General features: G+C 44.0%; 1 protein-coding gene across 2 annotated transcripts; it reads left to right on the top strand.

Annotated features, from left to right (window-relative positions):
* The first annotated feature begins 22,123 nt into the window (after positions 1–22,123).
* Positions 22,124–42,158, top strand: EMP1 (epithelial membrane protein 1). Of its 2 annotated transcripts, XM_055276994.2 has the most exons (5): positions 22,131–22,314; positions 36,853–36,978; positions 38,869–38,965; positions 39,071–39,211; positions 39,924–42,158. In XM_055276994.2, exons 2-5 carry the CDS (start codon positions 36,901–36,903, stop codon positions 40,088–40,090), a joined length of 483 nt encoding a protein of 160 aa, XP_055132969.1. In that variant the 5' UTR covers positions 22,131–22,314; positions 36,853–36,900; the 3' UTR covers positions 40,091–42,158. The 2 variants fall into 2 exon arrangements, with proteins under 2 accessions (XP_063496849.1, XP_055132969.1); XM_063640779.1 differs by having other exon boundaries at positions 22,124–22,314; positions 39,071–39,992.
* The last annotated feature ends 29,931 nt before the right edge of the window (positions 42,159–72,089 follow it).

Genomic DNA, 72,089 nt, shown 5'->3' with positions numbered 1-72,089 from the left:
TGGGTTCAAGCAATTCTCCTGCGTCAGCCTCCCGAGTAGCTGGGACTACAGGCGTGCGCCACCATGGCAGGCTAATTTTTTATATTTTTAGTACAGACAGGGTTTCACCACATTGCCCAGGCTGGTCTTGAACTCCAACTCCTGACCTCAAGTGATCTGCCCGCCTCAGCCTCCCAAAGTGCTGGAATTACAGGCATGAGCCACCGCACCCAGCCCATTTCCTTTTGTTTTTAATCAATTTAGAATTGAATTCTCAAGCTGCTGTTTGTTTTGATTCTAAGCATATTTTGATATTCCAATTAGTGCCCAATTCAGTTTATATATATATAAAATTACACACCCTGCATCAAAAACATCTTTACATATTTTTATACTTAAACCCAGTTCAAATTGATTTAAGGCTTAGGAAAATAAGTTAGGTTTAGTTCAGTATGTGGTTTAGAAAATGTGTACACTTTATTCTGGCTTCCAACTAAAACTGTGGTATATTTCTTGCCTCTGAATTGGACAGATTTCTGTGTTTGGCCTGTATTGTGGCAATGGTGTATTATTTTGTTCTTGTCAGTTGCATTCATCATTATTTTAAAAAGATGCCAGAAAGCCTGGTGTTATGGTTAGCCCACCTTGACCCTAAATGCTGCACCATTGCATTTTGACCAAGCATTGGGATCATAAAAATTATCTGTTTCTAGGCTTTCCCCACAGCTCGCAGCCCAGAGTCAGAGTAAATGGTGTTTTGGTTCATGTGCTTCCCTAGAGTGAACAGGGCTGTCCAGACTGAAGGGAAATGGCATTTCTCCTTCTGCAACTCAGGACCCTGCTGGAATAATTCTTGCCTACGAGGGCATCTCAGCCATGTGTTCTCCAGCTCATTAATCCTCAGCAGTGACTAATGCTGAAAACCCAACCCTTGTCTTTGGCTGCCAAGGGTGTAATTTCTTTTGGAATGTTGCTTTCAGTTGACTTGTTCCCTATCTTTCTTTTCACCTGTCTGTTATGCTTAGCTCTACCCTCCTGCACGTGTTAATTCTAATCCTTTGGTGATCTAAAGTAAAGAAAATGCCTCAGGAATAAACTTTTTATTGATTAGGTGTTTTTCTGTGTGCTGTGGCACCTATACCTCTAATATTAGTTTAGATCTACCATTTCTCGAATGCCTATGTGCCAAGTAACTTACACGTATCACATTTGTTGTTACTAACAACCCAATATAGTGTTGTCCCCATTTTTTAGATGAGAAAACTGAGGCTCAGAGAGTCTGAATGCCTTGCCCAAGGCCCTGCAGCTAGAAATCAGATTAAACCTCATCTGTTTGACTCCAAAGTTTGTGCTTCATGGAATTCCAGCTCTGGTTCATGTTACCCCAGTAGAGCCCTGTGACTTCAAGAATTTCTCAAATGTCCAAACCAATCTATTTTAATTCACTTTATTAATAAAGATAATAATTCCTGTCTGTCTCATAGATGGTGTAATGAAATGAAAGGAAGCAGAAGAGAGTGTTATAGCTGGAAAGGTGGGAAATCACCCCCTCCATGCTGAAGGGAAGATTTCAGGTTCCAAATGACACATTTCCCTCAGAACGACTTTTGCCGTCGGTATGTGAACCTGCCACCACCCTTTTAATTTGGTGGATTGATTTAACCCTGTATCTGAACCTGACTGAGGAGATTCCTTCCTGGTTCATGACCCCGCTCTTGGAGATGCAGGATCTTGAACCGGAAGGCTCTGAGTTACAGAATGAAGAGCTGGAGGAATTAGAGTGAGATACAAGAGGGTTCTAGACTTGTTCCTCATTTTATCAGACAATTGAGTGTTGATCTTCCTTCTAGAACTTGTAACAAGAGAGCAAACAGCAAACATGGACCATTTCCCCTCAAGTTTGTTTTCTTGTGCATACCCCCTCTTCCTGACACCTTGGAAGAACAGCCTCTCTTGACCACCAGAGGACAAGCCTGTGTAGGCATAGAGTAGATGCATGGCTGAGTGCATGTTTGCACCCTCATTCCACATCCGTTTATAAAGCATTTGAGGCAGTTCAGACAATAGCATGATCACCAGCCATGCTGCCATTTCTTCCAACAGTGACCATGGATATCTTTGCTGTGTTCCTGAAACTCTGCAGACAGTCCTAAGGGATCCAGCGGGTCCTCTGATGGACCCCAATGCTGGAAGTCATGCGTATAGCTCTGAAGAGTTGTCACAAGAAATGGCGTTTCTGGAGGATGCACAGGAAACTTTTCATTTGGCATCAAAAAGGTTACTGGATTTGCAAAGACTGCAGAGGAAGAGTTTAAATTCTAAACCCTCAAAACAGATTTTTAGAAAAGTGTCTTCCAACCTTTGTTTAGTACAAATAAAGAAGATAAGACGACACCCTTCCCAGGATCTTTCTCTTGGATTTTTTTTTATTTTTATTTATTTATTTATTCATTTATTTTTTGCCTATGATGGGAGTATTACTAGGAAAGGGAGACCAAAACCTCTTGCTCTTTAGGTTGTATGTAATGCTTACTCAGGAAATATGAGCAAACATTTTGGAATCTTTATCATTATGTATTAGCTGCCTTACTGGTGAACTCTACGGAGACTATCGTATTTACCAAAATAGAATGACATCTCTGCAGAATATTTTATCATAGGATTTCTTGGTCAAATCACCTTCCCTCTAATTTGCAGGTGAGAATAAAAATCAAGAGAGGTCACTAGTTGAAGCATAAGTCATCAGCAGAAGCTGATGAGCTCAGCCTCCTTCAGTCTGGCTTGGAGCCAGGTGATGGGTTCAGCGCACCAGCCTGGCCTTCTTTCCCAGCCCTCAATATGCATATTTACTGCAATGGGTACATGTAGTTAGTGCTGAAAACAGGTGTGGGGTGGAGCAAGTCCAGTGGCTCTTTAATTCTTTGAAAATTTGAGGTCAGTTAAGTTTCTTAATTATTAATGATCATCCTTTGGACATCAATATGCCAAGTAGTGCACTTGTCACCTGGAAGAGGAGGTGGGGTTGTGACATTTCAGCATTTCACTAGGATGGAAGAAGAATCAGGCACTAACCCACCAAAGAAGGACATGGACGGTCATCAAAATGGCAAAGAAAGCAATGTGAAGGGAATGCTAAAGGAAAAGGGTGTCAGTGTCCTGGCAGTGTAGCCAGGCTGAGGTTGGAAGGAGGCATGAACAAAGCCTGGTTCAGAGAGAAGGGGAAGCCACGTGGTAACATTATTGTGTAGGCAAAGGGCAAGAGTCTTCAGGTGCATTAATGACTGGATAAAGAATGAACATGATTGGAGCCACAGGGCCGTATTGTGCCACAGCAGGTGCTGACGAGGTGAGGGAGGGTGCGGGTGGAGATATCAGGAGCTATGCACAGGTTCTGAGCCAGATATGAAATGGGCTTTGAACCTAGTTGGTCTGAGCAGCTGCATGTGGTATCGATTAGCATAAAAAACAATTGAAACCAAAGAAATCTGCAAGAGGACAGCTCTAATAATCTAGTACTGAGAAACATAAAAACTGAACCTGTGTTGAGACACTTGGAATGGAGAAAAAGACCCTAAGACAGGACGTAGGGCAGAGGAACAATTAGCCAGGGCTCAGCAAAGAAATGGTGATGGAATTGGAGGAGAGATATTACATGTGTTTTTTGCCTCTTGGAATTTTTGAGCTGGAAGAGCCCTTAGTCTAATATCATTATTTTACAAATGGGAAAACCAAAGCATAGAGAGGCCAGTGAAGAAGTTGTATCTATAGACTTACGCGTGGGCCAATGAAATTCAATTAGGTCTGTATTTTATTTGGAAAATAACATAAATATGTTTTAGGTTTCAGACACAGAAGCTTAATTAACTAATATGGTGTGTCAAGCAGAGCACTGGTTTTAGGCTTTTGACTTTTGCATTCTGATTCCAGAAAACTTGACCCCTGATAAGCTCTAACCCTTGATCCCTGGAGACCTTTGGGAGGTAATCAGTTACTTTGCATTGGATCTACTATGGGTGGAGAGGATCAGGTTCTCCAAAAGCCATTGGAAAACATGGTGGGGCAGAAGACTGGCAGGATCTCAGAGCTACACCCTGCTCCCTGGGGCTCTGAGATCTGGGAGCGGTCAGGCTAGACTGGATCTTTCCCAGGATGTCCCATTCTGGTCTGGGTCATCTGGCTTCTACCCAGACTCACATCAGCTTCCACACTGTGATTATCCATGACACTTCAGCCAGCAGCATCTCCACAGCACAGTTTATCCAAAAAAAAAAGATCCTTTCCCAGGAACTGGGAACGCGTTTCATTTAGCTTCATTTAAAATACATTGTTAAAGCGATGTGCTCCACAGAGCTGCCAAATGCTATAAATATGTATGAAGTCGCAGTGGCCTCCTACACCCATGGAGAGGCCAGTTTTGGGATGGATAACAGACAGGGGGAATTTTAAGTACATCCTGTTCCACTAACACTTGCTTCTTTTCCATTCTGTTCTTCCTCCTTTTGCTCTCTCCTGCTCACTAACCCCCCTCACCCCAGCAGAAAAGATAATTGCTATGAGGGCTGAGCCTGAAGATATCTTTTTTTTTTTTCCTTAAACTGTTGCAAAACCTTAAAACTGTAAGGGAATAACAGCTTTCCCCACAACACACAAACGCAGCTCTCCTCTGGCAAACAGGAGACAATCCCAGGGCCATGGGCTTCTGAGCCAGGAAATGGGTCTTTGCTGCTCTGGGTACCTTCTCCTCAGCTTCTTCCTGGGCATTCAATACAGTTAAAAATAGTAACCACCAAAACCAGAAGAAAAGATTATTTCATTGTCTAACCGCTGCAACTTGTGGCCTGATTTGGGTGGTGGCAGAGAGGGAGCTAATCCTCTGAGTTGGCGCCTTGGGAATTCTCTTAGGGTCAAGCTGGTCCCTCCCCCAGGATTTCAACACGGGGTGTCCCTGAGGAGCCAGCCCAGCTTAGGAGGGTGGCATGTTAGGCACAGCCAGCTTACCACACTCGTGCACACTGTGGGTGAGACATGTGGTGGAAATGCAAGATCTCTCTGTGGCCCAGCCTGTGAGCAGTGCAGGTGGCAAACACCCGCCCTGGCTTGGGAAGGCAAGGCTGGGGGCAGAGCCTCTCTGCTATCTGAGCTAGTCACTCCTGCAGTGGTCTAGGTAGTGTGCATCCTCAGCTGGCCCTGGCAGGCATAAGAATTTGTAGAATATGCTCAGTTCCACTCAGCATAGGGAGCTGTCACAGTGACAGGTACAGAAGGGACCCAGTGGGCTTCTAAGGCTATGTGAAGACAAAGATAGTTTGAGAAGGTACTTTATTGGGGAACCTGCCCTGATATTCACGTAGGTTCTTTTCTATTTTCCCTAAGTGTCGGCCAGCTTGAGAAATAAAGGGACAGAGTACAAAAGAGAGAAATTTTAAAGCCGGGCGTCTGGGAGATGTCACATGTCTGTAGGTTCCGTGATGCCCCACAAGCCACAAGAACCAGCAAGTTTTTATTAGGGATCTTCAAAAGGGGAGGGAGTGTGCGAATAGGTGTGGGTCACAGACATCAAGTACTTTACAAGGTAATAGAATATCACAAGGCAAGTGTAGGCAGGGTGAGATCACAGGACCACAGGACCGGGGCAAAATTAAAATTGCTAATGAAGTTTCGGGCACCATTGTCATTGATAACATCTTATCAGGAGACAGGGTTTTGAGATCCACCAGTCTGACCAAAATTTATTAGGCAGGAATTTCCTCTTCCTAATAAGCCTGGGAGCACTATGGGAGACTGGAGTCTATTTCACCTCTGCAGTCTCGACCATAAGAGACAGGTGCACCTGGGGGAGCTGTTTATAAGCCTATACCTCCAGGCGCGTATTCTCTTTCTCAGGGATGCTCCATGCTGAGAAAAAGAATTCAGCGATATTTCTCCCATTTGCTTTTGAAAGAAGAGAAATATGGCTCTGTTCTGCCCGGCTCACCGGAGGTCAGAATTTAAGGTTATCTCTCTTATTCCCTGAACAATTCCTCTTATCCTGTTCTTTTTTCAAGATGCCCACATTTCATATTGCTCAAACACACATGCTGTACAATTTGTGCAGTTAATGCAATTATTACAGGGTCCTAAGGCGATATACATCCTCCTCAGCTGACAGGATTAAGAGATTAAAGTAAAGACAGGCATAGGAAATCACAAGGGTATTGATTGGGGAAGTGATAAGTGTCCATGAAATCTTTACAATTTATGTTTAGAGATTGCAGTAAAGACAGGCATAAGAAATTACAAAAGTATTAATTTGGGGAACTAATAAATGTCCCTGAAATCTTCACAATCCACGTTTTTCTGCCATGGCTTCAGCCGGTCCCTCCGTTTGGGGTCCCAGACTTCCCACAAGAGTACTTGAGGGTCTCCAACAGTTAATCATGTTGAATAAAAGAGAAATCAGTTTTTACAATGAAGAACCTTGCTCCACCCCTGCCTTGCAGATTAAAATCCTCCAAAGCAGAGGTAAATTCACAATGATGAAAAGATCCACATCCCTCAAATTAGGTTTATGATCCTTAATTTTTAATTTGCTTTTTTTTTTTTTTTTTGAGACAGGTTCTCACCCTGTCATCCAGGCTTGAGTGCAGTGATGTAATCATGGCTCACTACAGCCTCGGACTCTTGGGCTTAAGTGATCCTTCCACCTCAGCCTCCCAAGTAGCTGGGACTACAGGCATGAGTCACCACACCCAGCTATTAAATTTTTTTTTCTAGAGATAGGGTCTTGCTATGTTGCCGAGGCTGGTGTTTAACTCCTGGCCTCAAGTAAGCCTCCCAAAGTGCTGGAATTACAGGCATGAGCCACTGCACCCAGCCTTGCCACTCACTGGGCAAGAGTTTTAAAAATAAGTTCTGTGTGCCTGGCACCTCCTGAAGTGTTGTGGGGATACAGAAGAGATATAAGAGCTGTTTGCCATCTTTGAGGACTTTATAGTTAAGGAGAGAGAACGAACTCAGCTGAAGCAAACTGGAGACAAGACATGCCAAGCATTCAGCCAGGAAGTACTGAGTGCGTAGCAGACACTGCTGCGGGGAGGGCAGCTGTGAAATAGCATAAAGAAATGCCTGCTCTCAGGAGCTCATGCTCTAGTAGGGGGAGCAGGTGGAATAATAAGTGGGGTATATGCCATATGCTGGGTAATGCTGGATAATGGATAACGCTAAGCAGAAAAATAAAGTGGCAAAGGAAGATAGGAAGTGCTGGGGAAGGGTTGCAATTTTAGAATAGGTGACCAGAAAAGTTCTTCCTGAGACGGTGACATTTGAGTCAAAACACGAAAGATACAAGTACTGAAACTGCATGGTTCAGGCTGGAAAAGGACATTCGTAGAGGGGTAAATTGGGAAATAAGCCGATGACATTCATGCAGAGGCTGAGGCTACATCCACACCCTTGAAAGTCGGAAAGGCTTTATCTAGTAAGAAGAAGGGATAAGAGGGACAGAATTGATATCATTACCTTGAAATTTGTATAATCCAATAAATGTTTTCTCTGCTCTGTGTCTTATATGTTACACACTTTCAAGAAAAACAATTCTATTGCCTACTTACACCCTTTGGGTGGATACATCAGCACTTGGACTTTTCCCAGGGATGTCCGGCAGTCCCCATCACAGCACTGGGGACTGGGAGGCAGCACGAGGATTGCTTAGCAATGTCCACCGGGGAGGTAGCCTGGGTGGGAGGGCAGTGGCTCTGCCCTCACCCAGAGGGACATGGGGTTGAGAGTGGCTCAGCCGCTTTCTAACCTTGTGACCTGGTGTGCTAATTTTCTCATCTGTAAGTTGAGAATATTATCTTATTATTATTACTTTTTACAGGGTTGTTATTAGGCACACATTAAGAGCTCAGCAAGTCATACCCATGATTACTGTTATCATGGTACCACATAACTATGTGAAATAAAATGACGAGCCGACAATTGTGAAATCTGTCATAAGTCTGAAGGGTGCTAACATCAGTCAAACTTGTAGACTTTTCACTGTAGAACTGCCAGCCGCGGGTCAATGACTAAACCAGGAACAAAGCGAGGCTAAGTGATGCACCCCTGTCCACCACACTTGGAGGTGTGGTTGGATGCATGCTCTGATCTGGGGCGCCAAGGTGGAGCACTTTGAGGGTTTGGGGCAAGTCCTGGGGAAGAGGAGTGGAGAAGAGGTGGGGAGGAGGCAGGTGGGGCTGACCAAGATGTAGGTCTGAATCTGGCATCAGCCTCTGGGCCATGAACTCCTGTGAACCTTCCTACCAGAAGGTGCTAGCTCACCAGCATCATGGATTGTCCATCCATCCTTCCCTGGGGAGTGTCACTCAGGAGGGGACCTGGGGAGAGCTGGCACTGGGACTTCCACTTCCCCATGCACTATCTCTTTCTCTCTTATTGATCTTGACAGTTCACCAAGTGAGTGCTCAAAAGCTGATGATAAAACACCTGATCAACCTGATGGTGAAGCTGTAAGAAGTTTCAGGCATTTAAAACTGGTCTGGATAAGGCCTGGGGGAATCCTGTGGTCAGCGAGTTAAGAAGGATAGAAGGCCCTTGGAAGATTGAGAAAAGAAGCATGGGGCTGCAGAGAGCTGAGTGTTTCAGAGCAAATGAAAAGTCCATGGCATGTGCTAGAGGCTCACACTCTGGGTGGCAGGAAGACCAGGTCCTGCTGCAAATTTTACATGTGGCTTCTTGAGTGTTTAAGTCACTTTGCAATGTCATGCTCATCACTGAGCTCTGGTCTCCCTTTCAGCACAAGGGACAAGCCAGGCTCCTCACATGCACAATTCTGTGTCCATTGCTGATGAAGGTTTCTCTTGACTTCCCATAGGTTGAATGGGCAGGCATTCAAATACTTGCTGATTCATTGATCAACAAGGCAGTAACTAGGACTTTTTAACAATCTATTTTTAAGGTTTATTAAACACTCATTACATGCTAGGCACTGTGCTTTACACACGTTATCTCATCTTATTCTCATAAAAACTTTATGATACGTATACTCATATTTGTTTTGCAGGGAAGGAAATGAAGCCTCAGAGAGGTTATGTGATATGTCTCAGCCTCACAGTTAGTAAGAAGGAGGACTCCTGGGGTGGGGTTACTCATTCTGCCTAGGGCGAGGTGGAAGGATGAGATGGCCCCACAGAGGAGATGACATTGAGACTGGCTCATACCAATGGCTGTGAGCTTGAACACAGTGCAGTACTACCTCAGCATCCACCAGTGTTTAATTTTTGACTTGTTTATGTCTATAAAAGTAGGTTACCAAGGATAGGTTGATGTGTGATCTTTTGGGGCAAGTGGGATAAAGAGATAGACATATTTATAGTGTGCTAATGTTACAACCAATCCATTTTCACAATCTTTCATTCACTTATAAATCGATTTTGTTCAATAAAAATAATAAAGCACCCACTATGTTTAAGCATGGCTGGCCATTGGTGAGGGTTCAGAGACAAAAGATCATTCCTGCCTTCAGGATCTTGCTGTCTGTTGGAAACAGGGAGACAGAAAAGTGAATATTGGTAAACTCAGGTGTACTTAGAGGCTGTGGGAGCTCCCAGGAGGGGCATCAGATTCACACTAGGGCTGTGGGTGTCTTCCTGGGGATGCTGATGGCCAGGCTGAGTCTTGTAGACTAGGCCAGGCAAGGGAGAGCAGGCCAGGGGGAAGGGCATTTCATCAGGCAGGACATGGAAGCCTTGGAGGTTTCAGGCTCAGGCACAGAGAGAGTTCAGTATGGCTGGGACATAAGGCAGGGAGAAGAGGGTGACAGGCTGGTGGGCCTGAGAGACAGGGACAGTCAGACCAGGGAAGGCCTTGTGTGCTGGCCAAATAGTGGGTCCATATCCTAGAAGCAACGGGGTGCCTTTGAATAGCTTTCTATGGAGTAAAGACTTAGTAGTTTTAGAAAACCACTCTGAGAGCAGGGGAGATCAACCAGGACAGGGCAGCTGGAGGGGGAGACAGGCTAGGAGGCAATGAGAGGATCCAGGACAGTGAGCTAGAAGCAGGCTGCAGAGGGCTTGACTGGGGGAGACAGCTCTCGAAACTCAATTGCCCTCCATCTCAAATCAGAAAATATGTAGACTGCGTTTGCTCTCATAGCATTGTCATATTTAGTTCAAATTAGTATCTCTATTTGTTTACATCTAATGCCTATTGGTTATAACAAACAGTCTACAAACAACAGTATTGGGAGCCTCAGTGGCAGGTATTCTTCAAGGTCTTTACATATGTCGTGTCATTTCATCTTCCTATCAACTTTCTGGGATAGATTTCATTATCTTCACTTTACAGATAAAGAAGTTGAGGCTCAGAAAGGTTAAGAATATGGCCAGAGTTGGACATGGAGGGTGGAATAATAGACAATGGAGACTCAGAAGGCAGAGGGTGGGAAGGCAGTGAGGGACGAGGAATTACTCAATGGGCACAATATGCACTGTTTGGGTGATGGTCTCACTAAATGCCCAGCTTCACTGCTGTGAAATACATCCATGTAATAAACTGCATTTGTGCTCCCTAAATCTACAAAAAATACAAATAGAAAAGAATTTGCCCAGAGTCCTTCAAAGTGACAAAGCTGGGATTCCAACCAAGCATAGCATTCTCAGTGAAGTCCCACGGTGGGTTTTTGTATTTGTTTTGAAGGGGGTGAATTCCTCCCTTTTTCACCCACATCCACACTTTTTAGCTGTATGTTAGCAATCCAGGTCCTTTAAGAAATTCATTTTTATACCTTCAAATTTTCGTAATTAAATAAAGGTCAAAGATTGCACCAGGCGCTGAAATGGAGGTTTGTAATTTGTAAAATGTTTTCATCTATGTTGCCCTTGCTGGGTCCTCCTATGTTCCACTGAGCTTGGAAAGACATTGTTATCTCCAGATGATTGGCGAGGAAACTGAGGCAGAGAAGCAGACGTCATATGATTAAATGGCACAGCTTGTCCTTCGTGCTATGAATTTATCCTTTGCCTTTTGTCTCTCACTGACTACACTCAGGTGGCAAATGGTATCACATGAACATTCTTTGGTGCATAAAACTGGGGGGAAAATGCCATTTAACTCTCCGAATGTTTCTGCCTTGGCATCCAATGCAACTCATTCAAGAAACACTGAGTACCTAAGATGTCCAGATACTGGGTGTTCAAAGATGCCCAGCTCAGCCCTTAGGGAGCAGGTGGTGCACAGAAGGATGGACACAGGGGAGCTGAAGGTGTGACAAGGTGGTAAGTGGCATCCCAGAGGTGTGGCCAGAACGAGCCAGCTCCTGGGGTGGGATTACTCATTCTGCCTAGGGCGAGGTGGAAGGAAGAGATGGCCCCACAGAGGAGGTGACATTGAGACTGGCTGTGGAGGTAGAACAGCATTTCTTTAGGGAAAGAAGGGCAGAGACAACAACATCAACAGGATCACTGGTTAAGTCCTTGCTATGTGCCAGGCCCTGTGTTAAGAACTTCAGAGATATTATTCATTTGTTACTTTCAATAACCCTATAAGGCATCAACTGGTATTAGGCCCATTTTATAGATGAGGAAATGAAGGCTTAGGGAGGATTTGCACCTAGGCAGTCCGATTCCAGCTCATTCTCTCGACCACCGCAGCACAGGGCAAGCACTCAAGCTACAGAACAGAGCTTGAGCAATGCCTCAGAGGTGTAAAGGTGCCTAGCTCACTCAAGGTGCAGGGTGGATGCAAGGAGGGAGGAGGGCATAGGCCTGAAAGGGGGATGGGGCCAGTGTGCCATGGGCCTTGCGTGAGTTTATCTTCCCAGCAAAGTTAGATAGCAGTCATGTGATCCGATCTGATTTGGTCTGTGTTTCATCTAGATACTCTGGTGCCACAAACTCAGTGCCTACAGGGGGCCAGGCCCATAAGGCAAATGAGGCAAGCAGGCCAAGCGAGAAGGAGAGGATGTTTGGCAAACCAAATTTTATTTGAAATGTCCTGATTTTAAAATATAGGAGAGTAATTCAGATTCGTTTTTTAGAACACTTTCAGGACCAAACTATGTGTGTGAGCTGCAAGTTTGCTACTGCTGACATGGAGGATGGATTGGAATAGGGAGAGCTCAGAGGCAAGGGGCTCAGTGTCAGGAGCCCACTGTAAAAGTCTAGACAGAGGAAGAAGACTGGAGCACAGGCCACAGCATAGGGAGGAAGTGGGGGGGTCAGGCCTGAGATAGGTTTTAAGTAGATTAAATAGTGTTAGTTGACTTTGAATGTGGAGAGTGGGAGAGGGAGGAGTAAAGGTTGACCTAGTAGACGATGGAGCCATTCATTCATTTAATTTTTGGACAATTATTTATTGAGTACCTACTATATCCAAGATGTGGCCTGAGGTGCACAGCTACCACAAGGAATAAGACACGATACCTTGCTGTGAAGAAGCTCTGAATCTACTGAGAAGGTCTGTTGAAAGATAAGGTCTATTGAGAGATCTGGGGGCATGTAGGAAGAGCACCCACCCTAGTCTTAAGCAGCAGGGTGTTAGGGAAGGCTCTGCTGATGCAGGAGAAGTGCAGGTGTGAGAGAGAGGGACACACATTGGATTTTGGATTTGTTGAGTTGGGTCTTAGCTACAGCCCAGGTTGTTCTGTGATCTGATACCACTGCTCTGTGATGCTTTTAGTTTTGTGACACGTTAGAGTCCAGACAGCTTGCTCACCCATATGACACATTCCTTTCTTGCGGTCATGCGTTCCCTGTATCCTCTTTTAAGATACTTGGCATACATGTGTGCACGGCTGAGAGTGTAGCAGATGCTGGTGTTACTGTCAACGTCCATGTCTTTCCTGGGTCCCTGCCCACTTGTCATCCATCTTAGGTGTTGCAATATTTGCAAGGTGAACCTGGGCTTGTTTGTTTAGATTACTCATTGCTGTTGTGGAGAATGATCTGCTTTCTTCCAGGTATCATGATTATTGTATGGTGGATTAATTAGGAGGAAGACATCCTGTGCAGTTCATCACTCCACCTCCTATCTGAGAGTGCCACACATTCTTTATTCAAACCTGGGCAAGGTTTTGCTTCATTCATTGAACACACGTTTGTTGGGCACCAACCATGTGCCAGGCACTGTTCTAGGTGTTTGGATTGCATTCGTGAACAAAGAAAGGCTCCCACCCTCATGCAGCCTTGCTTTCCTGCAGCCTAAATGATTTGTTCATGTTTATTTCTGTGTTTCTCTTTTGGGATGTGCACAGATGTGTGACCCCCTCCCAGCCAGGAGAATGTTCCCACCTGTCCCCTCTCAAATGAGGCTGTGTTCCCCATCATCTGAGGCTCTCCATTCTGTTCCCCTTATATGGATTTTCCACAGCATGGCAGCTCCTTACCTTGGCTGTTGAATCTCCACTGTCCCAAACAGAACCTTAAATACTTTGCCCAAGTTCTAAAAATCACTGTTCCTCTATATACTCTGAAAACAATTTATGTTCTCTTTTGATAAGATAATTTAACTGTATCCTTAAACCAGACCCTTTATCCTTCCCATGGATCTACTCACCAGATGCACACCTTCTGTCATAAAGCCTTTGTGGTCTTTTGTTTTCTATCCTCAGCTAAAAGTCCTTCCTATGGGAAAGTGTCCAGATAAACCCAAAAGGGGCCTGGAACTCAGGCTTGAGCTGGTGCACTGGTGTGGATTTGGCAGAGCAAGATACTCAAGAAAACTTTTCTAGGGAGGTTGGTTTTCACCAGGTCACCTGGGATGCAAAGATAACCTGGGGATGAGGAACCAAGAGGACATTGCAGGGGTCATTTGGGCTGGGTGGGTGCCCTGCTCAAACAACAGGGGTACAGAGACCTCTCGGAGTCATAAGCTGTTCTGTGAAGGTCTAGGAAGCTCTGGCTTGGATTGCTACCAACAGCAGTAGTTTAAAAAAAAAAACCAGTCCTCATCTGCAATTTCTTCACCTATTTGTACCATCCTTGATCTATGGCAGACACTTCATAGCTTCCAGGAGCCATGAAAAGGCAAGCATTGTAAAGGAAAGAGAAAAGTTAACAGCAAATAAAGAGTTAAAAACTCTAAGAAACTTAGATGCTGTTCTTTAATAGATCTGTGGCTTCCATCAAGCAAGTAGGCTTCCCTGAGCCTTGATTTTACCTGCCCAGTAGGATTTTTTTAAAAGGTTGGAATAGGAGCAGTGTGTGTGCATAAGATGTTATGCAAGTAGAAGTTGTTTTTTACTGTTGTTGTGATTATTATTTTTACTTTTAGCAAGCTTCCCTCCTAAAGCCTACATTAATCTGGACCTGGATCTTCAGGTCTGCTCCAAGGGCTGTCCCTCTGTGGCCAGGGACAGTCCAACAACCATTACCCCATGAGCCAGCCCCTGTCCTGCCCATCAATCAGCCAGCACTGGGCTGAGGAATCTGTGCAGCTGTGGCCTTGCCACCAGCTAGGAGGGACCTTGCATTTTCTTGCTTCTGCAGCAAGGCTGGAATTTCCTTGGCAGGGGCTCCACCAGCATAGACTTGCCTGTTTCACTGCACCCAGGGTGCTGAAGGAACCCCACCATACCAGGATATAGGGAACTATAGGCTCGTTAGGGGACAATTCACTAGCATAGCTCCTGCTGCCCTGCAGAACTCTGTGTGGGCTGCAGCCTGTGGAACTGACTAGGGTCACATGCTGAGCTGTGGGAACTGAGGCATAAAGTGAGGTTCAAATGATGCCAGGAGTCTGAAATTTTGGGAAATGAATGTGCTGGAACTGGAAATGCTAATGGAGTAGTCTGGGGAGATTTAGCCAGAACTAAGCGATCTTTAAAATATCAGATTCCTGGCAACAACTCAGCCCTATGTCTTTAAGGTTAGGTAGACTCCTTTGGCTTCATGTTCTCAGATGAAAGATCAGAAGGCCAACAATATGAACTGTCAATCATTGCTCATGACATAAAAAGAGAAGGAAAGAGGCCAGAGAGAGCTGGTTGGCATCCATTTACACAGGCTTCGCATAAGTTTTTAGATTTGGGAAAGTGACCACATAATGTTAATCCTAGAGGGGACCCTCAAGATCATGAGAAATGACCCCATGGAAGAAACTGAGACCTGGAGTGCTTAAGTAAGCTTTCTAAGATTGCACACCATTGAGTGATATGGTCGGTGCTGTACAGCAGTCCAATGGGTGGGAAACAGAATAGTTAATGAGGTGGCAAATATGTCATTACATGTACAGATATGTTATGTACAGGAGTTCCACCATGGTATTGTTTATCGTAGCAAAAAATTGAAGCAGCATAAATATCTATTATCCACTAATAAAGAATTGCTTAAATGGTATATGCACTCAGTGGAATACTACATAGTCATTACGAATAATGATGTTGATCTACATTTATTGACATAGGGTGCTGAGGGGCTTAGCTAGAGGGACACATAAATTTTGGTATGTAATAACAATGGATGTCAATGCAGCATGCACATTGTTTTGGGTAAAATTTCATATGCATATATGAATACATGTATATGAAAGAATGTTTATAATAATTACCCAAGATGTGAGGTTTTGGATAATTTTAACTTTTTTATTTACATTTCCATGCATTGTTGGAATTTTGTCTGAAGATCATATATTATTTTTATAATCAGAAATCAAACAGTAAAAGGACTTCCTCTTTTTTTTGGTCATGGAACTCCGTGTCCAGTTTCAGAGCTTCCCAGGATGGTGGGAGTGAATTTCCACACCCAGTTGGTTTATAGTTGCTTTCTTCAATAATAGGCAAGTACTGCCCAGCATACAATCCAGGGGATGGCCATTCAGAGAGCATGGCGCCTTGGATCTTCCAATGGAAGTTGCTGGTGCAGGAAGTAGATTAAGATGTCCCCAGAACTTCAAGATAAAGTCTCTTTTGAAGAGTAAAAGTTAGAATGAATGGAATGGTTGCTTTGAGCTTCTGTGGAGGTGACTACCTTTAAAATAGTCACAAATGGGTGGCAGGAGAGACTTAGGAACCCCCCACCTCTAATTAAGATGACTGGGTATAGTCACAGGCAAGCATGAGTAGAGTGGAATTATAGCTAGAAAAGTGAGACTGAATCAATTGCATTGGTTAGTGCTGTAATTTGGCTGAGGACATAGTGTGTTAACCAAAGAGGGCTGATCAGCAACATGTCCAGAAAAGAGAGCTTTGTGTGTTCGTCAGAGTTTATCTAGCTTGGTGCAAGGAAGAATAGCTGTAAATCCTGTGACCATGGACTCTGCCAGGTTAAGAGCATTGAAGTTCCTCCCTAAACATCATCCTACAAGAGGCTGGACCTGGCATCTGTGTTTGGAATGGCAAAGGCCAACTTGTGTGCATGTGCATGTCTCAAAGGGTGGAAAGAGGTCTTGTTTCATCCTGTAATATTTTTTTAAAAATTGACCAGTTATCCTAAAATTTAACCAGGATGCATATTCCATTTTCCAGTGAGGCTGAATAATCAAGTCACTCTACTTAGTACTTGTTTATTTGTTTGTTTTCACCAAGAACCAATTTGTGTCTTCGAAAGTGCTAACTTGGTCTCAAAGATTACTCTGGCATGTCTCTGGGTCTCGTGTGTTTTGTGGACCACATAGTCTCATGGGGAATGTGTTAGGTAACAGGGGTACCTTAATGGCGCCGGCTCTGGGTTCTTCTCCCCTCCTTGACTGGGCACTGTCTGAACCCGCCAAAGGAGGGCCAATCAGAAAGAAGCATCTCCCGCCTTCCCTTGGGCCCGCCCCACGCAGGCCCAAGGGATATAAAACCCAGCACACAAGCAGCTCTCTCTCTTCTCTCTCTTCTCTTCCTTCTCTGCTCGATACCTCCAATAAAGATCTCTTGGCTGCCACTGGTGTCGTCTCTGACTAGCCTGTCGCCCTTCAGAATGTGCTTTAGGATACTTGGGCTGGACCACTTGGCTTTGTGCCCCTTGCATGGCAGTGTTTCTCAGGCAAATTAAAAACGTGTACTAACTACTTTCCCCACAGCTGTGGTGGCTTAGCTAGATGGGTGCTCTGACCATGCAGCATCTGAGTTTGAGGAACTGAGATCCTATTACTTGGTTATTTGACACTTCATTGATTAAATGTACTACATTTTAATTGAATGCCTACTATGTAGCCAGCATCTACTTACTGGACCTGCTGCTCACTGTATGCAAAGGAAGGGCTAGTCACTCTTTAGTTCTTATGAATATTCAGTTGTTTACCAGAAATGGTCCATTAAGCAGTAAGAACAATGCACTCAGTAACATGAGAGCTAAGGTACAAAAGAAAAACATTTATTCAGTATACCTTTAATATCTGTCTTCTAGTATTACAGTTGGCATTGGTTGGAGAAAGGATCTCTTCATTTTTCATTTTGGCTACAATTGCTTCTTACTTGTTTTCTTGTTATTCTTCTCTCGCCATAAAGCTGTATCCACACTGGAAATGGCTCAGCTGCCTTTGTCAGCCATTTGGATCAGTCATTCATACCCCAACTGCCTGAAAAAACTGGGTTCAGCAATTAGTATCAATCTGGTAACTGTCTAATGTGGCAAGGGTGGCTCATTTCTCCTACCAGTTTAGATGTCATTGTTGACATCACCACTTCTCCTCTCTAGCCACATGCCACTTTCCTCTCTGTTCCACCAAAAGTGTCAGTCCATGGCCCATATTCTAGAAAGGCTCTTGGTATTTCATCAGTGTTCTCTTTCCTAAGCAGTTTAAGGACCAGCTAGCTAAGAGACCAGAAAGTGGGGGACTAGGAGGATTTTAGAGACTTCTCATTTTGTGAAACTATATTAAAATTACCTCTTACTGAGAGGAATTTAAGAAAGTAAGCAATACACGCCTGTAATCCCAGCACTTTGGGAGGCCAAGGCGGGCGGATCACCTGAGGTTGGGAGTTTGAGACCAGCCTGACCAACATGGAGAAATGCCATCTCTACTAAAAATACAAAATTAGCCAGGCATGGTGGTGCATGCCTGTAATCCCAGCTACTCGGGAGGTTGAGGCAGGAGAATCGCTTGAACCTGGGAGGCAGAGGTTGTGGTGAGCTGAGATCGCACCATTGCACTCCAGCCTGGGCAACAAGAGCGAAACTCCATCATAAAAAAAAAAAAGAAAAAGAAAAAGAAAAAGAAAAAGAAAGAAAGCAGTAACAGCCAGAAGAAAATGGGCTGGGTGTGGTGGCTCACACCTGTAATCCCAGCACTTTGGGAGACTGAGTTGGGTGGGTTATCTGAGCCCAGCTACTCTGGTGGTTGAGGTGGGAGAATTGCTGGAACCCGGGAGGCAGAGGCTTCAGTGAGCCAAGATTGTGCCACTGCATACCAGCCTGGGAGACAGAGTGAGACTCTGTCTCAAAAACAAAGCAAAACAAAAAATTAGCCAGGTGTGGTGGCACATGCCTGTAGTGCTAGCTACTCAGGAGGCTGAGGTGGGAGGACCGCTTGAGTCCAGGAGGCAGAGATTGCAGGGAGTCGAGCTCACGCCACTGCACTCCAGCCTGGGTGACAAAGTGAGACCCTGTCTCAAAAAAACAAACAAAAACAAACAAACAAAAAACCCAAAAAACAACAACAAAAAAACCCCCCAAAAACCGTAAAGAAAGCCAGAAGAAAGACTGAGAGAGAAATAAAGAGAGGAGTGTTGGAGAAAGAAAGAAAAGAAAGGGAAGGAATACAACGTTTCTGGTAAATTCTCAAATTTCAAAGAGGAGTGGTGAGGAACAAACAGTCCTTTGACTTGGGAAGATACTGTGTAACTTTTTAACTTTTTCCCCCATTCTATTTACCTTCCGAGCAGTGTGTGCTAATATTAATATTGACATCCCTGTTCATATAATAGCTTTGGGGAACATATTGCATAGTTTAGGATTCTTTTTGGTTAACTGAGTTTGAACAAAAACAAGTTCAAGCTATTATTAGTTTTCTTTTCTGTGGGCTGTAGGGGCCAGACCTGCCTTAGGAGACTTCTTGTATCAGTCATTAAAAGCCTTCGTTTCATGCATTCATTAAAATGTTTACACCGGTTCAAACTTGAAAATCTGCCCCAAATGGCAACGTGCCAGAAGTTGATTCTTGTTGCTTCAGAAAAAGGGGAAAATATCCCTTTGCTGGAGTAACATTTGCACTGGGTGAGAGGGACATTCCCCCAAGAATATATGGCTTTATTGAGTGAGGTCAAATGAAACTTTGCCTGGTTCTTTGCCCATGCGGAAAATGAATGTGTCTAATTTACCTTCCAAATGGGGCAAATGGGAGGAGAAAGGCAGATTACTTGACATTGTTTGGAAAGACCATATAAACGCCAGGGGAGCTGTATCTCCAGCCCCATGTGGTTTTAGGCCCTGAACCGTTTACTGTCTGTAGTCTAAAAATTGTCTGCTCACGGCCACAGGAACACTCAGGCTTAACAAGTTAATCACATCCAGAGGCACAATAAGCTAGAACTTCAGCCAGAACAGATCCAATTTCCTTCCCAGACTGGATAACTTTGTTTTATAAAATAAGCTCAGTGATATTTCAAGGGTTAATTATAAGTCTTTAGAAATCCTGGACTTGCATTTGTCTTTTAAAAATATTGACACAATTTGGCTTTCTATGGCACCACTCTGTGTGTGTGCATACGTGCATGTGTGTGTGCATGCATGTGTTTTTGCATGTGTGCATGTGTGTGTTTTCACAGCTCAATGCATTTAATATTTTCTCTCCAAACCTAGACATCTCCAAAAGCACACAGGAAGGTGAGATTTATCAGACCCATTTGGAAGGTGATGCTTTCTACTCACTTTAAGGTGAAATGGAGGCAGGCAGATGCCTCGCTCACAGCCACTGCCAGGTAGTAGGAGTGGAAACCAGGCCTCCTGCTTTCTGAGTCCTGTTTTGAAAGCCCCTCCCTGAGTCCAGCATCTCTCTTTTTGAAATCCATGGAAATCCAGATAGACTGAAGGATTCCTCTACTCAAGTACTTTAAGAAAAGTTCCTGATTTTTCCCCTTGTTAAGCCCGAGAAGGAGGTGGGAGGGAGAATGCCTCCCCTCTGCTATTCCTGGGCTCCAGGTTTCTCTTTAAGAAATGCAATCAGACCACATACTCCTCAGCATCTGAGAACACTTCCTCTGGAGTCCAGTTCTCCTTTCCAGGCAGCTGAGGGAAGAAAGACTTTAAAACTGGCAGAGGGCATCAGGGGTGAAAGGCAACCCTGAGAGTAGCAAAAAGCCAGGGAGAGAGGCCGATTCCAGCAGGGGAGACTGGCCCATCTGGAGTGCCAGCACATGCCTGGGAATTCCTGGGCCTCACCTGCAGACACCCTCCCCTCCCTGAGGGTTGGGATGCTCAGAGGTCACAGGGACTCTCAACCCGCTGCTGGGAGTGGCCCCTCTCAGACAGGCATTTTTATTATCAAATGAGCAATGAGAGAGGGGAGAGGTGAGGAACTCTATGAGAAACATGCAGTCTTTTATCACATCATCAGTTTTCAGTGAGAAAATCCAGACCTTCTTACTTTTACAGAGATAGAATTCAGTTCTCAGGGACTTGTGAAGACGCAGCATCATCAAATCATTGTGTGTGTGTGTGTGTGTGTATGTGTGTGTGTGTGTGTGTGTGTGTATGTTTTCCTTATCATCCACCTTAGAAAATATTCTCTACATTCCCATGTTAAAATATTTTTTCCTAAAATCCATCCATCCACATGCCAACATCCTAAAGAAAGTAATATAGGTTCACTGCAGAGGATTTGGAAAATACAGAATTGTGACCAGAACAAACTAAACTGCCCCCATAATTTTATCACCAAATTTGATCAACATTTTGGTGAATAGCCACCACCAGTCTGTTTTCTATCTTTTTAGGGAATATAAGTTCCAAGAGGCAGGGATGTCGTTCACTTCTGTGACTCAGTGCTCTGAATCAGTCCCAGTGAAGATTGACGTGCAGCCTGTATTGGCGGAATGAATAAATAAATACTACACACGCATATTTTGAATTGAAATAGGTTGTCAGGGTGCAGCAGAGAATAACAGAAATAGAATTGCTTGGATGTGTTGACTTAGATCCAAGCTACTACTGGTAACGTACTGTATCTCCTTGAATAAGTCACTTCACCTCTCTGGGCCTGAGCTGCTTCTTCAGTAAAATAATCCTTGTAGCTAAGATTTGTTGAGCACTCACTATGTACACTGCCATAAGCCCTATATGTGTATTTCTCATCATAGCTCTCTGAGTTATGTACCTGCCATCTCCATTTTATGCATGAGAAAATAGGCATAGAGAAGTTAAGTGGTTTGCCTAAAGTCACGCAGCAAATTTGTGGAGAGCTGGGTTTGAACTCAGGCATCTGGGCTTTTACTCTCTCCAGTGGAATACCTGGGCTGTGGGATGAGATGACTTCACAGGCCTCTCCCAGCTCCAGTGCTGAGAGAGAGAGAGGAGTGGTACAGGGAGGTTGTCGGGATGATTATGCTACTGGCCAAGTTCAAGAAAGTCAATTGTGGAACAAGGTCCAGCTGATTATTACAGAGAGCAAAGTTCTTAACTAGAGGACTTCCTCCTGGAATGTGGAGAGTCCACACGGGCACTAGCAGAGCATAATGAAAGACCAGGAATTCTCTGCTGTTCATTCGGTGCTCCATCACTCAGAGGCAGGGCTGCAAGGGCTCCTGGTGTGTCCCCTTCGCCTTCAGGGCCTCCCTGTACGGCCACCCACAGGACAGTGCACCAGGGTCAGGCAGGGAAGTAAATAAAAAAAGGAATCTGATAATTCCTGACAGTGAGCAGCAGCTGATGCATTTAATGGGGGAGGAAGACTGGGAATCTCGCTTGATGATGACCTAGGACTTCAGTCAGCAGGACACTGGCCCCTTTCCTCCCCCTCCCAGGCTGAAACCTTGTGTTTTGCCTTATGTCCATGGTAACCAAGTCTCCTTTTTGGTGAGGAGGAATGGGCTTCAGTAAACAGATCTATTTGTGTGATCCTATTACTCATTTGAAGCAATGTCCCTCCTTTTTTCCACTGTGGTCTGTGTGTCTGAGTCAGAGAGAGCCTACAACAGGGTTCTTTGAATTGATGGCTCACTCCCAGCCACTCTTGACTGACTGCCAGCTTAGCAGGGCGTAGCTTACCAACAAATCTTTTTTTTTTTTTTTAAAGCCAGACTGATTCATAGAAACTCCTTTAAAACACGGTGAAAAGAAACCGCCCATTACACACCCCAGGACACCAGCAGAGGAAACTTATAACCTCGGGAGGCAGGTCCTTCCCCTCAGTGCGGTCGCATACTTCCAGAAGAGCGGACCAGGGCTGCTGCCAGCACCTGCCACTCAGAGCGCCTCTGTCGCTGGGACCCTTCAGGTAGGACAGCTCCCAACGCTGTGGGGACTCTCAGCAAAACTTCTCCTTCCTTTCCACGGCTCTGCTTCTTCTGACCTCATCTAAGCTTTGCTTTTTCTTTTTTCCTTCGCTATTTTCGTACGATCCTCTAAGAACCAAGTCCTTGAAACTTTTGGCTCAAAGTGGATACAGAGACAACTTTTTCCAGAAAGTTCAGAAAAGCATATTTTGAGGACGGAGTCTGGGGAAATCAGTGGGATGGAGCTAAAATCGTGCCTGGCAGTGACCGGGTTCTCGTTCTAGGATGTGGAGGGAGCAGGGACTTTGAAACAAACTGGGATAGGATGCTGTTTATGGAGGTAACACCACACACCTTGGAGTGACATCGGGAACTGGCCAGATGTTTGTCACCTCCTCCGTTTCGATTCCCATTGCTTCAGGACTTCAATTGTTTCTCTGCTCGCTGGTTGTTGGTTGGGATTTTTTGGGTGGTGGTGGATAGATAACTGGTTTTCAGTTTATTTTTGACATTGCTTTTCCTGCCTGTTTGCTTCTCTATTCACTTCTGTTTAAATTTAAGTATTGTTTTCCTCCTCACAGGATGGGAAGAGGGGTATTGGTTTGTTTAAAGAAAACTGTTGGCTGGGCATGGTGGCTCATGCCTGTAATCCTAGCACTTTGGGAGGCTGAGGCGGGCGGATCACCTGAGGTCAGGAGTTCAAGACAAGCCTGGCCAACATGGTGAAACCCTGTCTCTACTAAAATACAAAAATTAGCCAGGCATGATGGCAGGTGCCTATAATTCCAGCTACTTGGTAGGCTGAGACGGGAGAATTGCTTGAATCCGGGAGATGGTAGTTGCAGTGAGCCGAGATTGCGTCAGTGCACTCCAGCCTGGGCAGCTGAGTGAGACTCCGTCTCAAAAAAAAAAAAAAAAAAAAAGAAAGAAAGAAAAAGGAAAACTGTTAGAGAGAGAAAGAGAGGGAGGCAAATGGTGTTTCAAATGAAACGTGGGAGGGGTTCATTTGGTCGAAGCAGGAGCTGATGAGGATTCCAGATGCCTTCTCTTGGCCAGATGTGGAGGGCGGGGGAGGCAAAAGGGAAGCTGGGTTTGGAGAAGAGGGTGGGGCAGGAGAACTTCATCTGTGCCTGTTAAAAATTGTTGAGTGGCTTTGTGCTTTCACCCCAGAAAGAGCTGCCTTTCAGTGCCGAGGGAAAAGATGGCATACCAGAAACGATAAAAGAACTTTTAAAAGAAAGTGGATGTGGAATGTCTCTGCATGGAAGGCAGTGATTGTTTTGAAATGCTTATCTTTTCCCTCGTTCCCGAAATGTGATTGTATAAATGCAAACACTCATGCTAATCATGAAATCTGGAGGAATGAAGAAGGGTGCTTTTTCTTTTTTTTCTTTTTTTTTTTTTTCGGTTAGCATTTTGGGTGAGTGTCTACCGAGGCGTGGCCCATTTCAACATAGACACTGGTATATTTTTTCCCCAAGTAAACAAGATGAGAATGACAGGATTCAGCTTGTCTGACAAAGTTAGGCTTTTCCTTTAGAAAGGCAGTACGCTGGGAGAGAAGATTTCGATGTAATCAACCCTGTGTCGAGCAGGCAATGCTCCTTGTAAAACTGCCTGAAGGGGGATGATTGAGTAGGCATCAGGGCAACTTTTCAACATGAAGGGAACTCCTACATTTGCTTCAAATGTTTATTATTTCCACATTACATGGATGTGGATTAGAGAAGCCATTATTAAATCAATAGTGTTAATATCCTGTGAAAATTATACAAATCTTTTAGTTCTGTGCAGGTTAAAATAACCAGTCAGCACACGGAAAGCCCTGACAATGTTGGGAGTGTAAACCATCATGAATTACATTATTTGTGGCAACGTTTCACATGATACTGTAGCTTTATATAGGAGAAAATATGCTACATGTTACTACCTGGAGTTTGAAGACAGTTTAGAAAAATGCCGTTCTGATTCCTGCTCTCTGCTCTTCCTCCAAGAAGTAGTGAAAGAGTCCCTTAGCTATGAGAGTTTTTCTGGATTTCAGCTTTGACAATACCGAAATGTGAGGGTTATTTACCCGCCCTGCCCCCACCGCCACCTCCCACCCTCAGGGGCAGATCCAATTCCACCCAGACTCCGAAGAATGGGGCGGGGGCGGGGGCTGCAGGACATCCTGTCTGGCGCCCTGGTCAGAGGGCCCCCCACATTTACATTGTTTGTGGGTACTAAACTGTCTTGGGAATTGGCAAAAGGCCATCAAGAACCAACTCAGAGCAGATCACATCCTTAGAATCTGGCTATCTCCCAGGACTGCTGGGCAGACCGCTGGGGAAAGGAAAGACATCCCTTCTGTGGATTGTGGAAAGGACTTACTGCGCCTTCCTCAGCCCTTCCTGCTTCCTCCAGAGACCAGATTAGGCCCATCAAGTTCCCAGCCTTGTCAGTGGGTTTCATGGAGACCCCCGCCCGGGAATGCAGACCCTCTTGGCTTGCTCTGGGAGGCTCTAGGGATTTCAGGTAGTGCCAGACCCACAGGGACTACTGGAGAAAGACACGTTGAAGACCGGGGAAAACTTGTGGATGAGGCAAGACTGCTTTTCTGTAGACTCTATGGAGCCTGGTGGGGCACATAACTGAAACGCGGACACAGGAAAGGGCAGGAGGCAAGTCAGTTCCATTTCATCCTTCATTTCGGTCACAGAATTCTAAATTTGGGAGGGATCTTGGATCTCATTCATTCTCCTACTGTATGCAGAAATCTAATTTTTACACCATCTTGAACAGATGGCCATCCTACAGATCTTAAAATTTCCAGATGCAGGGAGCTCAGAACCTCAGTGTGTACCTCCACATTCAATCCCCTTAGCAGGCCAGCTCTAATTTTATTAAAGTTCCTTAAATCAAGCAAAATCAGCTTCCTTATAACTTCCTGATTCTGCTGGCCTGAAACAACTCAGAAAATATCTATTCTGGTTTTGTTGTTGCTCCACCCAATGATTCTTATCCTCTAAACACTTAACGCCTATTTAAAATTTAATGAATACAACTTGATGGATCTACATTGCATTATCTTTTTTTCTTCTTCTTTTTTTTTTCTTTTTTTTGCCTAAGGCTCAGAAGGGCAGGGAGCATTTCTGAAGTTTGGAATTATGCACATAGTCAATCATACTCACGGGGTTTTTGATTTGGAGGTATTTAATTTTCTAAATGCATGAATATGGTTCCTTCTTTAACCTCCCACATGTATGTACATAGCTGCCTAACACAAAAGCTCAGGCCTATTTGGGACTCTCAGATGTACACACTCGGAGGGACACATCCAGTGTTGCTACCTACTAGGTCATGGTTAGATCAATCCAATACCAGGACACAGGCTTCTAGCTAGGCCTTTTGGGGATTGTCCCATAACTTGGTCCATAGTTCACGTAGCCCACACCTATACATTGTCACCACCCATCATAGTAATTATGGGAACAGGCTGCCCATCAAATGTAGCCTCCTTCTAATTGCTGGCCAGCAATCTGGGTATCAACCCCTTGAAAAGAGCTCTTAACGCCTAACCAGTGTAGAATGGGAATTTTCTCACCATAAGCTTCCCTTTTCTAATACTCTTCCCAGATCTGCCCAGGTGATCTTGAATTTCTGGACTCACTTGCTATTCAGTAATCAAGGAAGCCCAAATATGGTTCCAGTTAGGGGTTTACTTGAATCTTCAGCACCCAGCCCCGACATACACACGTCCTGAGACTACTCTTTGCAACACTTCAGTCCCTGGTGTCCTGCCTGGGTAAAACCATTTCCTTCAATTTACCTGGGAGATTCACCGATACTGAAGCAGAAAGATGAAAGTGCAAACACCTGATTGCTGCTTCTGTCTCTTCCTTTTTAACAAAATGTTTGGGTCAAGGTTTTCTTTTGTGTTGTGGAGATGGTGTTTCCCTGGAACTGCAATGGACTCCTCTGCTGTTGGTGCCCTTGGTCTTATGTGGCTGTGACAGTTTTTCTATTTGGTGAGCCTGTTTCATGAATTGTTTCTTCAAACTGGGCAGTTAAACTAGAGAACCCTTTCAGCACAGGTTGAAACTGTGGCAAGAATCCTGGAGCAGACGTAAGACAGCTGACTAGGAAGACAGAGGGGCAGTGGTGTTATCTTGACTCTGCCATGTAACCACAGGAGAGGCACTTGTCTTCTTGCTTTCGGAAGTTGAACTTGGTGGTTCTTTCAGACCCCTTATGGCTCTGAGATTCTAAGATTCAGCCAGGCATGGTAATCCTAGCTACTTGGGAGACTGAGGTGGGAGGATCACTTGAACCCAGGAGTTTGAGACCAGTCTGGGCAACATAGTGAGACCCTGTTTCTAAAAGAAGAATTTTAAAAAGCAGGGCGTGGTGGTGCATGCCTGTAGTCCCAGCTACTTGGGAAGCTCAGGCAGGAGGATTGATTCAGCCCAGGACTTTGAGGCTGTGGTCAGCTATGATTGTGCCATTGCACTCCAGCCAGGATGAGGAAACAAGACCCTGTCTCAAAAAAACAAAAACAAAACAAACAAAAACACCAAAAATAAAAACAAAAAACAAAAAAATTAAGATCCTACCATTTCTATTTTGAGAAATCCCTTGGGCTGACGCTAGCAGCTAGTTTAATCCGTAAAAATTGATAGAAAAGTGAAACAGGGCAACGCGTGGCATTGAAATGGGCATTTTGCAGCGGATTCTCGTCTCCTAGGTGCCTTGAGGACCCACGGAGCCTCCTCTGCCCCATCCACTCACAGATTCTTTAGGCATGGTGTCCCCGGACTTACTCTCAGCCATGAGCATTCACTAGGCACTAGGAATAAAAGAAAGAGGTTTGAGTAATTAAACGTAAAGGGTGGCAGCTCAGATGAGGTGGGCAGGCTGAGTCTGCGAAGACATTGACAACAGCAAAGCATTCGCCAGGAACAGAATCAGGCTCAGGGAGAAACTGAGCTGGCCCTGGGAAAGAAACTCCACCCTCTTCTCGAGGAGGGAGACCCTGCAGCATGAGGGTGTGGTGTACAGGTGTGGACAGGAGCCAATGAGGAACAATTTGAGAGGAGGAAGAGGAAGGTGCAACTAGGACAGGAAGGAGGGAGGGAGAGCAAGTGGTACGCTGTTTCCCAGGCCTGTGTGTTGAGGGAGGAGGCAGGCAGAAAGACCTAGAAGTGGGAGAAAAAGCTAAGTGGATAGAGAAAGACAGAAAGGGAGCAAAAGAGCAAGGGAGAAGTGATGAGGATGTTTCCCCTCCCATCCTTCCGCTCTTATTTGGGGCCCACCCACCCTCGATGTTTCAGGACACTCCTTCGGTCAAAATTCGATCCTTTGTCCCCTGTGAAGAATCTTCAGTCGCACTGGCTACCTCTTGTTTTTTCAGGATAGTTGACACCTCTTTGGTATCACTTTAGTTTCCATTACGTGTGCCCACCAGGCTGGAACCTCTTCAATGTTTCTCCTCTTCCAGGTCAGATCAGAGCTGAGAGCAAAACGGGGTCCTTGATCCTTAGACTTCTCGTTTCAAAGAATCAAAGACACTTCCCCAGGACGCTGGAGAAGGGGAGTTGGAGAGAGGTTTGCAACCCTGAAACAACTAGTCTGGGCCAAGCCAGTGTGTTCACATTGATCTCAGAGAAAGTTCTGAAGCTGAGACCTGGAGCTTCCCTTTACTGAAAGATAGACTCCATGTCTGGGTGGGGTGGGGACTTCTGTGCTGAGGGTTAGAAGGTTGCTCGGAGTTTGCAGGGGGGTCTGGTTCAGGCCTGTGGTGGCCAGGCAGGCTGGCTCTGCTGGGTGGGCCTTCTCAGCAAAACGACAGGGAGAAGCAGTGGCCTCTGAAGACCTTGTGTTTTTATAATTGGCACAGTTTTAAGGGGTATATGCTGACTTTCTGATTAACTCAGAGAGGGTAGGAGGAAAAGAGAGAACAGTAGATCTGGTAGAAGTTCTAGAACTTCCACCAAACCCTAAGCCAAGAGACAGGAGAGAAAATCATGCCAGGTGGAAGAGCCCTGCCTGGAAGGTGTGAAATGGCTTCAGTTCTGATTCGATTCCGTTTCTCCTTTGGGGACGTGCATTTCCTTCTTATCAAGGGATTGGACTGAATGACCTCAGTGCCTCTCAACCTCTAAGGAACGAATTGAAATGAAGCCCTGAGCCCACCTAATGGGTCTGGGGTGTCTCTAGGTGAGGGGCCTCCCCTCCCAGATTGCCGCCTTCCAGGAGGCTGCAGCTTTGCTGGTTGAAGCATGTTGCCGCCATCTACTGTTGGTCCCACCCAAGCGCCGCTGGGGCCGGGCCACACCTAGGTTTTCTTCCCAAACCCCTAGTTATTATCTTGGCAACCTCTCCCTTAAAGACATTCTGGCAGCCAGAACACTCCTTTGTCAAAAGCAGAAGGCAACTCACGCTTCCGTCCTTGCCCAGGGAACATCGCCCGATCCCTTGACCAGCTGCAGTCTGGGGGAGTGGGCTGGGCCCCAACTTCACAGCCCAGGTCTGGCCTCAGTCTTTGCAGATGTTGCCCAGATCCACCCCTCCCCTGGACACAAAGGAGGACAAGCGGAAATAAGAGAGAGAGGTTATTCTCCTCGGGAGTATTTGCAAAAACAATATTCATGCCGCTTGTTTGCTTTTAGCATAATTGTTGGCCCTCAGGCTCTGCCAGAGAAGCATAAAGCCCATTTCCCTGGCCCGAGCCCCTCATTTTACACAGAGGAAGAGACCAACCAACCAGGAACCGTGTGGCCCCCGCTCTGTGCCTGGCACAGGCCTTCAGCCCTCATGCTGATCCTGTGAGGTCTACAGGTCACAGTTGAGACGTGGTGGAGCCAGGATTGGAGGTGAGAAGCCCTGCTCTGTGCTACTTTGAACTCTGTGCCTGTGGGAGCCACTGACCAGAGAGGTTATGTGATTTTTCCAAAGTCAGAAGTTGGTCAGAGGCAGATTTATTGTAAGAATCTGGTTCTCCAATAGGTTCTCTCTCTCTCATACAGTGTGCTTGCCCCACTCCCAACCCACACCTTGGTTCCTCACCCCTAACTATGTGAGACTCTGTGCTAGTCTACACAGCACTAGAGCAACACGACTTGCTGTTTAATAACCCCCATTTATAATAGCCTGCATTTGGGAGATGAAAAAGATCATTGTTTTCCCTGCAGCATGTAGGTCCCTATTACTTTTGCTGCTTGATTGACAATGTTTCTCCTGGTCGTAAAAACTGCCCTGTATTTTCCAACATGAAGTCCTACCTGAGGTTCCTTCCTTCCACACCAAACATGAGCTATGCAGAGGCCGGAGGAAATGGCCCTTGAGAATCCTTTTTCTCCCCATGTTTCCCACAGAGAAATTAATACCCTGCTTCCCCACCCCTGCATAAAAACAATATTGAGAATGGAAAAGTACACTTGATATAAAACAACAATAACAATGGCCAGAGAGGCTCATCCAAGGTCTCATCCACTCAGCCTGCCTTTAATCCCAGTCTTTTCCTCCTCCAGACACATCCTCTCTGGCTGCCCCCAGAAGGGAGTGCTTCCTTTTCTGCTTTTGTGTTACATGCGCACCCATTTTGCCAACCAAATGATCCTTCATGGGAAACAAACACATCAAAACCAAACCAAGAAAAGCAAAATGCTCCCGACTTGCGCAGAGGACAGAAAGGCTTTCGTGCCACCCTGAGCGGTGTCCTTAGGAAGGAGAGGCAGCTGCGGAGTTTAGGCGTCACGCTGAGGAAGATGGTGTGGGGTCGTCTGACTCATGGGGGTCAGTTGACCAGAAGTGGCTACGCCTCTCTCTCTCCTCGTGCTTTGGAGGAAGCACCACGTCTTTGGTCAGATGCCGTGAGAAAGCTTTCTCCAAAGTTTACAGTTATCCAGAAAGAGATCAGAATTTCACTGTCAGAAAAACACTGGCCAACAAAAAGACAGGGAGTGTCTAGCAGTAATCTCAGGACTCTGTTATGACTTGACTGAGATTTTGAGATCTCAGATGAGGGCCTCTGGTGAATCTTCTGATAACCTGGTAGTTCTGCTGTGAAGACAACCATGCTAGAAAAAGGAAGAATTAGTCTAGTCGGGTAATCTCACCGGCAGAATTGAAAGTCATGGTGGTCATTGCCAAGAGCACACTCGGACATATTGTCAGAAAAATCTTTCTAATCAGGGAGAGGATCCTGGTAGGTAGTGAGCTCTCCATGACTGGAGGAGGTTAAGCATGATTTAGATAGTTCTTTGGTCAGATTTGTAGATGACTTTCTTGAATTGAAAAGGAATTTTAAAGACCTCCCTCTCAGTCCTGACATTCTATAATTCAAAGAAGTAGAGAGAAAAGTTAAATCTGCAGACAAACTAGTGTTTAGAAATTTAAGACATTTTCTTTGCATTCACTTATTTCCTCTTGAACAAAAGGCAACACACACATATATACCCTTGTATATTCAAATGCACTCAGGAAACAGTCACATATTTACATAGGTATTTATATAGAAATATATAACAAAGTTTGCATGCAATAAGATGCTCAATACATAGTTGTAGTAAAGTATTAAACAATTTCTGAAAAATAATAAAGGACTCAAGTCTATGTATGTTAAAAAAAGGAAATATTTTCCCTCTATAATTCTGTGTTCAGTCATTTTTGACATTGATTATTTTTCCATGGGGAAGAAAATATGGCCATCCTTAATTCATTTATTTGTTCATTGAACAGATATTTATTTGGTACCTGTCATAGGCAAGACTCTCCCTTCAGGGACTTAAAATCTTAGGGCTGTCATTAGTGGTTTTAATAAAAAGCTATGTGAGGGCAATAGAAGAAGAGAGAAAAGAAAACTGCTCCTAACCTATGGATCTGGGAAGGCTTTTTGGAAGGAGTAGGATTTTAGCTTGGTTGAAAAAAATTTGATAGACTGTCACTGAAAGAAGAATACAAAAGCAGGGCTTTTATTTTTGGAAATCCAAGTCCTGGGATTGCAAGGGCTGGCTTGAGGTGCTTGGAGCCTCTTTCCTGGTGATTGGTGGTGGTTAGTGGTAGGGGTTTGGAGGTTCTTGAGCAGGGGAGTGCCATGGTCAGATAACCCAGTAGCAGGGTAGAAGATATGTTAGAGGGGAGGCGTTCAGAGACAGGGTCATGGGTGAGGCTGATGCCATGGTCAGGCTAGGACCTGAACTGGACAATGGCAATGGGAATGGAACATAAGGAAGGATGTGAGATAAGTAATGGAGGTAGAAACTCAGGGTAGGACTGTGATGTTTTGGGCAACAAAAGTGGAATGAGGGGAAGGGAAGATAGGACATTTGGCAGTGGTCATTACTGCTCTCTTCTCCCCAGAAAAATCCTGGTCTTTCTTAAGCTGCCAGGGAAATGCCAGCCAAATCCATCCCCTGCTTCTCAGAAAGCTCTCTCGTGCCCTTTTGTAGAGAAGGTCTCCATGATGCCTTTCATTCTGGGAGAATCTCACCCACTCTCAAATGAGTCATGGAAATTTGAGCCCTGAGGGCCTCCCCCAGTGTTTGCATCGTCTTCAGCCCCTGATTTCTGAGCATGCTCCCCTCCCACCCCTCGGCTAAGGCTAATTCTTCAGTGACTCAAGCCCCAGGATTTTGACCACTTCCTTCACTGGAGAAGTGGGTTTTTGGTTGCTCTATTCTATTGTATTGCTCCCAGTTATTGTGTTTTAGGCCACTCTTAAAGAATTGCTGCTGCCTCCAGGCCCCATGGCAGTTCAATAGACACACAGACCTCTGGACAGGAAGAAGTTATCTGACTCCTAGCTTAGCAATCACGGAGCCAAATTATGCACCTCTAAACTTCCCTCTGTTCCTTAGAAGTCAATTATTCTCAAAGTCTCTGCAGATTTAGTTACCCACTAGAAAAGGAAAGGCTCCCATGGGGGCCTGAGTAATTTCTCACTGGTCAGAGAACCCTAAAAGTGTTAGGCTGCCTGAACAAAGGCAACAAGGCAAAGTATGGCAGTCTCAGAGCTGTGTTCCTTTGATTCTTTAATTTGTGTGTGTGTGTGTGTGTGTGTGTAAGAGGGAGGCAAGAAGCCAATAAAGATTTAAATGGATGGAGATAACTTGAGAGGTTTGGTTATCCCTCTTTCCCTTCCCTCATGTCTCATATTAGTTAGTCCTTTAGAGCTATAGTCACGAGCAATTTTAATCCTCAGGGTTCCATTTAATTTAATTTATTTTGTTTTGAGACGGAGTCTTGCTCTGTTGCCCAGGCTGGAGTGCAATGGAGCGATCTCGGCTCCTTGCAACCTCCGCCTCCCTGGTTCAAGCGATTCTCCTGCCTCAGCCTCCCCAGTAGCTGGGACTACAGGTGTACACCACCACGCCCGACTAGTTTCTTGTAGTTTTAGTAGATACTAGGTTTCACCATGTTAGCCAAGATGGTCTCGAACTCCCTCAGGGTTATTTCTACTAACTATAGCTATATTAGCTATTCTGTTGACTGAGAACTTTATCTGAATACTGAATGGTCGGTGTTCATGAGGTTTGCATTAGAGCTAGGAGCACGAAGACACCTCTGCTGTAGTGTGGTCTGGGCAATGCAGAAAGAAAAGGAGGAACAGTGGTCAGAAACGAAAGATGGTGGTTGGAGGGAGGGAACTGCAAGCCTGTCCATTAGGGCAGAAAGAAGAACAGAAAAGGGATATCAGAGACCCGTGTGTGGCTCCGTGGTGCTGATCTCCATTTCTCTTAACAATACTTCTCTCCAGAGTCAACATATACGGCTCCTATACCTTCCTCAGTTTCCCACCCAGCCCCTAACTGCCCTTGTGCCACGTCTGTTAGGTAGGTGAGGCTTAAGAAGGAGATCATCCTCCACTCACAGTGGTGGGTACAGAAATGTATTCCTGGTATCCACATAGAAGTCAATGGATGGCCTGTTCTTTAAAAATGCAATGAATTGATAAGCTCTGCTGGCCTAGGTCTGGGAGTCTAAGCACCACAAATGAACACTGTTATGAGCGTTCCCCTACAACTTTGGAACTGCCCAGTGCACCAAATGCTCTGCAAAAAGCGGGTCTTGCTTCAAAGTATTCAGAATTGCAATGCTGTGATTGTCTGCATCTTGGTTTGCGCTGCCTCACTAGGACTAGGGGTATGCTTTCCACTGGAGAGTGTCACCCATAGCATTTTAGAGAGGGCTGAGGGAGAAGTCTACTATTGTTTTAGTGAAACGCACTTCTAAGAAATAAGCAGTAGCCACCAATACTTCCAATGGTATAAATTCTCATAAATGGTATTTTTTTCAGTGCCTTTGTATGAAGCAAGATTCACAATGGGGCAGGGAATGAATCTCCCCACAAGCTACCTTGCAAGTAATGGGTGGGTAGAAGTTTCAGGAGTAGGGGTTCTTCTGTTATTCTACTTTGCTATTTGATAGATGCCCAGACATTTACCCATTAGGTACCACTAATGGCTTTTTCATAAAGAGCTCAATGATCACCTCCTCCCAGACTGAGGGTTTCCCTGGGGGCAGGAGGTATCTAGCACACTGTAAAGACTGGGTAACTAGGGATGATTCAGCCCAGAAACTCAAGAAGGTAATTAATTCTGTTTTCACCTGTGTTGGGGGAAGGCCATTGAAAATAATGGAAGCCCCTCTAAACCGACAGTGAATGCTATTAGTAAAACCTGACAAATAATGGGCCAGTGAAAAGATGGAGAAGTTGTAGCTTAAGCTAAACAGCCCCTCCTTCTGGGTGGATACAGCAGCTAAAAGCAGAGAGAACTGTGTTTTTGCACAAGACCACTTGCTAACTCAAGACATTTTGCTTCTTTCCGAGGTGAAAAGACAGGAAGGGCACAATCACAAAAATCTAAGATGAAAGAGAGTCGCTCTTTTGCTTGATTCTCACATCCATTCTTCCAGCCTGCAATGGGCAGGGCATATGGTCAGGTGGATCCAGGGGCCAGGCACTTGCACACACCACCAGGGCTGTGATGCATGGGCCCAGGTAGAGGTGCTGTGGGAGGGGTCATTGAGACAGAGCGTGAGCTGGGCAGAGGAAATCAGACTTGACTTTAGGGGTTACAGAGCAACCCAAGGAGACAAAATGCTGCTGAATTCCCAACAGCCTATCAGGGAGGGAATGTTTTCTGTGACTCATTTAAGTGGCCTCACTTGGTGGATTATATTCTGTTATTGGCCCCTCCAGCCCTTCCCACTTTTAAGAAGAGGATGTTTGTAAATTAGAAGTAACAGGGACAAGAAAGTCATTTGAAGAGCCCAAGGAGGATTAAACATAAGTATTCATTATGTAATATTTGTAATTCCCTGCAATCAGCCTGTTCCTTTCCCCCAAAGGGGGCAAGGAAATCAGGATCCGGTGAGGTGTGAATGTTGAGGGGTATGAGGAAGTTGGGCTGAGAAAGTGAACTTTCTCCTGGTCTTTCCTGAGGGTGTGCTCTTAGGTCTCCCCCTTTAAGGGGCAAGAGTTAGACAAATGACAATTTCTGAGGACCGAAAGGATTTTATACACCTGCGTCGTGAACTAGACAGCAGGTATCTTACAACTTGCACTTAACATGGGGCAGCCTAGCGATTGGGTAACTGGGTTGAGCTGGCAACAGCTACCCAGCTTCACTTATGAATAATAGTAATAATAATAACCACAGCTAAAGCAACCCTATTATTAGTAGCTGCCATGTGCCAGACACTAGGTGTTTTACATAAACAATTTGAATTCATCCTCACATTTCCCTTTGCAATTGACACTGCGACTTCCACTTTCTAAATGAGGAAACAGATGAGCGGTCAAATAACTGGATATGATTCTAATTCAACCTCTGTCTGATTCAAAAAACTCTTTTCACTGTGCATTTAAGTCAAGCAGAAAATTGGGGAGGTGTGCTAGAACCTGAGAAAAGCAAAAATGAATTTGAATGTGTGGGGAGATTATTAATAGCAGACATGAAAGCTCCAACCTCTCCCCTGAAGAGACAGGATAAACGTCATGATTTTTGCATTCACAGTTAAATTGGACACATTCCTAAAAAACAGCCTGGGTTGGAAGGAAGCGGCCAGATTGGGAAGGGGCTGTTGGAAAGGGTCAGGGAGAATGGTGGAAGCCAGTGTCTCCTCTCATTCCTTGCTTGCAGAGAGCAAGGCACCCTGATGTATATTAGATCATTCTAGATTTTTGGTTGCCTGATAAAGTGAGAGGAGATAAAAAAACACGTGAAGTGTTGGAATTATCATATCAGTGCTCTCTAATAAATACCCGATGCGGCATGAAAGTGGCTCAAGCACATTCAAAGCATCAATTAAATTAGGTGGAGTGAGAGAGGGCAGTGGAACAATTGCAGGATGCGCCTAGCCATCTCCTCCCTTGGTTGGGGCATCCACACATCCATTCTGCCTAGGGTGTGAATAACCTCAAGCCCTTTCCTTTTGATGTCCCTCTGAGCCTGCACTGCTTTGTGACAGTCTTAGGCATGACAAAGCTCTCCTTCTGTAGCTGACATAAATCAGAATAGCCTCCCCCATGTGTATCCTTCACACTTCCTTCATTTCCTAGGCTTTATGATCAATGAGCTCCCTTCTCTGCTGCGATTATGGCTGAAAGCTTTTGTTTATCTGTGCACATTCTTAATCGATATTAGTTCCCAATCCTCCCACCCTGTGATTTATGCATTTGCCTGTCTTCTGTATTGAGTCCTGAAGGATTGGAATTTGGGTAAATGTCATGTACAAGGAGAAGGCACATTTGGTGGTATCTCAAGTTGCATTACTTTTAAAGCCCCCAGAACCGTCACACTGAGCTGTGGAAAATATGACTCTCTGCCCAGACCAATGGCAGGCTTCCTGCCATGAGGCACACAGAGCCCAAAGGCTCAGGTGTAGTAATACTAGTCTGAAATGCTCAGTCAGAGGGTGACCAGACTATTAAACTGTAATTAGGTTGTTATAATTACTGAAAACCAAACAGCATTATAATACTAGAATTGTGTCTCTCACATTTTATATCTCGCCTGGGATCAAATTAGTAGCCTATTCAGTATATGGGCATTGAGTAATAGCTGCTATTCTTCAGAAGGTATTTACTTCTATTAAAAGTGCTGGGTGAGCAATTTGATGAAAGCATGGACATTCTTCTAGTGGAAAATGGACATTTTATGATATTGTTGGGCAGAGACCTGGAAATTATAAAGGCCTACTTCTTTGAAAATCAAAGTCCTATTTTTAACCTCTAAAACACAAAATAAAATATGAACAGTTATCATAAAATGTTCTTGTTCCTTTTTTGAAATAGAATGTATTAGAGAAATGAGTATGTAAATACCCAAGAAGAAACCAAATTCTGTTTCCATGTAGGTATGTATAACTGGATGAACAGGCATTTAGGCAAGTCAGAACTAGGTTACAGGGGTGTTTTCAGGAATTTATGATTAGATTGTGATGGTTTTTAGTGCAGCTCTTCTTCATGTTAGCAGATAGCCCACACGTGTGGGAAAGCTGAGTCGTCTTATTGAATCTGACAGTAACCGTTTTTGTCCCTTTCTTTTTCTTTTCAGAACTCTCTTTGCTCACGAGTTACCAAAAAAAAAAAAAAAAGAGGCAAGATGTTGGTATTGCTGGCTGGTATCTTTGTGGTCCACATCGCTACCGTTATTATGCTATTTGTTAGCACGATTGCCAATGTGAGTAATGTTCTTTTGTTCATTCATTCATTGAGAAACCATTCGAATATTTACATCAAGTGCACAAAAGAAGTTTAAACCACAGCCCTTGCCCTTCATGAACTTACAGCTCAGTTGTGGGAAAACAAAATAAACACACGCTTGCTCTTCAAACAATTAATAACAAGAGGATAAAAGTGAACGTCCACAGGGGTGGTCCTGCCAGAGCTGTAGGTGGTGAAGGGCTGGAGGATCTAGTGCAGCTTCTTCCGTCTCTAGAAGAGCCTTCCCAGCAGCAGGGGTGAGTGGAGCTTGAGGTGAACCTGGAGGACTGGTAGATGGCTGAGGTTTCTCTTAGTGAAAGAGGGAAGGTGGAAGGATCGTAGGGATGCATTCAGGAGGGAGCGCTAGCAAAGGAGCACGTGGAGGAAGGACAAGCTTTGGTCAGAGGATAAGGAGGACACACACCTATGTGGCTGGAGCCGAACTTCCCCTCCTTCTGAGAAGCTTGATTAGAAGGATATATGGGAAGAAGAGGATGCCAGACTGACGAATTCAAATTTTGAGCAAAGAGTAGCATGTGAAAGTGGAGTTTTGCAAGATTAACCCAGTGCCACTGAATTAACTAACTCAGACAAAACAACAAAAAAAATGGAGGTAGTGTCTTTTCTCTCTGAACCCCGGGCTACTCTGACCTCTAGTGGTGGCTTATAGCGCCCAATTTGCTTTTACTTGTGCTTTTCTCAGAAAAAAGCCAGCTCCTTGGACCTAAAAACCAAGGCCACCAATCACTAGGCAGGCAAACCATGGTTTCAGCATCTGTTTAGGTCCCTATCACAGTTAAAGTATAAGTGAGTTTTAAAGTTCAGGTAGAAGAGCTTTGCAAACATTAGTGGGTGTGATCATAAGCAAGGCTAATTAAGAATGACTGTGATAAGACAACCCCCGCCCATGCGACCTCCTCATTTTGTAATTTAGCCATTCTATATGTCAACTCCTATATCTATCCAGATAAATCTGATAAGCTTCTTCAAAATGTATTAATGAGCACCAAAGTGCTGCGTATCTGTGAATTACCAGCCCCTAATATAAGGCTAGGCACACAGTTGTTTATTGAATGAAGAGCAGGGATTGGCGTAGGTGATTGCATGTTCCCGGCCCTGCCTTTCCAGTGTGTGCATTTGTGTGTGTGTAGACAGGACCCTGCACTTGTTTTCTATTCCAGAAGGATAATTCCTTTTCTTGGGCCAGGCAGGAAGGGATGGCGGCACCATGATCAGTCTGGGGGAATCCATTCAGATCACCCTTCAGCTTTTAGTAGGCCCTACAGGAAAGCACTTGCTGTAGTATTTTACTATCAAATTACTTTGCATGTTGTGACAGTCAAGTTTGATCCTTCTGTTTAGATGAAAGTGGCTTATTAACCACTAGATTCATTGTTATTTTCCCAGTAGGTCTTATGTTTCTTAATTGTTTCCAGTTGGACATTTCACTTTTTTTCCTGGTTAACCAGGGACTTAAATGAAACAATCTTGTTAGAGTATATGAATTGCACATACCTAAGCCAGTTTCCTCATCCTGGACTTCTGTTTCTCAGAACCTTAGAATTTTAAACCACTGTGGTTGAGTTACTTCCATTTTTTTTTAAGTCATGAAGAATGTGGAGCCCAAAGAGGGCTAGGTGATTTCTTTCTGGGTTTCACATTCTTCTGTCTCTCTTCTCTCGGCAACTTTGTGAACTTCAGTTTTAATCGGACCTTATTTCCACCCACAGATAAGCTGCATAGCCATAGTTATGGCTAAATAGTATGTCTTTATTAAAATTTGATCCCAATGCAAGCTGATTTGTTATTTTCTTTTTAAATCAGAGGGCCAGCTTTCAATCAACATTTTCTTTCCTTCTGGTTTCAGGTCTGGATGGTTTCCAATATGGGAAATGCATCAGTAGGTCTTTGGAAAAACTGTACCGACAACAGCTGCACTGACAGCCTGTCATATGCCGGTGAAGGTATATATAAAGATATTGACCCAGTGCTGACAATAGGTGTGGTCAGGGAATGTTCAGCCCCTGGAGTGACCTCATGCCCTTGTTCTCCTCGCCCTGTGTCTACAGATGCCCTGAAGACAGTGCAGGCCTTCATGATTCTCTCTATCATCTTCTCTGTCATCTCCCTCCTGGTCTTCGTGTTCCAGCTCTTCACCATGGAGAAGGGAAACCGGTTCTTCCTCTCAGGGGCCACCAAGCTGGTGTGCTGTGAGTATCTCATGGGTAGACTCCAGTTTACACTTTTAAGTCCATCTTACTATAGGTGTTTCTGGCAACTGGAACAGATTAGCACATGGTTCAGTGAAACTTCCTTGTGCAATTTTCTCCTCTGGTTATTTGTTCTCTCGTGGAGAACTTTGAATTGCTGCTTGGGTTAAGAACCCTCATCTGCTTCATTGTTCAAAACCAGTGCTCCTGGGTAGCTACCAAGTGGCAGCACATATCTGTCAGCAGCACGTGTGTACAAGACACCTGAAGAAGGCAGAAAGGTAGGAGTTCTCGGAAAGATGAAACCACTGCCACAATGCGCACAATTATTGTGATTCTCATTCAATTGTCGTTCTTTCCCAATATACTCGGTTTGGTGGAAGGACATGCTCGTTGGCATCCCTGAATAGCTTTCCTAGACCCACGAGGGCCAGACAGGACAGCTGGGTGGTAGGCATGAGGTTCTGTGTTTTACATCACACTATGGCCACACAAACCAGTGCAGATATGAGAGCCCAGACACCTCTAATTTATCAACATATCATCGATGTTGGCCCAGGGGACAGCCATCAGAACTCCTGTTGAGGGACAAACAACCAGAGTTCATTTTCCTATTGCTAATGAGGTAAATAGGATCTTTGTAATATTAGAAAAACTTTTTCTCGATTTTAATGTAAGAAAACACACCGACACATCTCCTTTTCCCCTGCAGGGCTGTGCATTCTGGTGGGGGTGTCCATCTACACTAATCGTTATGCGAATTGCAGTGCATTCAGCCAGTCGGAGTGTCACCACGGCTATTCCTACATCCTGGCCTGGATCTGCTTCTGCTTCAGCTTCGTCATCGGCATTCTCTATCTGGTCCTGAGAAAGAAATAAGGCTGGACAAATTCATGGGGATCTAGAGGGTGGGGAGGAGGAAGCCATTGAATCTGGGAGGGAAGTGGAGATTGCTGTACGGGAAAAACCAAGATGGGGAGGGGGGAGGGGAAAGGAAAGGGGGGAGGTCAAATCCCAAACCATTACTGAGGAGATTCTTTACTGCCCAGCCCCTGCCCGGAGGAGAAAGTACTTGGCTAGTACTTTGATGCTCCCTTGATGGGGGCCAGAGAGCCTCCCTGCAGCCACCAGACTTGGCCTCCAGCTGTTCTCAGTGACACACACTGTCTGGGGCCCCATCAGCTGCCACACCACCAGCCCCACTTCTGGGTCATGCACTGAAGTCCATAGACCTACTGCACTGAGTTAAAATAGCGGTACAAGTTCTGGCAAGAGCAGATACTGTCTTTGTGCTGAATACGCTAAGCCTGGAAGCCATCCTGCCCTTCTGACCCAAAGCAAAACATCACATTCCAGTCTGAAGTGCCTACTGGGGGGCTTTGGCCTGCGAGCCATTGTCCCTCTTTGGAACAGATATTTAGCTCTGTGGAATTCAGTGACAAAATGGGAGGAGGAGAGAGAGTTTGTAAGGTCATGCTGGTGGGTTAGCTAAACCAAGAAGGAGACCTTTTCACAATGGAAAACCTGGGGCCACTCCAGACCTCACGCATGGCTGTCCCTCATGGAGACCTCATGCCATGGTCTTTGCTAGGCCTCTCGCCGAAAGCCAAGACAGCTCTTCTGGAGTTTCACTAAAGTCACTAGTGAACGATTCGGTGGTGAAAGTACCACACAAACTATGGGATCCAAGGGGCAGTCTTGCAACAGTGCCATGTTAGGGTCATGTTTTTAGGGTTCCCCTCAATGCAGTCAATGTTTCTTTTAAGTACACAACAGGAGAGAGATGGACATGGCTCCTTGTAGCACAATCCTATTACTCTTCCTCTAACATTTTTGAGGAAGTTTTGTCTAATTATCAATAGTGAGGATCAGGGCTCCTAGGCTCAGTGGTAGCTCTGGCTTAGACACCATCTGGAGTGATCACCTCTTGGGGACCCTGCCTATCCCACTTCACAGGTGAGGCATGGCAATTCTGGAAGCTGATTAAAACACACGTAAACCAAAACCAAACAACAGGCCCTTGGGTGAAAGGTGCTATATAATTGTGTAGTATTAAGCATACCATATTTCAGCCATGATATGAACAGAGTGCCTGCGTTCCCAGGAAAATAAGAAAATCCCATAAGATAAATAAAAACATAGGTGATGGGTAGATCTTTTCTTTAAAATAAAAAAGCAAAAACTCTTGTGGTATCCAGTCAGATGGTAGACGAGCTGTCTGCTGCCGCAGGAGCACCTCTATATAGGACTTAGAAGTAATATGTTATTCCTGGTTAAGCAGGCATTGCTTTGCCCTGGAGCAGCTATTTTAAGCCATCTCAGATTCCGTCTAAAGGGGTTTTTTGGGAAGACGTTTTCTTTATCGCCCTGAGAAGATCAACCCCAGGGAGAATCTGAGACATCTTGCCTACTTTTCTTTATTAGCTTTCTCCTCATCCATTTCTTTTATACCTTTCCTTTTTGGGGAGTTGTTATGCCATGATTTCTGGTATTTATGTAAAAGGATTATTACTAATTCTATTTCTCTATGTTTATTCTGGTTAAGGAAATGTTGAGGGCAAGCCACCAAATTACCTGGGCTGAGGTTAGAGAGATTGGCCAGCAAAAATTGTGGGAAGATGAACTTTGTCATTATGATTTCATTATCACATGATTATAGAAGGCTGTCTTAGTGCAGAAACTTACTTACATATCAGACATATCCAAAGGAAATACTCACATTTTGTTAAGAAGTTGAACTATGACTGGAATAAACTATGTATTCCCTTATCTTTTACTTTTTTTCTGTGACATTTATGTCTCATGTAATTTGCATTACTTTGGTGGATTGTTCTAGTACTGTATTGGGCTTCTTCATTAATAGATTATTTCATATACTATAATTGTAAATATTTTGATACAAATGTTTATAACTCTAGGGATATAAAAACAGATTCTGATTCCCTTCATTGTGTGAATGTTTTTTTTTTTTCTAAAAAAAATGTGGAGAAATATGGATAATTGTGACATTTATCCCTCATTAAGCTGCCTATCAGTTTGATTTGGACAACCTGACGTTTATTTGAGACATTAAGCTACTTTCTGGTAATATACTAGGCATTTCTGCAATAGCTTTTTCAGGCAACTGAATATTATTAAGCATAGTTTTATCTTGCTTTAATTAAACCTCTTAGGCAAAAAATGGAACTTCATAAGCTAATACATTAGAAAGGGGTTATGATTTTAAATCAGAAATGCTTGTGGCATTAAGAAATGAGGCACTTGTGAAGTTTCTTTGAAATAGCCAGCTCCTCTAATGTGTCTTCAAAATATAAAGTGATTCACAAAGGCATGCATCACACCTATTTGTAGCAGCCCATTCATTACATAAACCAGGGCATACCTGTGTGGGCTCTGTGAGTGAAGGGAGGCTTCACTACTTTCCGTGAGCAGTAAGGACTGGATAAAGACTGCATATCCTTGTGTCATGTCAGCACCAATACAATAAGGAGGGTTTTAACGTGGAGCAGGCAATCTTCCAGCCCCTTCTGGTCTTGGATGAAGTAGTTGCACAGAGTAATGCACCAAAAATACACAATGGAGGCTGAAAAGTTCAACATATTTTAAATCAATTAATCAAATTGCATTGATTCTTGATGCCTTCTCAGAGGCCTACGTGATTTCTTAGATTGTTCTGAGAAACTATCATAAGGGGTCCACTTCCCTCACTTAGCTCCCCCAGGGATTTCTTTTCCTCCATGTCATATACCCAGTCCTAAATCAACCCCCAAGGCTATCCTTCCATCCCTTCTCCAGAGGGAACTTTTGTCAGACTCTGCAACAAACTCCTAGTTCTATCCAGAGTGTCCTCTGCTGCTAAGATTGGTATCTTTCTCCTCAAAAGCCTGGATGGTGAATGGGGGTGTATTAGTCAGAATTCTCCAGAGAAACAGAAAAAATAAGATTTGCGTGTGTGTGCAAACATATATATAAATAAATAAAAATATATTTATTTTAAGGAATTGACTCACATGATTTTGAGGGCAGGCAAGCCCAAAGTCTGCAGGGGGTGGGCCAGCAGAGAGCTGGTGCTACAGTGCAGGTCTGAAAGTTGCCAGAGTCCCTTTCATAGAGAAGCTTAATAAATATTTGTTGAATTAAATGTCTTAGGTAGAGACAAATTGAATTAAAGTGCTTAAGTAAATTAGGTGAAATTTGTGCAAATTATGAGTATAAAGAGGGTGAGCTACAGAGCTCTCCATGACCACTCAAGAATGGGACCCATAAGCAAATGATAACTTATTCATTCATCAAGGGATAAACTTGAGTTATCAAACAGTTAATAGATAATGATCCCACTCTGCCTTGGACTTAGCCATCGCAGTCCCTGTGTAAAACCCCACCGGCTTTCAGGCATGGAAAAAAATTTCAGAAAGGCCTTGAAAGAAGGCATATGAAGGCCAAAAGGATATTGAGCAGGGTTCCATACTTGAATAAAGGAAGAAACTCTCTTCCATGTTTACTAAGAAATAGTTAGAATATAGCATATCCTGTATAGATGAAATGTCCTAGCGAAAATGTTTAAATGTATTTAAAGAAGAGCTAGATTTTGTCGGGGGAGAGAAGGGAATAGGATAGGCTGGTGGGAGGAAGAATGAAAAGAAGAAAACTTGTTGGAAATTTTGGAGTAGATTGTGAGGAGGGGTGACTCACTTTAAAGATGTATCGTTTGGAGGTGGACACGACTTTCAGAGCACACAGCAGATAAGGAAAGATGTATGCTGATTGTGTGGAGCCCAAGGGAAGGAGAGTTTTTGGAGTCTTAAGTGGCCTTGTTTCTGAAAGGGAGAATGTGAAGCCTACTCCTGAGGCGGGAGGCTGGGGATATGACCATCAAGACCTATAATTGATAAACAGCTAGGCACTGGGTGCTGCACCTACATGCTGGGGAAATAGAAGATGAAGCAGACATGTGTCCCATCTTCTTCCAGCTTTCAGTCTAGCTGGGAAATAAATCTCATACTTAGAGAAAATGGAAGTTTCGTGGGATGTAGATGAGGTGGGAGCATGAATGCTAAGGGAGGGAAGAAGAAAGATTTTCAGGTGTTCAGCTCTTCCTCATGACCCTATCTCATGCCATGAGCAATTGCCTGGCATCTCCTGTGGAATGGACCACTGCTGCATTTCTTACTTGCCAACATTACTTTGTCCCAAAATGCCATTCCTTTGTTCCAGGGCCTCCTTGTCTTCCGTCTGGGGAACTGGAGGTGAGAAGCATTATAAGAGCCTCTCTGCCTTTATCTACAATCTCTCCAACCAATCCTTTATGCCGATGTCAGGATGGGCATTGATGGATGCTTCTATCACTGTCGGGGCAGGGAGGGCCAGAACACTAGCATAAGATGACAATGTGTCTATCCATATGTCAGGTCCATACCTAACTCAAGCTGCTGGTTAACTGCTGATCTGTTGGCAGCTCCAATTCCCAATAAGTTCCTCATCTCCATCTGAGACCACCTAAGCCTGGACGTAATCGTGCACATCACTACCATCACAAACCATTCTACAAGTCTCCAGGAAGCTCCAAACTTTACTTCATCTTCCTGTCTTCTTCTGAGCCCTCCAAACTCTTCCAACCTCTACCCATTACCCAGTTCCAAAAGTGCTTCCACATTTTCAAGTATCTTTATAGCAATGCCACACTCCTGGTACCAAATTCCTGTATTAGTCTGTTTTCACACTGCTATAAAGACATACCTGAGACTGGGTAATTTATATAGAAAAGAGCTTTAATTGACAAAAAAGCTAACAAAGTGAGCCCTGATTCAAAAATCACTGTCTACACATGGCACATGAGGGACTTTATGATATTAAGAGATTAATTAAACAACAGTGGATGGGGAGGAAGAACAGACTTTTGAGCTCTTCCCAATATAGGAATGTGTTAGTTCTAAACATTTTCTTAAGTTGTTTGCTTGGAACTCAGAGTATATTTTTCCATAGGAAAAATTCAGAACTATCTTATTTATGATATGGGCTAAAAAAGACTTCTGTAATCTAGCTTGGAAACTTAATAATCATTAAACTTATTTTCAATGAGATATGACTGTTTAAATTCTGAAACCTGGAACCCTCTGTTGCCCTGCAAATGCTTTAGGAAAAGAAGTGTGTCTGATGGAGGATAAGATGGAAAGTGAATATGGATCCATACTCAGAAGACACAGCTGCATTAGGGCAAAGGAACAGCTTTTCCCTGGCCATGCTAAGCATTTGACATTGATGTAGGAGAACATGGCATTCAGTATGACTCTGTCTGGATATATATATAGTTTTGTAAATTGGGTGTTCTTAAGTTGAGACTGCATGTTTCATTCCAAAATCAATCTTAGTTTTCCCACTTGCATTAGCATATTGTATTAGTCCGTCTTCACACTGCTATAAAGACATACTCGAGACTGGGTAATTTATAAAGAAAAGAGGTTAGTTGACTCAGTTCTGCATGGCTGGGGAGGCCTCAGGAAACTTATAATCATGGCAAAAAGGGAAGAGGTACATCTTACATGGTGACAGGACAGAGAGCGTGCAAGAGAAGGGAAAACTGCCTTATAAAACCATAAATTTTATAGAACTCACTGTCACAAGAACAGCATGTAGGAACCACCCTCATGATCCAATCACCTTCCACTGGGTCACTCCCTCAACACATGGGGATTTAGGTGATTACAATTCAAGATGAGATTTGGGTGGGGGAACAGCCAAACCATATCACATATCAATGCTTAAATTCAGTTTACCTGGGAATCTTGAATGATTCCAATTCCTTAGTATAGACATTTACAGGCTTTTGGGCATTACGAAATCGTACTATTTTTAATTTGATTTCACCACTTCTCCTCTGTCTTATAACAAGCTGACATCGAGCACATATGTACTTATAATTTTTAAGGTGAATCAAAAGTAAACCTGTTTTGAGTATTTGGATATAGTTTTGCAATAGCTCTTGAGGTTACTAGGGTTGCAAAATCAAGTTTGAGAATTATAGTGCTAGATTTACGGGTGAAATGGATTACACTAATTAATCTGACATTTAGTCACCTTGTTTTAAAAGAGCAAGGCAGTATTCTGGCAGTGATATTGAACTCCAGATTTCTTTCCATATACTCACTTATGAAATTCACTTCAACATGGCATATCAGAACTGACTACTAATTTCTTTCCCCAGAATAGTTTAAATTCTTTACGTCTCATTGTATTTAGTACTTGTCAGAGCTCCTGGAAGGACAGATAAAAGATAAATGCAGACAATTATTCATTACTCAGCTTAGGTTCCTTTCAGCCAGTCATTCTCTCGACCTTACCCTGGACGTCCTTATTCCCCAGAACCACTCTTCCTAATTCAGAGGAATGTGCGTGGCTCCTAATTTCTGGAGCTGACACCCACTACTACCATTTTTGAACTCCATGCTCTTTTTTATTTTCCAGATGGAGTCTTGCTCTGTCGCCCATGCTGGAGGACAGTGGCGCCATCTCTGCTCACTGAAACCTCTTCCTCCTGGGTTCAAGCAATTCTCCTACCTCAGCCCCCCAAGTAGTTGGGATTATAAGCATGTGCCATCCCACCTGGCTCAATTTTGTATTTTGTATTTTTAGTAGAGATGTTGGCCAGGCTGGTCTCCAACTCCTGACCTCAAGTGATCCACCCACCTCGGCCCTCCCAAAGTGCTGGGATTACAGGCGTGAGCCACCGTGCCTGGCTGCAACGCTGTGCTCTCTTAGCTCTTCAAGGATGCTCTATTGTTATTCTCCTTCTCCCTATATCTCTACTGGAGATTTTCTCTTGTGGGTAAAATACGCTTAAGTTTACCGTATCTTAAGCAAAAGAAAACACACAAACAACAACAAAAAAATCACTCCTCTTTACGCTAATACTTTGCCTCTTGTTCTCTTATTATCCATCTTCACCAGGCCCTGTCTCTGGGGTCAAGGGGAAGAGCTCACATAGAGGCACACTGTATATCTACATATTTGAAAGTTGTATATCAAGTTAACAAGCCATTAAATAAAAGGTGTTCTATTGTCCTACCTTGATAGAGATACCTAGAAGTTCAGGTTAAATTGAAAAAAGCTCAGACTCCTTGAAGTCCTGGGGTAAAAGTCAGCTTCCGGGGGGGAGTGGGTGTCAGGCTCTCTGCTCATAGCTCGACTTTCTTCTCCCTCCCTCCTCTGCCCCATCTCCCACCGTGAGAGACACGGAGTGCATATGGGTGGTACTCCGGCCCACACATCCGAGAACAGCCCTCACCCCTGCCCCATCCTGCGGACTGCTGCCCCTGGGCCATCTCATGGGCCATCCCATAACACAGTCCACTCTCTATTTGACAGGCTCAGGGAAGGGGGCTTAGTCATGAGCATGAGGACATTTGGCCAGGGACTTTGGCAGTATGGGCAATCAAAATGCAGTCTGGCAGCAGGGTGTGGCCTCCAGGTGGGTGTTCCCCTTTGGTCCTGAGCCCAAGGACTTCTTGCCCCCAGGAAGGTGTGGCTGGAGGAGGGTTGGAGCAAAGCCAGGAAAGCACAGGCCTAGAGAAGGCCTCCTGCCTGATCTAAGCGTGCAAGGCTCTGGCCTCACTTCCCACTCCCTCACCTCGGGCCTCCCTGGAGCCAATCAGCTTCTTCCCTCAGCACTCCAAAGTGATAGCTCTGCTGAGGATCGAGATTCACTTTATATTCTCCAATCCAATGGGCACTCTTAGCCTGTACCTTTTTGTTTTTTTCTTTGCCTTCTGCTTATTGTATCTTTGTATTTTGCATGGGTTTTAATTAAAATTCCTATAATGAATGATCACTTATATTGGAATGAATCCAAAAACTGCATCTAGACTCAGATCAGCTTTCTGAAGCCAGGGCTGTAAGAACTACAAATTCAACTGAACCCCTGAAGTTCCCCTCCCCTTCTTTGACTTCCCCATCTCAGGAAATAGCCACCTATCACTTAGACTTACAGGCCAGATATCCAAGCGTCACTCACCATTCCTCCTTCTCCCTCATTCTTCACATTTAATTAATAACTGTATCTTGGTGATTCGAATTCCCAAATATTTCTAGACTCTTTCCCTTTCTTTCCATTCCCTTCGGTGTGATCTTAGTTTAGACCTTTAATTGCATTTATTTAAAGTAGCTGAATAGGCTCATAAGAATTCACTGCTCCAACTAATTTTCCACTCTGTTGCAAAAACTGATTTTCTTGCAGTGCAAATATGAGCATGCCGTTCCCCTGCTTTTAATCCTTTATTCACTCCTTCACGTTGTGCAGGATAAAATTCAGAACTTGTCTATTGCTGCCTTTTTCCCCCATGCCCACTCTATCCCAGGGCTAAAACATACTACTTATACCACGTTGTGGGGAGTTTTCCCCACATGCCTTTTATTTTTCTGAAAGTCCTTCCTCTGGTATCTGGCTACTTCATCCTGATTTCACAGGATCAGAGAACATTCCTCATCTCTGAAAGGGTGGCCTGATGCCCCAGGCCCTACTGAAATGAGCTTTGTCAATGTTTACATAATACCATATGCGTATTTCATCAGAGCATTTGTCACAGAATATTTGAATAGTGGGTTAAACTGCATGCTTCTCTCACTGGACCATGGGCTCCAAGAGGGCAGGGAACTCATATTTCATTTCCTTCCCCTCAGCATTTAGCAGGATGCCTGGCAATTAGCAGATGTTCAATATAATTGTGTGCGAAGGGCTGGGGAAGGTGCTGGGACACATCTTCATGGGTGACAGAACCGGTCCCCTGTGGCACTCACTGTCTCAGGGAATTGGACAGGTGGTTCCAGTGCAGGTGGAGTGCCGTTGATGCTGAGAGAGAAGGGAGGAAAGGTGCCTCCGGGGGTTGTCTGTTACTATTTTTAGGGTCATTAAAAGTGATTAAAGCCCTCTCTGTAAAAGTGTACATGTATATATTTTCTTCATAAAATTCTCCTGAAACATCCATGGGTTTCCTAAGTAGTACAGCCCTTAGACCTGGGCAGAATGACCTCTGCTTTAGAGCATTGCATTTATTTAAAGTGGCTGAATAGGCTCTGGTCCTCATCCAGCCGTGCATGCATTTAAGATGAACTTTAAGGGTGAATAAAATGTTGGAAGTTGTAAAGAAGTTGGAAGTTGAAAGATCAGCCAACAAAATCATAGCGACGGAAAAGCTGGCTGGAGCAAGTGACCCATTTGGAAAGGTAGACTGGGGGCTTTAGTGCAGAAGGTCTTGACTCTCAGGGTTAGGAATTTCACAATGATTTGGAGGGAGAATGGGAATTCCTAAAGCGTTTTTGAGCAATGATATAACTGGAATGTGCTCTGAAAGGATGAATTTGGCAGATTATAGAGGGGGTTGCAGGGGAAGTGAAGAAGATGGAGAAACAGTTGGGTGGCTACTGTAGTAGTTGAGGGAAGAGGTAAAAAGAACTGGACAAAGTGGGTGGGATGGGAATAGAAGAGATTAATATAATACAAAAGGTATGATTTAGATGTCAGGTGATTCAGCAAGATTTCAGGGAGGAGGCAACAAAGATTACTCTGATTTACCAGACTGGAGTTGGGGGAACTGGCCATGCCATGAACGAAACAGGGAAGCTGGAGGAAGAATTTGAGGGAGAAGATTATAAACTCAGATCTAGACATGTTAAGTACAAGAAGCTAGCTGGACATTTAAGTACTTTGCTCCCTCAAGTCTAAAGATGTCTTAGGTTACTTGTGAAGGGTTCCTTTCCAGAGGGATGCTGGGGGTTCCTCAGAGCACCCACAAATATAAGTCTCTAGGAGGCTGCACAGTTCCCACATTTAGACTCTAGCTAGGTAAGCTTTTCACAGCACATCCATCAGCCTGGGTCAGCTCACTTGGGACTGACCTTATATCCGTTTCAATTCAGCTGTCTTTTGTTTTAAATTTTACTTTTAAATTGTTTTATTACCAATTTTAGCTCCCCCAAATTAGCATCACACTTTCTCCTTGTGTTAGTTCCAACCTGGATCCTGTAGGGGTGGACACGGAAGGGTGATGGGAGGACAGGGCATGGATCTGGGACACACTTGGAGTTTTAATTTAGTATCCCATGAAACTTCTTGTTTAAAATATCTGATTTGCTAAAATTTGCTTTTCAAAAATGTTGGCCTTTTACTAAATTTCCCGTTTCAACATTTTAAACATCTGCTTTAGTTTTAAAATGGCTGTCTTTTTTCTTTTTTTAAAAACATCTTTTACGTTTGTCCAAACTTTCCTATCCCTCAAAACGGAGGCTTCCTTTGGGCAAATTATTTTGAGGTGAAACCTCTGAACAATCTCATCAGCAAGAGATCTGGAATGATGTCTGAACACAGGTAACAGTGACCTGGCATGGATGTAAGTCAAAGAAAATTGTGAAAAACCCCATGTAATACCAGGGCATATGAAGAAATATGAAGATGAGAGGCAATCATTCCTTTAGATTCTGAATTAGTCAGATTATGGTCTGAGTTATAGAGTACTATGTTCAGTGCTGGTCACCACTGTTCAAAGAGATGTGAAGAAATTAGAGTGATTGCAGAAACAAGCAGCCGAGAGGATTAAAGGGTTGGATAATAGGCTCCAGGATAAAAGATAAAAAGGTTTGTTGCTGTTTCCAGAAGAGAAGATTAAAGTAGAGTGTGATTCTGCAAGGTTTTTATAAGACATGGTTAACAGAAACAACACATGATGGGGAAAGATTGTGAGCAAAGCTAAAAGAAGAGAAAATGCCTCGTTTTGGATAAGTCAGGCCAGAATCAACTTTTTACCCTTTCCTATACCGTTACTAATTAATCACAACATTTTTTTCCCGCAGAGCTTGGGCCAGCCATATAAAATTCCCCAAATGGAACTCCAGACAGCCTCTCCCAGTTCTTTGAAATTTTTCCTTAGAAAGATACTTGTTTTCTCCTCTATTTTGGACACCAAATGTTTTGAGAGCTTGAGGCTTTACCAATGGATTTCTCAAAGATCTTTCTAGCACCATGATTCTACCAAATAATTTGATTAAATGAGTTTCACAAGGAATGGACTTAATCTGTAGGTGACAATGGATCTAGGCCCTTTGACAAAACTGGGACATCTCTGGAATGCTTTTAGTGAAGGGATTGGAGACTTGACTACTCTTTTAACACATAAAGTTTAATTGTCTTCTCAAAGAAGTTCTTCACAGACAGCCTAGAAAGCCTCATAACGCTGGACAAAAAGAAATATTTGGATGGAGCCAGAAGTAAGGAAAGAATTTCTACCAGGATCTCCTGTGTAGAATCTACTATTTGGCCCAGGAGAGGAAAACTGGGTTCTGGGAGGATCCTGAACACTGATTGGCTGAGGAAGGCGTTGGGATGCCAGGATGAAGCTAGTTGAAGTCTCTGCTTTTTCTGTAGCTCTTTATGTGTTGTTATGAAAAAGCCTGATGAACAGTGGTTTTCTGACACGAAGTTTCTGGGAGGTAAACAGTGATAAATGGTAGTTCAAGAAGCTGAAGGGCAGAAATCAATACTTGCTGGTACTCTGCAGTAAATTATGAGAAGCCTTCAATGAGAGGGACAGATGTTGTTTTTCCAACTGCACGGTTTGAACTTTAGTTGTTTATGAATTTTCTTTCTTCCTGTGGGTCTAAGTTTCTGTCTTTGCCATATATACCCTAAATGTATGGTGATATACATCAGGCCACTTAAAAAGGTGGTAGGTAATTCACCATTACTCTCTGAATTTTCTTCTCTACCATTGACTTTCTCTAACTTTTCTAATGATGATTAGCATAGTTTGTTTTGTCAAAGGACAGCCTTTGGGCCACAAAATGGAAGAAAATAAAATTAAAAAAAAGAGCTAAATTGCCTTAAAAAACCCTTGAGAATCTCTTAATACTAAGTTTCAAGGGCAGAGTCTTTCTCAGCGCCATTTGGCTCACAGACATGCATTCCGGAGCCACCAAATTTGAAATACAAAAATAAAAAGGATTTTACAAAAGCCATTTCTTCCAATGAGGTCAGCAACAATTCTCGTCATTTCTTTTTTAAACAAATTCATCATGTTCCACCAAGTCAGATATTTACATATACTAACTTGAAATTTCACTCCTGAAAAAATAATAAAGGAAAAAGTCTTCTGGGATAGGATATTTTTGCTGTTTTATGGCAGTTGTCGATCTTTAGTGTTTATTAATTTTTTAGCCTTTTCCTTATTTATATCCACCCCTCCCTTTTACAAAAAATAGACTAATTTCCTAAAACTAGAGCTAAGAAGTCTGCTCTTAGATGGTGCTCCTGTTTTATAGCTGCTGATTCGGCTGGCAATCAGGAGAAATGTACAAACACATTGGAGGAGGCTTCTTGCAGCCTGTCCATCACACACATATAGACAGCAGTTCTGTTGCTGCTTACCTGAGAAAGCCACGTGATACTTTCTAGGACAAGTTCCAATGGGAGTCTCAAGTCATGATGGCAGAGAGAATATACGCACCACACTGCTCCAATGGTGTAGGGGCATTGCAATCACAGAGGGAGGAGCTGGCTCTTCCTGCTCCTTCTCTACCCCTGCTGGCTAATTGCAGGTTCACCTGGCCAACCTGCAGACCTACACCTGTGAGGAGCACTCAGCTCAGGGGAGAACCTCCTGCCAGGTGTAATAACGATTATTTTGAAAGGCAGAGGGGAGAAAGAGGGCAACCAGGAGAGGAAAACTGGGTTCTGGGAGGATAAGATACTCCCAGGGCTTTCAGGCAAATAAATGATGGTTTGATGGTTTGAGGAGCTGTGACTTAGAGCCAGATCATACAGACTCCTGAGACATAATCCAGTCAACACGAAGCACACCTCCTTTGACTGTAAGTAACTTGAGTGCTTGTTCTAGGACTTTTGTCTCCTCTGTTTTCCCAGAACCAGGCACATTGCCTGGTTTGTAGACACTGAGTAACATTACATTAGACCAATGAAAGGATAAAAGAATCTTAGGCTCTACTGAAGGAGAAATGGGCTTACACTGAAATATTGAGAAGGGAGGGTATAGAGGGGGAATTTCCTGGCAAGGAACGTTGTTGTATTATTATAGGTCTGTTATGGGTTATTGATGAAGTGCCATGTAATCTAAGGAGATGCATCATCACAGCAGAATTTCAACCGTTCTGGAATGATTTCAATGGGCTGCCTGGAGAAAGGTATGAACTGACCACTGTAGGCTTTCATCCTTCCCTTGATGTTGATGATTCTCATTCTCAGGAAGGTGCCCCACACCCACCCCACCCCCAATTTTCTTGGAAAATTCTAATTTCCTACAGTCCCTGCAGTACAGAAGCCACTGATTCTGGACATTTTTGACAGTATGGTATTGGTATGGTATCAACCAACGCTTTTTCAGAGCAAAGACACTTTATCAAATACTATTAAGTATTGATTACATGAAGTCCTCACTTAATGTAATTGAGGTTTTTCTCTTTTTTAATTTAAGAAGGAGTCTCGCTATGTTACCCAGGCTAGTCTTGAACTCCTGGGCTCAAGGGATCCTCCTGCCTCAGCCTCCAGAGTAGCTGGAGTTCCCACTGTGCCCAGTCATCAATAGTTCTTGGAAACTGCAACTTCAGGTGTAACCACATACAACAAAGCCAATTTGATCACAGGCTAATTGAGATAAATAAGAGTTAAGGTCCTGTGGCATATTTCTGGCCACAAAAGCACCACCAAACTTCTAAATAAAGACCCAAACACTTCTTAAACATTGAAATAAATATAAGCTATACAGACAATTGAGAAAGATTAATAAAAATAAGATAATTATTTACCCAATTATTTCAGTTCGGGTTTTGGATCGCTGGAGCCTCCTGCAGCAGCTCAGGACACAAGGTGAACTCGGACAAGACACCATCCCACCACAGGACGCGCTCACACACACAGCCACACCACACCCACACTCACACTGGCACCACGTAGACAAGCCAGTTCACCTAATGTGCACAGCTTTGGGATGGGGGAGGAAAGTGGAGTACCCAGAGGAAACCCACACAGACATGGGGAAAATGTGCGAACTCCACACAAGCAGTGGCTCCAGCTGGGAAGATATTTTATTTTTCTCATCAATGTTATAACAAAACGATGACGTTATTCAAGCACTGTCTGTGCATTAACGGCGCCATCTGCTGAGATGCTTAAAAAACTAAAATGTGAGAAGGACCCAACGACCCCTCTGCCAAAAAATGGAAGTGCATCATTGTGTCCTGGTGCTAGCAAGTGTTGAGAAACAGAAGTTAAAAGCTTCTCCTACTTTTTTTTTTTTTTTTTGCATTGGCATCAGATGACCTATATTGTGCATTCTGTGTAAATTTCATTTGCCAGAAAAATCAAGAGTAAAAAGGTCATGAGAAGGCAGAAGAGTGGGTTGGAGAGGACTCTGAACAAGAGAACCTGGGATAAGACAGTTTATCAAGATATAAGCAATGATTTCTGACTTTTTTCAGCCAGGAGATACATAAGCACAGAGGATGTGATATCAGTCTTGGATCAATAACGGATCTTGTACAATAAGAAAAGTGTTGCATTTTCATCTTCCAGGTGCCTCTCCACCCCTTCTGTCTGGGGGCTGTGAGGTAGGGAATCTGCTGGCTATTCCCTGATGGACCTTTCAGGGTTACTAGACCAAGAGGCAACCTTGAGGAATGCTGCTCATTAACCTTGTTAACAAATAAGGTTAACATCCTTGTCCTAGTGGGTGTCTGATTTCCAGTCTGTCATTTCACACATTGACACTAGATGTCAGGGAAAGACTTAGCGTTCTACTTTGCAGGTCTCACATCTCTTCAGCAGGAAGGAAGGCTGCCTGAGACAGAAATCAGGTATTGAAGACTGGCAGATTTCCCACTGTGAGCCACTGGGGACACCAGGGCTCTTATGCCAAAACATCACTATCCTGCTCACGCCCTGTTAGACACACTCTTGATGCTGTTAAAGCCCATTGACAGAACAGGTTAGATCAAGGTCATTTCATCAAAGAAGTTTTTTTTTTTTTTTTGAGCAGGGGGGAGGGGGAATGAAAGTCATTAATTTACCCTTTCAATTTTATTATAAAAGAGATTCAATTTTACTTTTCAAAAAAGGACCGAAGGTATAACATGGTCGTGTTTTATAATTCTTTTCATTAGTAAATTAGGAAGGGGGTAAACCAGTTAAAAATTATATGGGAGTCTCATAAGATAGTTCTGATACTCTGTAGTACTTCCTTTCATTTTGCAAAAATGACATTTTGTTTTAAATGATATTAAGCAAAAATGTGTTTTTACTGCAGAGTAACTAAATCCTGACTTGCTTTCATTATGTTGCTATTATGATTCCCAAGGCTTTCAGCCCCTTCACAGGCTTCCTGATGTAATAAAAAACGATGGGGTTTTATAAAAAGTATGGATAACACATTCAAAAATTTCCTTCCTTCCTTCCTTCCCTCCCTCCCTGCTTCCTTCCTTCCTTCCCTCCCTCCCTGCTTCCTTCCTTCCCTCCCTCCCTCCCTGCTTCCTTCCTTCCCTCCCTCCCTCCCTGCTTCCTTCCTTCCTTCCGTGTCCGGAATTGGTGGGTTCTTGGTCTCACTGACTTCAAGAATGAAGCCGCGGACCCTCGCGGTGAGTGTTACAGCTCTTAAGGTGGCGCGTCTGGAGTTTGTTCCTTCTGATGTTCGGATGTGTTCGGAGTTTCTTCCTTCTGGTGGGTTCGTGGTCTCGCTGGCTCAGGAGTGAAGCTGCAGACCTTTGCGGTGACTGATAAAGCTCTTAAGGTGGCGCGTCTGGAGTTGTTCGTTCCTCCCAGCGGGCTCGTGGTCTCGCTGGCTTCAGGAGCGAAGCCGCAGACTTTCGCGGTGAGTGTTACAACTCATAAAAGCAGTGTGGACCCAAAGAGTGAGCAGTAGCAAGACTTATTGCAAAGAGCAAAAGAACAAACCTCCCACAGTGTGGAAGGGGACCCGAGCGGGTTGCTACTGCTGGTTGGGGCAGCCTGCTTTTATTCTCTTATCTAGCCCCACCCATGTCCTGCTGATTGGTAGAGCCGAGTGGTCTGTTTTGACAGGGTACTGATTGGTGCGTTTACAATCTCTGAGCTAGACATAAAGGTTCACCACGTCCCCATCAGATCAGTTAGATACAGAGTATCGACACAAAGTTTCTCCAAGGCCCCACCAGAGCAGCTAGATACAGAGTGTCGATTGGTGCATCCACAGACCCTGAGCTAGACACAGGGTGCTGATTGGTGTATTTACAATCCCTGAGCTAGACACAGGGTGCTAATTGGTGCATTCACAGACCCTGAGCTAGACACAGGGTGTATTTACAATCCCTGAGCTAGATATAAAGGTTCTCCACGTCTCCACCAGACTCAGGAGCCCAGCTGGCTTCACCCAGTGGATCCTGCACCAGGGCTGCAGGTGGAGCTGCCTGCCAGTCCCGCGCCGTGCGCTCGCACTCCTCAGCCCTTGGGTGGTCGATGGGACTGGGTGCTGTGGAGCAGGGGGTGGCGCTCGTTGGGGAGGCTCGGACACACAGGAGCCCATGGAGGGGGTGGGAGGCTCAGGCATGGCGGGCTGCAGGTCCCGAGCCCTGCCCGGTGGGAAGGCAGCTAAGGCCCGGTGAGAAATCGAGCGCAGCGCTGGTGGGCTGGCACTGCTGGGGGACCCAGTACACCCTCCGCAGCCGCTGGCCTGGGTGCTAAGCCCCTCATTGCCCCGGGCCGGCAGGGCCGGCCGGCTGCTCTGAGTGAGGAGCCCGCCAAGCCCACGCCCACCCGGAACTCCAGCTGGCCCGCAAGCGCCGTGCGCAGCCCCGGTTCCTGCTCGCGCCTCTCCCTCCACACCTCCCTGCAAGCTGAGGGAGCCGGCTCCCGCCTTGGCCAGCCCAGAAGGGGGCTCCCACAGTGCAGCCGTGGGCTGAAGGGCTCCTCAAGTGCCACCAAAGTGGGAGCCCAGGCAGAGGAGGCGCCGAGAGCGGGTGAGGGCTGTGAGGACTGCCAGCACGCTGTCACCTCTCACTACCTTCCTTCTTTCCTCCCTCCCTCCCTCCCTCCTTTTTTCCTTCCTTCCTTCCTTCTCTTCCTCTTTTTTTTTTTTTTTTTTTTTAGCTTGTAAGAAGGCAATGTGAACAAACTGGAACCAGGAAGGATGGTGGGAAAGGACAAAGCCAGAAAAGGGTACAGGAGTTTCCTTGTCATGCACATATTTTGGTTCTAGTCCAAAAGGTCATGGCCATCATATTCTCAGCCACCCTTTGGAAATAACTAGTCATCTACCCACCCAAGTTTAAAAATAGCTCTTCCTTGGTAGGAGGAGCCCACAGTGGGAAGGGGGCCCATCCAGATGCTGGGGAGCAGCCCCGCCTATGGAAAGATATTCCAGGAGTCCTTTTGGTGGATCTGGAAGCCATTATATCATCACCAAAAATAGTATTATTAATACCATATGGGTGTGGCCTTCATTTATTTGTGAGCTGGGTGTTGTGCAAGTCACAGGGGACTTGAAAAGAAAAAGACAAGTTTTTTGCTGGCTCACAATGGAGGCAGGAGAGAGACATGCTGGAAAACCATTCTAATGCTTATGATAGATACTTACAATGGTTGGTCATTGTTACCTACTGCAATCCAGACAACTCCATCTTCTTGGAACTTTCAGATAAAGATTGATGTGGGGTGTGGTGGCTCACACCTGTAATCCCCAGCACTTTGGGAGGCTGAGGCAGGAGGATCACTTTGGGTCCAGGAGTTCAAGACCAGCGTAGGCAACATGGTGAGGCCTAATCTTTACAAAAAAATCAAGATTGATGTGGACAAAGACAGTTTCAAAGCTTAAGGCAGATTAGAGAATTACCTGAGTGGGAATAAAAATATGGAGAGATGTCAGTACTACTGATTTATTGATCAAGATTTTGACTGGTTTATTTATAAAAATACCCATATGACACATACTATGTGCCAGGCATCTTTTTAAACACTTTGCAATTATAAGCTCCTTTCATCCTTACAACTCTCTAAGTAGGTACCAGTGTTAGTCCCATGTTGGATATAAGTAAACTGAAGCACAAAGCGGTTAAGTAACTTGCCCAAGTATTCACAGACAGAGCTAGAATCCTGGGGGTCATTTCACTTATCTTTTCTTCTGCTCAACCTGAACGCTCACCTAACAACATGCTTTTTCTTTTCACCTAGGAAGAGGGCGTTATGTAGTTTAACAGCTTGTGATTTTTGAGTCAGTCAGATATATGTTTGACAATTAGCTGTGCCATGTAATAAGAGTTTCGGGCAACTTTTACTGAAGTTCTCTGAGCCTAGTCTTTCTTATAAGGAACAGTGGTAACTAATTCCTATAGCTGTTAGAAGAATAAAAGGAGATATCGTAGTAAGATTACATACTCTTGATAAATGTTCTTACTCCCTGTGGAAGCCAGGCTCTACGATCACCCACACGGATTCTCATTTCCTGGTGATCTTCCCACTTGGATAAGGCTGACCTATGTAACCAGTAGAATGTTGTAGAGGGACTTCCGAGGTTAGAGCATAAAACACACAGCAGCCTTGCGCCCTCATTGATCTGGGGAAAGCCAGCCGCCATGCCACTGTGATATGATTTGGCTGTGTCCTCTCCCAAATCTCAACTTGAATTGTAGCTCCCAGAATTCCCACGTATTGTGGGAGGGACCCAGTGGGTGGTAACCGAATCATGGGGGCTGGTCTTTCCCGTGCTATTCTCATGATAGTGAATAAGTCTCCGAAATCTGATGGTTTTATCAGAGGTTTCTGCTTTTGCTTCTTTCTCATTTTTCTCTTGCCACTTCCATGTAAGCAGTGCCTTTCACCTCCCGCCATGATTCTGAGGCCTCCCCAGCCATGTGGCACTATAAATCGAATTAAACCTCTTTTTCTTCCCAGTCTCAGGTATGTCTTTATCAGCAGCATGAAAACAGGCTAATACATATGGGGACTCTTAGGCAGCCCAGTGGAGAGCTCTGGTAACAGAAGCCTCCTGCTTCATTCAACCTGCCAGCCAGGTGAGTGGACCATTTTAGAAGCAGATCCTCTAACCCCAGTAAAGCCTTCAGATGATGGCAGCCCTGGCCAAGATCTTGACTGGAGCCTCATAAGAGATACTAAACCTGAACTGCTCAGCCAAGCCACTTGTGGATTCCTGACCCATAGAAACTGTATGGGATAATAAATACTTACTGTTGCTTTACACCGCTAAGTCTGGAGAAGTTTGTAACACAGCAATAGATAACTAATATAATTTCCCTCATCTATTCTTTCTCCAGTAGGTCAAGCTGGACTCTTATCTTGTCTCCGCCTCTCACAGCACATTCTGCTCCATACATAAGTGCAGTGGGTGAAGTGTGTCCTGGGGACACAGTCCCTTGTAATCCATTTCACTTGACCTTTCTGCTGCCAGCTGAAAATATCTTGGCCTCCTCATATGGTCAACCAATCTTCACTGGCATTCAGCAGCCCACTAGCTGTTAATGGGCATGAGCTCTCTTGTCTCTTTCTGGGGCCACTCACACTGGAATAGTGGACACAGAGGATGAAGAAACTTTACAACATAGCCTGGGGTTTCCCTTTAAACTCTTGTTTTGGGCTTCAAAAATGTTAGGTATGGATCTGGACCTAAGTTGGAATAATTCCCTGTGAAAAAATCCAAATTCCTTGTAATCACCTTCAGGGCCAGTTGGGCTCTGGCCACCCCACCCCTCCAATTCAACTTTTACCAGTTGTTCCTCACTCACTGTGCCCAGCCCACCCTAGCCTTCCCTTCTCCCCTCCCCTCCCTTCCCTTCCCCTCTCCTCCTCTCCCCTCCCCTTCTTTCCCTTTCTTTCTGACAGGGTCTCACTCTGTCTCCCAGGCTAGAGTGCAGTGGTGCAATCATGGTTCACTGCAGACTCGATCTCCTGGGCTCAACTGATCCTTCCACCTCAGCCTCCTGAGTAGCAGGGACTATGGGCACACGTCATTATGCCCAGTTGATTTTTGTATTTTTAGTAGAGATGGGGTTTTGCCATGTTGCCCAGGCTGGTCTTGAACTCCTGAGCTCAAGCAATCTGCCCACCTTGGCCTCCCAAAGTGCTGGGATTACTGGCATGAGCCACAGTGCCTGGCCTACTCGGCCCTTACTGTCCCAGGAGAATGTCAAGGTTATTCTCTCCACTGGGTTATTGCACCTGCTGTTCTCCCTGCCTGCAGTCCTCTTTCTGCAGATCTTCACTTGATTGGTTTTTTCTCATCATTCAGATTTCAACTCAGTGGCACTTGCTTAGGGAGGCTTTTGTTTATTAACTAAATGAAGCCCTCTCAACCCCAGTATTCCTGCTATACTTTACAATACTACCATGCTGTTACCTTCATAGCAGTTACCATTAGTGAATTATCTTATTCATTGGTTTGCTCACTTGATCTTTGATTATCTCCCACTCCCTTGTGTCACATATGCTTCATGATGGCAGGGTTGTCTTGGTCACATACCACATGTCAAGTGCTTGGCATATATATATATATATGTATATAGTATCTGAGAAATTTATTCACTGAGATGCAATATGTGTGTAACTCAGACTTGGCTTTGTTGGCTATGAGAATATGCCTAGTCTTTGTGTACAATTCACATATAGATTAGAAACAACAGAAGCGCTCATAGCACGTGTGCATGGTATGCTGTATAGTAGTAACAACATTCATGCAATTTTCCATCGTCTCTGGCCCGTTTCCTGACTGTAAAAATTCCATGCATTGGGCCCAGCCTCCCCCACCTGGACAACCCTACTGCCCCTCACCCTTCCCATCCATGTTCTGCTCCAATTCTCTGCGTCTGCACCCCTACAGGACCTTTTCCTTTTCTGGTTTCTGCTACAGTTGTTAATGTAACTGCGTCTCCTGGTGGCCACTTCTGATATGACACATGGTGGAGTTGGGAGGACATTATTGGAAACCTGTTTGTGGGTCATTCTCAAGTCGTTTCAGGAGGAGAAACACCAGCCTCAAGTTCAGATAAAAAGTCCTAGGCCACAGAAATTATGGTCTCCATATCCAGCCTTTCCTGAAATCCGCATTCCCTTCTGTGACCTTACTGCCTGGCCTCGTTCAAACCCCAGCGTCTTATCTGGCTTATTGCCTCCTCCCATCTAAAAATATCAGCTTGTAATTGATCTCCCCTCCACACATTCTCCTTCTCCGCATATACATTTTCCTGATGTTCATATTTTCTCAGGCCACTGCTCTCCTTAAAAACAAGCAATGGCTCCCTACTGTGTGAAGAATAAAGTCCCAGCTCCTTAGCCTGGCATCCCGGACACTTCAAAGCCTGGGTTCTACCTGGCTTTCTAGTTTCACTCTCTTCTACACTCCCGCCTCCTCAATCATTGCATGCTCATGCATAAGGCATCTGGACCATTCCTCGAAACTACGCCTCTACATCATCAAAGCCCTGTTGGCCTTCATGCTCTTCTCTCTACCTGAAGTGCTCTGCTCCCACTTTTACCTGACAGTTGAATCCCACCCCACTCAGAGGCAGCTCCAAGGCTCCATCTTCCATGAACTGCCTCCTGCCCCGCCTTCATCTGCACCAACATGTCTTGGTGGAAATATAACAATTATGCCTTCTAGCCTCTCAAACAGTGCTAATGGGCATAATTGTTCATATTTCCACCAAGACATGATGGAGTTTTATTTACTTTAAACTGTCATGTGCACAGTAGGTTATTAGCATCTATTAAATGGGTCAATGAATATTGGAAGTTAGAGTCCATGTTTCCTGTAGCCCAGTCAGGCTAGTCTGAGAAGTGAGAGGCCACATATGGTGATATTGGGACAGAATCTTTGAAGTTGGCATGGCCTTGGGCAACCTGGGGTGCAGAGTTACTTTAAACTGGAAGCAGAGCTTCCACTGAAATTCTATGAGCTTTAGTTTCCTTAGGGGATTACTGGGCACAATTATTTCTGAATCTCCTTTTTTATCTTGAGAGAATGAAGGTGAGGATCTTAGAATAATGGTTTATGTACTTTGACATGCCAGGATAAAAGGCAAAGTGTAAAAGTTAATACTAGAATATTAACTAACATGTGTTTGGGAAATTGTATTCCTGCAACACTATTTCTTTTTTGAAATTTAGTTGCATTTCATATTTCTTTGGTTTGTACCCCAAGATAACTGTGTGTTACTAGTAGCTGAGATGAATGGAGCTTATGCAACTTTACAATCTTTCAATGGATTTTGAGACAAAGCATTTAGTAGTCTGTAGTGAAAATAGTCCTAGAGATTCAGAAACCAGATACCTAAATTCATCTTTCTTTCTGAGTCACTTTGTTGTGTCTCTTAGTGATCTTTTGACTCAGTTTTCTCACCTGAAATTTGGAAATGTTATTTGATTTCCAATATTTCCATAAGTTAAATGTTCACTGAACACTATTTGAGTCATACCCATAGAGCTGAAGGTTTTCCAGAAAAATGCCTCAGAAGAAGTTAAATTTGAATTTACATATTTGGGGCCTGTTTTTCTGTCTCATACACCTACACCCCAAGACCAGCATTATAGGGTGCACATCTTCTGTTACTCTCCTTGGCTATTGGGGAGATTACTTGCCTGGCTCAGAGAGGAAACCTTCCTATGTTCTTTGATAGATTTTATACATTAGAGCCCCTTCTTGCTCAGAAGAGAGCAGCAGGTGGCTAAGGTTGGAATATCTACTGTGAATTCCATGTAGAGAGCTACATCAGACTAGGTCCCAACAACCCAACCTCCATCAGAGACCCAACCTCCATCAGAGACCCAACCTCCATCAGAGACCCAACCTCCATCAGAGACCCAACCTCCATCAGAGAGCCTACCACCATAGAGACTGGTAGGAGTCTCACGGTAGGCATTAAGCATGAGCCTGTCTCTGGGTCTCTGTCTCTGTTTCTGGGTGAAGGAATATATATATATATATATTCTCTTGGGCACATCCTACTAAAAAAAAGGAGATTAACCATATTACATCCCTGCCTTGCACCATGTGGCTTAATAAGCAAGACATGTCATAAAGTCAACACTTAGTTCTATGGCTTATAGCAGTGTAAACTAAACACCTGAGTGTAGTTTCTAGAGTAATTAGAGTCTGGTGGGATTGGGACAGGTTTCCACATTCCCTAGGGTTTCTGAATAATCCTAGGCCAAGCTTGGATCTTAAGTGCTTTTTTTACTTTTTTTTTTTTTTTTTTTTTGAGACAGCAGCTGACTCTGTCACCCAGGCTGGAATTCAGTGACACCATCATGGCTCACTGCAGCCTTGACCTTCTTGGCTCAATCGATCCTCCCACCTCAGCCTCCCGGGTAGCTGGGACTACAGGTGTACACCACCATGCCCGGCTAATTTCTTGTATTTTTTGTAGAGATGGGTTTTGCCATGTTGCTCAGGCTTGTCTTGAACTCCTGGGCTCAAGCAATCCACCTGCCTAGGCCTCCCAAAGTGCTGGGATTACATGTGTGAGCCACTGTGCCTGGCCTGATCTTAGGTACTTTGAAGACCAATTAACTGGGGTTTCTTCTTGATTGTCTAGGGAAACTGTTTGTTTACTAGTGATCAGTCAGCGACCTTGAAAATCATCCATGGCCAAGGCTCAGAGGTTTCTTAAGGGGCCAGCTAGAGCTTGGCATTATCAGGGCTCATCATGAAGAGAAAATGCCCCCAAGATCCACCCAGGGTCAGATCGTTCATGCTCATGTGAACTTGTAGAATAATTATTCCAACAGTCCCAGCCACTACCCAGAAAACAGTATATAGATGATATGTTCCTGGCAAATATAAGTCCCTCTGTATGGCTCTGCAATTTAGACTACCACCCATGAGAATAACACCAAGGCCTATACCAACAGCATTGCGTATGTACCCTGGAAAATACTTCAGATCTCATTGATTCATCTCCCAACCAGATCAAGTATGTGAGATAAACAGCCAGTCCAATGGGATATGGTTGCTTTGTTTTATTTGAGATTGTGTTTCAAACACACCACCCACCAGTACTACTACCAGTGCTGGAATATTTGGGGTACCCATTCCTAGGCTATATGTGAGCCAAGTTCAACAGGTTGTATGATTCCCCACCAAGTTCAGAGGAAGGGTTGCCCACCAGGTGCTCGCCGGTCTGAGCTAAGCAACTGCAGAGTGAGGGAAACACACTTAACAGACGAGGCTGTGAATGCTGGTGCTGATGTCCTCTGTTCTAAGAACAAATGGTGTCTTCCATAATATGAATGCAGTCATGGCCAAATGTATATTCAGCAGTATGTTCCTCCCATCGCTGTTCTGGGGAGATAACAGATAATGCTATTCCTCCAGTAGTGTGAAGTGAGAGAGGGTCAAGAAAACGTTTTCAGCTTAGAGCAACAGGGCATGAGATGCATCCAATCTTATGCAATCCTAAGTCTCTGGGCACAAATGGAATTTGTAACCAGCAAAGAAATTCTTTATAATAATTTAATTTGTATGTGAGATTGAGCTTGTGAGAGTGAGTGACAGAGAGGTAGAGGGGAAAAGACAGAGGGAATGAGAGGGGAGAAAGACAATGAAAAAGATGAATGAGAATGAATAATGGGAGGAAAAGATAAAGGAAAAGCAATATAAAACAGAGAGGGGAGAGAAAAGAAGTAATAACTTCTGATAATTGTGGGAATGTAGCACAAACATAATTGTATAAAAGGAGGGATTTAGACAGTGAACAGGAAAGTTGAGAGCATGGCTGAAGGTAGAAGAAAGAAGGAAGAAATGAATAACAGGAAAACAAAGAGAGAAAAAAGGAAAACATTTCAAGGAATAGGTAGGAAACAAGATGTGCCTTGGGAATTTCAATGAATTATTTTGTCTCCCGTTTTAAACTTACACTGTGTTCTGCCATGACAGTCTAATTCTCAATTAAGATATGCTAATAAGGCTGACCACATACCATATACTCCCCATGCCTGGATAAGCAGTTTAGCTTCTTTTTGGGTTTGGTGGGAGAGCAGTTATATTTCCACACTGAAGTTTCTCATTGGCATTCCTCCTACAAAGGCACAAAATGACCACATGTTGTTCTAACTAATATTTGTTTTAGTCTGACACACTTTGATCTCTGCCGAATTGACTACTAACTGCTTCGTACAGACTTCGTATTCCTCTACCTGCTTTCAGTTACCTTCATTAAAAATATTCACATAAATCTTTATTAACAGAGAAAAATGGATTCACTCTGGTTTATTTATCTGTGGGTAAGTTTAATTCTTTTCCAGTGTGCAAAGCATCTTAGAAGGCTGCAAACACAGTTCAGAAGTAACATTGCCAGAAAAGGGGAAGCTTGTGCCATAGAGTCAACTTGCTGACCTGCAAGTAACAGACAGTGAATATTAGCTGAATGATGGTAATTGAGTGAAAATATGGATTGCCCTTCAGGGGATGTTAGAAAGAGTATCAGAAAAGGGCAGGAAGACTTAACATATATAGTGACAAATGACTGAGCATCCAAGCATAGTGAAAATCACCGTGCGTATATTATCACATTTCACAGAAGCAGAACCCATTCTTTTTCATATGCAAATTTCTCCTTAAGAGTCTCTGTCCTATGATACCGTGGGAACTCTAGGCTACTTCTCGATGGCTTCCAGCCATCCCCAGGAAGTGCATATATTCTCCCAAAATCATTGCCAAGTGCTTGCTGCAGATTCTCCCAGATTTCTCCTGCTGGCCTCACCTTCCCTCTCCACAGTGCACCACAATTTCTGGTCCGCTCCATCTCAAGATGTCATTGTAGATCCTCCCTTTATTTCCAAAGCCGACGCAATCACAAAGATATGGAGAGTAGCAGTGGTTAAGATTATAAGCTTTGCAGTCAAACTTCTTGAGTTCAAATCCAGGCTCTGAATCTTACTAGTTGTATGACTTTAAGTTACTTAACCTTCTGTACCTCAGATTTTTACTCTGTGAAATGAGGCTGATAATAATACGACTTCTTTCCCTGGGTTACTATGAAGATTATATAAGTTAACTCATTCTACGAGTTAATTTTTATGTGAGATTGAGCCTCTGAGAATGGGTGACAGAGAGGTAGGCAGAAAAAAATGGAGGGAGTGAGAGAGGAGAAAGTGGGAAAGACAATGGAAAACATAAATGAGAATGAATAATGGGAGGTAGAGATAAAGGAAAAGCAACAGAAAGCAGAAAAGTTAATTCATTAAAATACATAGAGCACTTTGAAGAATGCTTACTATGTTGTAAGTACTTAATAAAGTTAGTTATTAGTGACAGGTTGTAAGGGTTAGGAAATTTCTTACTGAACGCATGCATTTCTTAGGTTATAAAAAAGTATGGCTTTGAGGAGAAACAATGTGAAATTGGAAAACAGATTCTGCTGCTGCTAGAATCCATTGGCCAGTCCCTAACGCAGTCTCCCAGGGTTGTCTTCCTCCTTAGTCTCCACCACCTGCTGGAGCCGTATTCTTCCGTAGTCCTTGCATTCTTGTCTCTCGTTATTCCCCACGTCTTGAATCACAAGTCCTAGAGTCTCCAGGAAGGCAAAAACAAGTAAACAGCATGACCGTCTCTGCCCCGAAGGCCTACAACTCTTTCACTTTTGCTGTTTAGAAGTCAGAGGTCTTTATGGTATTAATCCCTCTCCCTAGATTGGGCACTGAGTCTTACATCTGCATAACCACAAGTCCCACTCAAGTGTTTCACAAATAAAACGACAGTCTTCTCCCCAAAGACGAATTCTCCTGGCATTCCTAGGATGGGGACAGGGTTGTAGGGGAACCCCTCCAGAGGCTCAGGATTTGTCACTAGCATTGAACATATTAAAAACGTATGCTTTGACTAAGGCAGGCTTGTTCTGAGCCCTTGAAGCATGTTTGGTGTTCTTGATGGCCATCATCTTGAAGAAAAACCTGAGGTGCTTCCAAAAATGTTCTAGGCACTAAATTAGTGAAGACGTACACTTGGTGGCAATGAGTCTGCAACTGTTCCTTGAAAACATCTGTTGAGGCTGGAAAATAAGGTAAATGATTATATATATATATGCTTCCCCTCGCTACAGAATATACTGCCTTCATCATCCTGGCTTGTATTTCCACCACTTTGCAGAAATAGTTTTTTTGAAAACTGTTAGCGTTCTCCAAGTTGCTGTGTCATGTGGTTTTTCTTAACCCACATCTCCCTTCTTAACTCTGTAGGATGTTTGGCATTATTGAAATTCAGTTTTTATTGGATCTCCTGGTCCTTCAATCTCCTAATTTTCGTTGAACCTCTGTTGCTCTTTCTTAATTTTTTTTTTTTTTTTGGCCTTCTCTTCCTTCCCCTTCCTTTCCTTCAAATGTTATTATGGCCAAGGTTTTGTCCTGGACTTTTTTTCTGTTTCTTACATTTTCTCCTTTAGTAACCTGATTCATTGCTATAGCTTCACATATAATTTCTCTGTAAATGAATCCCAGATTTATATCTCTAGCTTTGACATTTCCCCTGTCCATTTCATTTCATCTTTTTTTTTTTTTTTTTTTTTTTGAGACGGAGTCTTGCTGTATCGCCCGGGCTGGAGTGCAGTGGCGCGATCTCGGCTCACCGCAAGCCCGGCCTCCCGGGTTCACGCCATTCTCCTGCCTCAGCCTCCCGAGTAGCTGGGACTACAGGCGCCCGCCACCATGCCTGGCTAATTTTTTGTATTTTAGTAGAGATGGGGTTTCACCGTTTTAGCCAGGATGGTCTCTATCTCCTGACCTCGTGATCCACCTGCCTCGGCCTCCCAAAGTGCTAGGATTACAGGCGCGAGCCACCGTGCCCGGCCTCATCTTTGTTTTTAGATATTCAGCTGAGACTTTAATCTCAAAATCTTTATCTTTAAAATCAATGGCATTTGTTAATGTCTTTTTTTCTTACTAACAATACCACAGCCTTTCACTGACACAGATTTAAAATCTCTAAGTTAATTTTTTTAAAAAAATCATGATGCACTATAAGAAATGCATTTTACATCATACACACACACACCCACACACACATACATATACATGTGCAGACAAACACACATGTAACTGAAACAAAATTTTTCCGCAAGAGTACTTACCCTTATTATGTTTGATGTACTCTAATCTGTTTTATTCCAATCTATTTCATTCCATTAAAGAATTTGGTTGTAAACCATTAAATTAATTTCATGACCCACTAAAGATATGAGTTGCTATTCCAAAAATACTGCTTTTAAATACTTTTTCATTCATCTTTCTCTTTTAACTCCCAAATCTAATCAGTAGTGAGTTTATTTTCAAAATGTCTTGCATATTCAATCTTTTTCTAAAATTTTCTCTCTGATGCTTTCAAAAGTTTACTTTATTGGGAGGTCTTGCCCAGTTTCTTCAGCTAGAGGCAATTTTACTCTCCTCTAAGTAACTCTATTTATAGGATTGTGTCTCTCTTAAATTACTTAATCACCGAAAATATCACACCCCATAACTCTGTTTTCTTGTCTTACTTTATTTTTTCTTCTTAGGTCTTGTCACTTGACAATTATGTTAGTCAGGATTCTCCAGAGAGACAGAACAAATGGGATATTTCTACATTTATATGTGGATGTGGATATAGATGTAGATAGATGAGAGGTGATTTATTAGGGGAATTGGCTCACATGATTTTGGAGGCTGAGAAGTCCCATGACCAGACATCTATAAATCAGAGACCTGAAACACCAGTAGCATGGCTCAGTCCAAGTCCCAAGGTCTCAGAACCAGGAAAGCCCGGGTGTAACTCTCAGTCTGAGACTGTAGGGTTGAGAACCTGGGTGATTGCTGGCTTAAGTCCTGGAGTCCCAAGGCTGGAGAGCCTGGAGTTCTCATGTCTAAGGGCAGGAGAAAGAGTGTGTCCCAGCTCCAGGAGGGAGAGTGAGGAAATCCTTTTCTCTCTGTTTTTTTTTTTTTTTTTTCTTGTTCTGTCTTCACCCCAGCTGACTGGATGGTGCCTGTCCACATTGACAATGACAGCAGATCTTCCCCACTTAGTCAACAGGCTCATACACCAATCTCATCTGGAAACACCCTCACAGACACACCCAGAAGTAATGACTTACCAGTTCTCTAGGCATTCCCTAATTCAGTCAAGCTGACACCTAAAATTAGCCAACATTAAGTCTACCCCTTGCCAACTTGGCACTCGTATACATCTCCTTAAGCCATACCTGACCTCCAAATAAAGACACTAACAAGGTATTAGTTCCACTTAATGTGGTATAATTATCCTGCATACACTGAAAATGGACTAATCCTGTCCTCAGAAGAGGAAGCAAAGTCCCTGGGTGATGTTTACTCTTCTCTGATATCCTATAATTAAATACTGTGATGTAAAAATTAACAGTGCTTAAATATTATGATATAAAGTCAATGTATCTTATGTTACATGATAAAGGAATAAGAGAGAAATGAAAACAAAGATATTTGCTTAACTTATGTAAATATACGCACAAACATAACAAAATAGGGAGGAAATATTCATGACAATCACAGTCTTTGTTTCGGTAACAGTTCACACGGCCATAGCTGGTATTTATAACCACCATTCAGCAAACGCTTGGCTAGCTGTGGTTCTTTACTTGGTAGGGTGACCCAAAACTTCATGCCTGAAGTGTCTGGGCCATTTGTAGTCCTGCCTAAATTGGGTTGTTGTAATTTCCCGTTTACCTAATCACAGGACATGATAATATTAAGAGACGCTGTAAGAGCTCTCCAGATACTCTTTCTTACCCCCATTGTGGAGCAGTAGTCCAATATCCCCTTGGTAGTCTGAATCAATCACCCTAGTCAACACCGTAACTATCTCCTTAGCCTGTTGACTCAGAGGCACACGGATCCCAAAGTGGCTAGGTGGCAGTCTCGACTTCCAGTTAAATGCGATCATTATTGTGTCTCCTGCTGGTAGCATTCCTCTTTCTGGAACCAAAATCTGTAGGCCAGCAGAAGATAAAGTCATGGGAGCAGGAAACAAAACTTTTGCTAGTGGGTCACTTGGTATAATATTAAGTGGTGCCACTCCTGTTTCCACTTCTTGATTCCTGCCCATGAATCTTGGCTATGGGAGGAACAGCACTATATATTGGACCCTGATTTAGAGCATGTATAGCCATCTGGGGAGACTTGCCCCAGCCCTGCAAAGTACTGTCACCTACCTGGCACTGTAACTACATCCTCAAAAGGGCATTCCACTGTTCTGTCAAGCTAGCTGCTTCAGGATGGTGGAGAACATGGTAAGATCACTGAATTTCATGAGCATTAGCCCATGCTGTGAAGTGAGTTCCATAATGAGAAGCAGAGCTGTGTACGTCAACCTAAATAATAGAGAGGGAGACTCACTAGAAGAAAATGTTGTTTATTTGAGAAGGGGCATTGCAATGGGAGTATGCGTACCCTAGTAAATGATGTGCATTTCCACAGAAGTAAAGGAATGTAAATGTTTTTAAAGAAAAAATGAGGAGGATTGCATAATTGTTTTGGGATAAATATCCTTGGCTACAAGAATCAATAACAAGCCATTAGAGGTTGGAAAAGTTGTTTCTGTACAGATGTTCTCACAGAAGTATTTTTTTGTGTCAGATTGTGTTGGCATTTGTGCAAGTCTGTGGTTTTGGCTGAGTGTTTTGTGATAGTTCTTGTTATCAGGCATTCATGCACAAGGGCACTCCCTCTGTGGCATTTCTCAGCTCTATTTGTTAAGGTTATATTTTTTAAAAATTTATTATCTATCTATTTATTTTTATTTTTTGAGACAGAGTCTCGCTCTGTCATCCAGGTTGGAGTGCAGTGGCACAATCTTGGCTCACTGCAACCTCTACCTCCTGGGTTCAAGCAATTCTCCTGCCTCAGCCTCCCGAGTAGCTGGGACTACAGGTGCACGCCACCATGCCTGGCTAATTTTTGTATTTTTGTAGAGACAGGGTTTTGCCATGTTGCTCAGGCTGGTCTCAAATTCCTGGCCTCAAACGATCTATCTGCCTCGGCTTCCCAAAGTGCTGGGATTACAGGTGTGAGCCACCGCACCCGGCCTCTGTTTATCAAGGTTATTTAAACGTAAGTGACTCAATTTTTATTCTGACAACTTTCACATGTGGAATACCATGATGGTGGACAAAACATTCTGTGAGATCATGAATGGTGGTTTTGGCAGAAGCACTGTGTGCAGGGAAGGCGAATCCATATCCAGAGTGTCTATTCCAGTAAGGATAAAATGCTACCCCTTCCATTATGGAAATGGTCCAAGTAATCAACCTGCCACCAGGTAGCTGGCTGATCATCCTGGGGAATGGGGCCATATTGGAGACTCAGTGTTAGTCTCTGCTGCTGGCAGATTGAGCACTCAGAGCTGGCCATAGCTAGGTTGGCATTAGTGGGTGGAAGTCCATGTTGCTGAGCCCATGCATCACTCCATCCCAGCCACGATGGCCACTACATTCATGAGCCCACTGGGCAATGACAAGAGTGGCTGGGGAAAGAGGATGACTGGTATCCATAGAACAGGTCATCTTATCCACTCGATTATTAAATTTCTTTTCCTCTGAGGTCACCTTTTGTTAGCATTCACATGGGACACAAATATCTTCACAACTTCTGCCCACTCAGAGAAGTCTATCCACATGCCTCTTTCCCACATTTCTTTGTCACCAATTTTTCAATCATGTCCTTGCCAAGTCCCTGACCCTCTGGTCAAACCACTGGCCACAGCCCATGAATCGGCGTACAATCACATTTCCTTCCAAGAGAAGTGCACAGCCAGGTGCACTGCCCCAAATTCTGCCCATTGAGAAGACTTCCCTTCACCACTGCCTTCAAGAATGTCCCAGAAAGGGGCTGTAGTGCTGCAATTGTCCACTT

The sequence above is a fragment of the Symphalangus syndactylus genome, chromosome 5 (genome assembly GCF_028878055.3).
Source record: "Symphalangus syndactylus isolate Jambi chromosome 5, NHGRI_mSymSyn1-v2.1_pri, whole genome shotgun sequence".
Lineage (NCBI taxonomy): Eukaryota > Metazoa > Chordata > Mammalia > Primates > Hylobatidae > Symphalangus > Symphalangus syndactylus.
The sequence above is the reverse complement of the archived record's forward strand: the minus strand, read 5'-3'. Positions and strand labels throughout refer to the sequence as shown.

Coding starts and splice junctions, on each gene's coding strand:
- EMP1 (XM_063640779.1), top strand. CDS start 36,901: ATGTTGGTATTGCTGGCTGGTATCTTTGTGGTCCACATCGCTACCGTT. Junction 36,979..38,868: donor TTGTTAGCACGATTGCCAAT/GTGAGTAATGTT, acceptor TTCTGGTTTCAG/GTCTGGATGGTTTCCAATAT. Junction 38,966..39,070: donor CCTGTCATATGCCGGTGAAG/GTATATATAAAG, acceptor CTGTGTCTACAG/ATGCCCTGAAGACAGTGCAG.